At 37.7% G+C, this 60,948-nt stretch overlaps 1 protein-coding gene and 2 long non-coding RNA genes across 3 annotated transcripts; 1 reads left to right on the forward strand and 2 right to left on the reverse strand.

The window, feature by feature from the left end:
- The first annotated feature begins 24,870 nt into the window (after positions 1-24,870).
- LOC126594065 (uncharacterized) lies at positions 24,871-27,635 on the forward strand. Its single transcript, XR_007613114.1, has 2 exons — positions 24,871-25,128; positions 27,182-27,635. It is a non-coding gene; the product is annotated as an uncharacterized LOC126594065 (long non-coding RNA).
- A 6,388-nt stretch (positions 27,636-34,023) lies between these two features.
- On the reverse strand, positions 34,024-35,127 carry LOC126592436 (zinc finger protein 8-like). The gene has a single exon (XM_050258119.1). It carries the CDS (start codon positions 35,008-35,010, stop codon positions 34,192-34,194), a length of 819 nt encoding a protein of 272 aa, XP_050114076.1. The 5' UTR covers positions 35,011-35,127; the 3' UTR covers positions 34,024-34,191.
- Positions 35,128-36,353: 1,226 nt separating this feature from the next.
- On the reverse strand, positions 36,354-38,579 carry LOC126592055 (uncharacterized). Its single transcript, XR_007612591.1, has 2 exons — positions 38,355-38,579; positions 36,354-36,814 (listed from the first exon to the last, which is right to left on the reverse strand). It is a non-coding gene; the product is annotated as an uncharacterized LOC126592055 (long non-coding RNA).
- Between the last annotated feature and the right edge of the window lie 22,369 nt (positions 38,580-60,948).

Raw genomic sequence — 60,948 nt, forward strand, 5'->3', positions numbered from 1 at the left:
GAAATATATTTTTTATTTATTTTATTTATAAACATATATATAGATATATATGCAAAAACATGCAATCACACGTATTGCCGCTGCAAGTTAATTGCTAGTGATAATTTTGTTTCCCCTGATTTAAGGACATTGAAGCATGCCATTTGACTTCCAATATATATTGGCCATAATATATAAATGTAATTAATTGTGTAACAAGCTGCTTCTCAATCTTTTAAAACAATTAATTAGTTAACGATGTTAAAGCATGAGTTAATTGTCTTTCATGAGATAGACGTACAATTTGCTATTGTTTAAAAAATAGTGTGTTATTTTGTTGTAATTTCAAAAATAGCGTGTGTTATTTTGGTTTAGTTTTCAAAGATAGTGTGTAATTTTGATTTAGTTCCATACATAGTGGGTTACTTTGGTTTAGTTTGAGAAATAGTGTAGGTTATTTTGCTGTAGTTCCAGAAATAGTATTTATTTTGTTCTCTTCCATAAAAAAATGTTGGTTATTTTGGTTTAGTTTCAGAAATAGTATTGATTATTTTGTTGTAGTTTCAAAATAGTGTGTATTTTGTTCCCTTCCAGAAATATTGTAGGTTATTTCGGTTCGGTTTCAATAATAGTGTGGGCTACTTTGATTTAATTTCATAAATAGTGTAATTTTGCTGTAGTTTCAGAAATAGTGTGAGTTATTTTGGTTAGTTTCATAAATAGTGTAATTTTGTTGTAGTTTCAGAAATACTGCGGATTATTTTGTTTCAGTTTCAGAAATATTGTGGGTTATTTTGCTATATTTTTAGAAATAATGTGAATTATTTTGTTTGTTTCAGAAATAATGTAGGTTATTTTGTTTCAAAATAGTGGGAAAATTCAATGCATGTAAGTAACACAACTAATGCCAATTATTTAAATAAAAATTCAAAACAAGAGCACAGAGAGACCCAACAATAAAAATGTAAAACCCAGATATTCATGCTTTGCTTAAAAGTAATCTACAGAGTTTTTGATTCGATAATCCTCAATATTCATCGACAAAAACTTAATTCCTCGATTCCATTACTCACAAAGATTCAGTCTTTCTTCTTATCTTGATCTTTCTTTCTGGTATTTGATCAAGAAAGTTCATTTCACATTCAATTTGTTCATCGAATCCATGGCGGTAGCTGGCCATTCGATCCATACGTTTTGGTATCAAAGCTAAGAGCCCAAGTGCCAATTTAGAAAAAAAAGTTTTTGGTTTGACAGATTTACATCATGGGGTGTCTTGTAATGGGAAGAAATTGAAAGGGAAAGTTGGTGGTGGTGGAGTGCAGGCGGTGCAGGTGGATTTGGAGGTGGAGGAGAGTTTGAAAATTTTGAATAGTTTGCTTGATGCGGTGTCGGAGAGAGAGTTCAGGGAGAAGGGTTTTTTGGGGTTGAGTAATGTTAAGCTAGAGAGAGAAACATGAATTCTGTATATATGAATAGAGAGGAGAAGAAGAACAAAGAAGAGCTAGAGAGAGAGAGCTGAATGTAATTCTCTTGTATATTATTTCCTTAATCAGTAAGTCATATCAATACAAGGTATTTATAGAGAACATAATATTGCAACTACTCTAACTGCCTAGCTAATATTCTGCCAAGTGTCATAATCTCACACACTATATAACATCTCTATCATCCCCCCTCAAACTCATGCTTGGAGGATCCTAGCATGAGATTGTTGCAATGGGTGTGAAACAAAGGAGCACTCAATCTTTTAGTTAAAATGTTTGCAAACTGTTCCTTGGAAGAAACAAACTGAACATGAAGCTGATTCTTGGCAACTCGTTCTCGAACAAAGTGAACATCAACTTCTATATGCTTGGTCCGTTGGTGCTGAACTGGATTGAAAGATAAGGCAATGGCAGACATATTATCACAGAATAAAACCGGAACAGAAGGTATGGTGATGTGAAGAAACCCCAAAATTTGTTTAATCCAATCAAGTTCTGCAGCGGTAGAAGACAAAGCCCTATACTCTGCCTCTGTGGAGGATTTTGAAATAGTTTGTTGCTTCTTTGAAGACCAGGATATAGGATTACCACCCAAGTAAACAACCAACCCTGTTGTAGATCTCCTATCATTGGGATCGCCGGCCCAATCAGCATCACTGAATGCTTTAATGTCCAAATCAGTTCTGGAATAAGACAGGCCATAATCCATAATGCATTTGAGATATCTAAGAATCCTTTTAACTGCAGTATAATGGGAAATCATAGGGCACTGCATAAACTGACACACCTGATGAACGGAGAAGGCTATATCAGGTCTAGTAAAGGTTAAGTACTGCAGAGCGCCCACAACACTCCTATAAAGTGTAGGATTATTGTAGGGTTCACCATCATCTTTCAGAAGCCTATTATAAGGCAGACAAGGTGTGTCACAAGGTTTAGAATCAACCATTTCTGTTTTAACCAGTAAATCATGAACATACTTGTGCTGAGAAAGAAACAAATCAGTTTCAGTTCTGGAAATTTGAATGCCCAGGAAATAATGCAAAGGACCTAAGTCTTTGATGTCAAACTCAGAAGTCAAAGATTGGATAACCTGTTGAACATCCATAGAATCATTGCCAATGATGATGATATCATCTACATAAAGCAACAAAATAATCAATGTAGAACCAACAGTCTTCACAAACAATGAAGAATCAGAGTAAGTAGTCTTGAATCCCAACTGAGGAAGAAAAGCAGTAAATCTCTCATTCCAGGCTCTGGGAGCCTGTTTCAAACCATAAAGAGATTTATGAAGCTTGTAGACTAAATTGGGATAAGTAGAATCTTCAAACCCGGGAGGTTGCACCATATAGACCTCTTTTTGCAAGATGCCATGTAAAAAGGCATTCTTGACGTCTAACTGCCGTAACGACCAATTGAAATGAGCTGCCAACGCCAAAACTATCCTCACTGTTGTAGGTTTAACAACAGGACTGAAAGTTTCAGTATAATCAATCCCTGGTTCTTGATTAAACCCTTTTGCTACCAACCGAGCTTTATGCCTAGCTATAGTACCATCAGAATGTTTCTTAATCTTGAACACCCATTTACAACCAACCAAATTCTTGGTGGAAGGTAAAGATACCAAACTCCAAGTTTTCTGAGTGTGAAGAGCATCAATCTCTTCTTTCATAGCTTGTACCCAAACTGGACAATTGAGAGCTGACTTATGAGAAGTGGGTTCAACCAAAGACAAATCTGTGACATCAGATGGCTGAATAGCTGATAAGAATGCTTTCTTTTTTATAATCCCATTTTTGCTTCTGGTTTGCATAGGGTGTAGATTCATAGGTGGAATTGATAAGACTGCCTGAAGAGTCTTAGGACAATGGACATGTGCCACATGGATCTCAACAGTAGCATTGTCTTCAACGGTAATGGACTGAGAAGAACTGGGACTTGAAGAGGATAATGGTGAATTGGAAATCGAATGAGGTGATGAAGGATAAGGAACATGTATAGAAGAAACAACCAAGTTGTGTGATGTGACAACTGGTTGTGGTAAAGACACAGGGGAAGTAGACAATGAAACAGTATCACTATGTACCGGAACCTTTGTGGATGCTGCCAATAAATCTGGAAATGGAAAATCTTGTTCACAGAAAAAGACATGCCTTGATACATATATTCTCTGTCTAATGACTTCATAACAAAGAAACCCTTTGTATTTGGATGCATATCCTAAAAAGACACATTTAGTTGTTTTGGCTTGTAATTTGGTGCTATGGTAAGGCTTAAGAAGAGGGTAACAAGCACATCCAAAAACTCTTAAGTGAGAAAGAACAGGAACACTCCCATATCGTAACTCAAAAGGAGACTTATTTCATAATAATGGAGTAGGCATTCTATTTATAAGATAAGTGGCTGTTTGACAGGCAAAACTCCAAAACTGGGAAGGAATCTGTGCATTTCGAAGCAAAGTAATGGTGGTTTCAATGATATGCCTATGCTTTCTCTCAGCCAACCCATTTTGTTCAGGGGTATAGCGACATGATTTTTGATGGGAAATGTCTCTCTCAACAAGAAAAGATTGAAACTTTGTACTACTATACTCCTTTCCCCCATCACTTTGGAAACTCTTCACAGTAGCAGAAAACTGATTCAACACATAGGCATAAAAGGCAATAAAAGTGGCATAAAGATCTGATTTATTAAGAAGTGGGAATATCCACGTGTATCTAGTACATTCATCGATAAAGGTAACATAGTACCTATATCCATCAATTGATTTACAAGGTGCAGGACCTCAAAGATCACTATGCACTACTTCAAAGGGAATGACAGACTTATTGACAGAAGGTTGAAATGGCAGCTTACAAAATTTTCCTTTTAGACAACTTTCACACACAAGAGGTACATAATCTTTGGCACATGAAATATTTGACTTATGCAACATCAAAGAGACAATGGAATTAGAAGGATGACCTAATTTACTATGCCATATAGTAGAGTTAACAAGTTGTCCAACAAAGGCTTTAGCTTGGAGCTTTGACTGAGAAAGGCCAGGAATGGGAGTGGCTAAGGAATGAATGGGATAAAGTCCATTACTGCATAACCCTCGGAATAGGATCCTCCCTGTGGCTTTGTCCTGTATCCAGAAGCAAAAAGCATAAAAAATGAGGTAACAATTATTATCCAGACAGATCTTGTGAATTGAAAGTAAATTCTGTGATAATTTGGGAACATATAACACCGAATTCAACTTTATAGGATGCACAGAAGTTTGAAGCATAATATTGCCAATATGGGACACGTGCAAACCTTCACCATTAGCCGTTTGAATGGTTTCATTGAATGGATAGGGTGAAGCCAGTGACAAGTTACTTAAGTCTGCGGTCATATGATTGGTGGCACCGGAATCAGTAAGCCAAACCTGAGAGTTAGCCTGTGAGGTAGAAGGTTAGGATGGTGGATTAACCACTGTGTGTAGAGCCTGCATTGGTGGCTGTGATAGACCGTGTTGCACATTAGAAGCAGACATGTGAGGTCCATAGTGCTGTCCAGGATGATATCCAAATTGCTGTCTAGGAGGAGATCCAAATTGCTGTCCAGACATGAGAGATCGTTGAGAACCAGAACCAACATAGTTAGGGCCTTGCTTATTGTAAAAACAAAACCATGTTACATGATTCGTTTTTCCACAGATATGACATTGAGGGCGAGTAGGATGTGGAGAATCACAGAATGGTGCTGTGTGGCCTTCACTGTTACACAATTGACAGGTAACAAAATTTGGAGCAGAAGGTTTATAAGAGGATTGTGGTACTTGCCTAGGTACTCCTGGAGTAGGAACTGGAAATACATGAGTCTGTGGTTGATAATATTGTCTGGGAGTAAAATTTCTGGAGCCGGGATTAAACTTGCCCTTGCCCTTGTTTTTATATTGATGGAACTGCTTGAAGCCTTTTTGAACAAAATTAGATTGTCCTGGACCATTGGAAAAAGACTGAGATGGACCTTTAGGTGCCTGAGATGGAATATTGGCAACCATTAAGAGATATTACTTGTTCTCGGCCTCGAATAACAGTCCGAAATGTATTATACTCAGTCGGCAACCCATTTAATGCCAAAATCACTATGTCTTCTTCATCAGCAAAAGAGACACTCGCAGCAATAAGATAGTCCCGAGCCACTTTTATCTTTTGCAAATACTGAGCCACAGTATCAGTACCATTCCTTATGTTCTGCAAATTTGGCTTCAATTGAAAAATACTAGTTTGAGAAACAGTAGAAAATTGTTCCTGTAGTCGAGTCCATAGATCTCGAGAACTAGTACTACCTATAGCACATGACATGGCTATGGGAGACAAAGTGGCAATGATCAACTGTATAAGAGCCCGATCATGCATCATCCAGATCAAGTACTTATCCGAAGTAACAGAAGAAGACGAATTTGACACATCCAGACCAGAATTATCAGATTGAGATACACAGCGAGCAGGACAAGGAACAGATCCATCAACAAATCCCATAATACCATTGCTTTCAAGTAATAATTGCATTTGAAAATGCCAATTAAGATAATTGGAATCATCAAGTTTAACATTGACTGAAGTAGAAAGAGAGGGAATAAGTGCAGTAATCGGAGATTGAAGCAATTGTAATTGACTGGCCGTAACCATTTTGCAAGAAATCAACGTACAAAATCTTGAAGAAAACGAAGACACCTCTCAGCGACAAACTAACAAACACCTGGAGTGCAAGAATGAAGAAGACAACGAAGGAAGGATTCCGAGCAGAAAAAGTTCAGAATATCGAAACCCTAGAATCTTGTAGAAGAAGAAACCGAAGAAACAGTGCACAATTCAGCAATTGCACTGTAATTTTGTAGCAATCAATGACAAAAGCGGAAGCTTGTGACGGATCGAAGAAGCGGTAGCCATGGCGGCTCTCGATACCATGTTAAGCTAGAGAGAGAAACATGAATTCTATATATATGAATAGAGAGGAGAAGAAGAACAACGAAGAACTAGAGAGAGAGCTGAATGTAATTCTCTTGTATATTATTTCCTTAAACAGTAAGTCATATCAATACAAGGTATTTATAGAGAACATAATATTGCAACTACTCTAACTACCTAGCTAATATTCTGCCAAGTGTCATAATCTCACACACTATATAACATCTCGATCAAGTAAGACCAAGCTTGTGTGCACAATTGGAGAAGACCAAGCTTGTGTGCACAATTGGGCGGGCTTGTTCTTCTTTGGTGGATTTGGAGAAGTTGATTTTCGGATGTATGAATGTGGCAAAGGCTCAATATGTTTCAGGTTCAAAAACATCTGTGTGCTTCGATTCCCACCGCTTGCCATTCACTTTCGGTTTCCATGGGTGGATCACAAAGAGAAATAAAGAAAATTAACCACTAGAAACTAAAACATGATCGAATGTCAAGGAAGAAATGGGGAAGAGAGAATAGCAGAGAGATCCAGAAGAAGAGGGACATGGATTGTCTGCCCTCCCACTTCCGGTGCCCTCCCGTGCCTTCCTATTTTATGTGATCACGGTTAAGCCACTTCAACATTTTATATTATTTTTTATAGAGATAATAAAACAAAAATGAATAGTAATATAAAATGTTGACATGATTTAACCGTGACCACACAAACAGGAGGGCACGAAAGGGCACCGGAAGTGGGAGGGCAGACAATCATTGTCCGAAGAAGAGAGATGTTAAATAGATAAAAGCTTGCCGTCAGGGGCATATTTGGAAACTCATTGCTTGAGCCATTTTAATTGGATTGGTTTAGTATTGAGTTTTGTTCTAACCATTAAATAAAGTTATTGCATGGTTTTTTTGTTAACATTTAAAGTTTTCAAATTCTTTTTTATTAGTTTTCTTTAAGATGTAATCATTTTTAATTTTATTGGATTAATCATTTGGGCCTTCTGAACATGTTTTAATTAAAAAGGTTTTGAACTTTATTTAATTAAAAGGGATCCAAGTCACAAGCCAAAAATGGACAAGTGAATAGGACTTGGCACATGAACTAAAGCCCATTTATTTTCTCAGAAGTCTCTAATGCTAAGATTTGTCCCTCAAAGAAATGAGATAAAATACATTGCCAAAACCACCCCAGTATGTTGCCCATTCCACTGATCCAAATGAGACATATTGCTAGCACATTTAAATCAATCATTTCATCATCCGTTGCTAGTTTATTAGTGTGGATACTTTTTGAGCCTCAACGCTTGGAGAGTTTCACGTGATCAATCATGAAGAGAATGATGGCAAGCATAAGGATGATCTTACAAAGTGGCACGTGCATGGTCAAAGATTCATATAAGTAAATTACTTTGCCATCTTTATGTGTTAACTTATCAATTACAACCAACCGGATATATAATTGAGATAACATATTTTATGTTATTTATTATTTTTCTGCTACATATTTAGTTATTCAAATTAACTAATACTATGCCTGAAAACCCAACATTGTTTCCTCTTTAGGCTCGGCTGATTGTTCGGCAAATACAAGTGAGTGACGACCAACTATTTAATGGACACAAGTAAGTGTTCGATCGGCTGTTAGGTGGTCAGCTCTTCGACCTCTGCTTCTTCTTATACCAAATTGGTCATCATATATAAGTTATCTCCTCCTGAAGGCATGATTGGGTTCATTAGAAGAAAAAGAAAATTTCTGATTCAGAAAATGTAACATCCATAGTTACATAGAGTCTCAGGATGAAGGTTGGTAGCACCGATAGCCTTTCTATTTTGGAGTAAACATATAAAAAACGCATTTCATTGAACATGGATCAAGTTTGGAGTGTTGATTCTTGTGAAGGTCAACATACGCCACACCCAAAAAATGCGAGGAGTAAGGGTGAGTCCAGAGGGTAAGGATATATGATCTGCTAATATCGCCAAAGGAGTACAAAATTCAAGAACCTTAGAAGGCATTCGGTTCATCAAATAAACTACATAAGTATCGACTTCTGCCTAATATTCCCATGGAGTGGAAGCTTTAATGAGGAGAGATAATGTTGTTTAGATGTGCCTATTTTTCCATTATGCCACCCCTATTTTGTTAAGGTGCTTGAGGACAATTATTCTCATGTAAGATTATGTGCTCCAAAAATTTAGACAGTTCGGCCTTCACATATTCACCCCTAATGTCTAAGGAAATTACTTTGATAGGGATAGAAAACTAGGTGCAAATCATTTGATGAAAATTTTCAACTGTTTATACCATATTTAGGGCCTCGTATTTAGATTTCGTACAAATACTCGAGGGACTTAAATGTAATTATGTGATAAAGGAAGGGGCAAATATGTAATAAGTGAGGAGTCCTTATTCTATAAAAGGACCCATCACCCTCACAATTAGGGGAGGCCAATTCCTAGGCCCTCTCCCCCTCTCTCAACGCTCTCACTCTCAGAGCTCTCTCTCTCCCTCACTTCTCAGAGAAATACAATACAATCAGTGTGGACGTAGCCCAAACCTTGGGGTGAACCACGATACATCTTGTGTCATTTACATTACTTGCAGATTCACGGTCGGATTTACGTTGTTCCAAGACCTCCGGTTTTGTGCATCAATATCAACAATAAAGGTAACATCACTCTTATGTTTCATTACATATAGCCAGGTCATTCTAGTGCAATCATTCACAAATAAAATAAACCATCGAGTTCCTTGTCTAATGGAAACAAGAAAAGAACCCCAAACATTTGAATGGACTAACTCATAACCGTGGGAACCATATCTATGCACCTTCGTGAGCCGCGGTTGAGCACAAATCCGTGTAATCCTGAGCAACCTGCAAAACAGTAAACAACTGTAAGCAAACCTTAGGTTGGGGGGGGATGTGCTAGCCAAAGGTTCTCCGACGGTCAAGTTAGTGAATGGTTTTAGACTTAAGTAGTAGGCAAGGTAATTCAAGTTTATAGATTGCGTTACCGTAGATGAACCCTAGATGGGTGTATTTATATCATGGGAGAGATGCATTTTCAAGATAGAATCCTTGTTCTAAGCCGGAAGAATCCTAGAAGATATCTAGTAGGTAAATATTGCATTTTTTTAGGAAAATCAATTATGTCATTTTTTTACTGGTGTTTCAGACTCTAATCTAAAGAGATTGAAAAAGAGATTGTCATTTCTCTTAGTACAACTCATCTTTTAGATTGAAAAAGAGATTGTCTAGTAGGTAAATATTGCATCTTTTTAGGAAAATCAATTATGTCATTTCTCCTAGAGGATATCTAGTAGAATCCCTTTTCAATCACATGGCGTACGACAATCTCTTTTTCACTCATTCCTGATACAACTCTTTTTCAATCGAAAAAGCACAATTATTGTCTGAGTTTGGATATCCTAGAACAAGCAAAAAAATTAAAACATTAATACAATAGAATCCAGTTGTTCGGTAACTTCACTAACCGATAAAAGATGATTCAATAACCCCGTAATAAGTAAAGTATTGTACAAGGACAAAGATGAGTTATGTGTAATTGAACCAGCCCTTGTTACTAATATAATATCTTCATTTGTAGTGACAACGCTCCCTTTACGATGAGGGGTTATAGATTGAAAAAGAGATTGTCGTACGTCATGTGATCAATAGCTCCAAAATCAATAATTCAACCCGAGTCACAATTATAAACATAATTATGGTTATTCAGGGATCATCTGGATTATTTTGGACCAAGAGAATCATTGGGTCAATGAGGGACATGATCGGCTTGGCTTCACCAGCATCTGTGGTTTTCTCCCACTCCCGACTAAAAGCTACAGCCACAACACTGATGCCAACCTTCGCTACTTTTGCTTATCCAGCCCTTCTAGCATTCTTCTATGCCTTGAGCTACTTCCTCCGTTCAACGTACCACTCAAAATAGCCATGCTTTTTGAAACACGTTTCATCCGTGTGTCGGTTTCCATTGCAAAAAAAAAAAAAAAAAAGGTGTAATGAAAGCTATCTTTGTTAATCACTTTTGAAAGTCGAGTGGTTGGAGCAGCCTTAGAGGGTGTTGCTTTAAGACCATCGTCGTAGAGGTGTCCACAATATTGGTTCCACTACACTCAAACAAATTCTCATGAACTTATTCTTAATAATGTGTCACATGCCCTAAAATTACAAAGAGTCTTCTATCTGTACAACCATTGTGTACTAGTAACCATAGTTGGTTTATATGTGATGAAAGTGAGTTTTTTTGTGCAGGACAAGAAGATAAATGAGGTTTTGTATCAAGGAAAAAGTAAGTCTAGGGAGCTGTTTCAAATACCAGTTGTTAAATGATCAAAATAAGTGCAGTCTATAGTGCATAATTCAGCTTTTCTGGGATAGTTGTAAAGTCAAAACTTTGGCATCAAAGATTGGGTCACCCTACACATGAAATTTTGTTTGTTATGTTAAAACAGTCCAATATAAGTCTCGAGATAGATAGTTATAGTCTCTGTACTCACTGTGTAAAAGGAAAAATGTCTAGGATTACTTTTCCTACTATAAGTGATATGTGTTCTTTACCATTTCAGAAGGTTCATTCAGACATATGGGGACCATCTCCTGTAAAATCCATTGAAGGGCATAGATACTAGATAACTTTTGTTGATGAATATACAAAGTATGTGTGAATTTTCCCATTGTGCAACAAATCTGATACAATTGCTATGCTTGTGAGATTTTACAATTTTATTCTTACTCAATTTGGAATTGCTATTAAGTGTTTACAAATTGATGGAGGATGAGAATACATTAGTCTTGATGCAAAAATGATTGAACATATGATATCTTGTCCTTACATTCCGCAACAAAATGGAGTGGTTGAGAGAAAGCACATACATATTGTAGAGATTGCTATAACTTTGCTCATTGTTGTTGGCTTACTTGCTGAATTTTGGCATTATGCATGTACTCATTCAGTGTTTTTGATAAATAGAGTGGCATGCATGTACAAATTCAATGTTTTGGATAAATAGAATGGCATGTAAGTCTTTGGCACTGGAATCCCCTTACAAAAGATTGTATAACAAGCAACCAGATTTGAAGTCTATGAGGATATTTGGATATGCAGTTTATCCATGGTTAAAACCATATAACAGTAATAAGTTACAACCAAGATTTGAGAGATGTATAATTTTGGGATACTCAATGGGTTATAAAGGAGTTATTTACTATAATCCAAACACCTAGAGATGCATTATATCAAGACATGTGCTTTTTGATGAGTTGGTATTTCCTTATGCACAAGATTCAAGACAAAAAAATTTCTCAGTAGCCTATAGCTCCATCTACATCATTTTAGGTTAGATCAGTTATGGTTCCAGTTCCAATTCCATCATAGTTGCCAAATCATGGAAATGCAGCAAGTCAAAATGATCAATTAGATTCAGCTTCTTCTTTAAATTAATCTAGGAATATTTCTTTGCATGATGAGTTGTCTCCCAGTGTTTCTCTCAGTTTTAATGCTTTTGGATGTGCAGTGAATAGATATCAGTAGTCAAGAACATAGTTCACTATTTACAACATGAAATACTCTTTCCTCATCAACTAATACACCTCTTTTTGCTTCTTGTCCAAGTAATACTTCCAATATCTCTTTCACTTGACATTCAAATACTGTTCAGTGCTTTGATCGTGATATTCAAACTAGACTAAAGACAAAAGCTATTTAAAGAAAGAACTACTTATCCTTTTTAGCTGCTTTACTAGAATTGCAATCCTTGCAATTACAAGATTCATCTGTGTCATCAGAATTTGATTACATAAGTGGATGTTTCTCATACATTGCTGATAAAACTGAGGTTGAAGAACCTAAACTTTTTAAAGCAGTTTCTACTATAGTATAATAGTAAAATGCCATGCATGAAGAATTTGATGCACTTAAAGCTCAGGGAACATGAAGGCTAATTCCACCTCCTGAAAATAGAACCAGGAGTAAGAGGAAATGGGAGGAATGGTCCCTTAACTATCCTAGAATTGTAGCTTTAGTCCATAAACTAAAAAATCATTATATTTGGTCCTTGAACTTGATAAGATGTGGAGCGTTAGTCCTTCATTACCAATTCCGTTAAATTTTAGTTAAAAGTGTTTATATGTTTGTTTCACCTATATATAATAGAAAAGATGAAAATGACAACAAAAATTGCAGGCCTACCTCATCCACCAACACTTGCAGCCTACCCCTTCAACTTCAATCTTTGAAAAACTCCCCGCCAACCACCCGCTTCCAACCCCCAATCGTTAATCCCCACTCCCCAGCCGACCCCAACCTGTAGCCCGCAGAGCACATCCTTCACCAAACCTCAAACCCGTATCCCAAAAAATTCTTGAATCTTACCTGTCGAGACAACGTGGATGGATGTCATTGCGAATTGGTTTACAAAGGGAGACGTGTTCGAAATTTGGACTATAAATTTTCTTCTGTTTTGGTTGTTTGGAGAGTGCTACAATGTTGTGGCTGGGGTTTGGAGGAGGCGAGGAAGAAGGAAAGACATGAGAGAGAGAGAGTTAACTTTTATATTTTTAGTATTTTTCTTTTTTCTTTCTCTATGTTTGTATTTATTTTTATTTTGAATTTTTAAGCCATGTGGCATTTAGTTAACAAAAATATGGCCCCACAAAGACCACGTCATCAAACTAATGGAAAATCTCACGGTGTTAGTATGGAAGGACCAATGCTCTACATTTTGTTAAGTTCAAGGACCAAATCTAATGAATTTTAAGTTTAAAGACTAAAACTACATTTCAATCATAATTTAGGGACCATTCCTCCAATTTCCTCTAGGAGTAAATGGGTGTACAAAGTCAAATCAAATCCTGATGAGACTATTTCAAGGTATAAAGCAAGGTTGGTGGCACAAGGTTATAGTCAAGAACAAGGTCTAGACTACTCTCAGACATCCAAGTCAGTAGTTAGACACATTACAGTGAGATTAATCCTTGCATCTGTTCAGTACAATTGGAGTCTGAGACAACTAGACATCAAAATGCATTTTTGCATAAGGAACTTGAAGATGAGGTATACATGAAGCAACCTCAAGGATTTGTTGATCTAGAACATCCAACAATTGTTTGCAGGTTGATCAAATCCTTATATGGTTTTAAACAGGCACCAAGGGCCTGAAATTCAAAATTTACATGTTTTTTTTTCTTCATTGGGATTCAAAACTTCAATGTCTGATACCAATTTATTTGTGAAAGATGATGATGGAAATGTGATTATCTTGTTGTTATATGTTGATGACATAATACTGGCTGGTTCAAATCCTGCAAAAATATAATTTGTCATTTCACAACTTGTAGTTGTCTTTGATTTGAAGGATATGGGACATTTGACATACTTCTTGGGGCTTCAAATTCAATCTCAATCAAATGGTTATACATTTGTAAATCAGTCCAAGTACACAAAGGAATTACTGAAGAAAGCTTGCATGGAATCATGTAAACCTACTTCTACACCATCAAAGCCTTACTCTCAATTGCTTGTAACTGAAGGCATTTCTCTTGGAGATCCAACTCATTACAGAAATTTAGTAGGGGTTCTTCAATACCTCACATTTACAAGACCAGATATATCTCATGCTGTAGTTATTTGTCAATATATGACAACACCATTTGTATTACATATGCATCTGGTGAAAAGGATATTGAGATATTTGTAAGGTACAGTTCAATGTGGTTTGAGATATACAAAATCAGCTGATTTCAATATTATTGCATGGGAAATGTTATTAGCACTCCAAAAATCTCATTTTACACTCCTCACAAGTATATTTTTCTTTCCAAATATAGAAAGTTTGGAGTGTAGAATGAGAATTTTGGAGTACCAATAACAATTCTCTTACTGCATATTCTGACTCTGATTGGCAGTTGACATTAACACCAGGAGGTCTATCACTGGTTATGTGGTCTACATTGATTCTAATCCAATCTCTGGCAATTAAAGAAGAAGTCCACAGTCTTAAGAAGTTCAACAGAAGCTGAGTATAAAGCTTTAGCTCAATGTGCAACTGATGTGTTTTGGATTCAATCATTACTTAAAGATGTGAAGTAGTTCATCTCCATACCATCTCATTTACAATGTGATAATCTGTCAGCATTAGCATTGTGCTCGAATATGGTGTTTCACTTTAGGATTAAACACCTAGATACAGACTACCACTTCGTTAGAGAGAGAGTACAAAAAGGAGACCTCACTTTGCAATATATTCCTATAGAAGATCAGGCGGTTGATGCATTCACCAAAGGCCTTCACAGTCCAGTGTTTCTTAAACACTACAACAATCTCAACATTGGAGTTCTTCCTCAAAAGTCTACAAATTCATAAGGTGCTTCGATTACTTGTCGAGGTTTGAATGTCAATCTAAGCTTGTTGTCTCCTAGCTTAGCTTGAGGAGGGAGTATTAACCATATTCATTAGTGAGGATGTGGTTAGCTTAAAGTTGTAAAATGTGAGTAGTTGAAAGGTGCAGTTAGTTGAAATATGTAGTTGGTTAAGGTTGGTATAAGGATAAATTTGTTAGAAGTTGTTGTAATTATCAATGAAGTTAGAGGGTATTATTGTAATTGAGCATGTAGTATGGGGACAAGGATTGTCTGACCTCCACTTTCGGTGCCCTCCTGTTTTGTGTGGTCACGGTTAAGTCACGTCAACACTTTATATTGTTTTTTTATAGATATAATAAGACAAAAATAAATAGTAATATAAAATATTGACGTGGTTTAACCGTGACCACACAAACAGGAGGGCACGGGAGGGCACCAAAAGTGGAGGGCAGACAATCCTTGTCTGTAGTATGGCTTCATAAAACCAAAGTGTAATAGCCATTGATGGTATCTTGCAATATACAAACATACTTTCTCAACACAAATTCTCTCTTCCCGCTCTCTAAGTTCATTTCTTCTTGCTATTTCTCAAATTCTGTAAAGCTAATAATTAGTTCCTTTTGCACCAAGCATTGTAGTCCGACGGTCTGCTTCACGTCGAATGATATTAGAGCATTCATTCAGACTCGGTAGTGGTTTCATACAAAAGATATCACCACGTAACCTATCGAACGCCTTATCAAGGCCAGCAAAAAAGGCATAGATCTGATCTTTCATGACGTCTTCCTCTCCGCTTTTCACAACACAAATCATTCTGCTCAGATGCTTGCCAAATACTTTTCACTCCGCAAAATACAAATTAACCGAACGACCATTCTGTCTAGTACGAGTAGCCTTGCATCGCAGTTCATAAATAACAGACTCATCGGATCCATCTTAGAACATCTGAGACACAGCAACCCAAATATCTTTTGCAGTTGGTAGGCCTATAAATAGCCTGAGTAGGTGGGGTTCCATGGTCTTCAGCAATCACCCCTTTTCATTCGCATCTTCAGTAACCGGGATTGGTTCCATCTGGCTGAGGCCTCTTTCCAGTCAAATGACCGAGTTTTTCCAACCTCCGCATGGAGCTCTATCATCGAAGACCAATTGAAAAATTAGTGTCAGAGAGTTTGAATCCAAACGACAAGGCACTTGCGCTGGAATATCACTTGAAACTACATTGACATGAACCAGGGCACCGGGCTTTTGCACCTCTCCCCTAATTGCAACGGATTAAGACGGTAGAATTCGGTTTAGAGTTTGGGTAGGATTCGTTGTCTAGAACAGAAGACTACTAACAAAGTAGAGCTGGCAACAAGATAACAAATTGCACGGCAATGTTGAGTAAGGGCTAGCAGCCAAGGAAGCTGTATGGGGGTTAAGGTTTTTTCGGGAAGAGACAGGCCAAAATCTGCCCTGATACCAAGATAAAATTGTAGGAAAATTCTAGGGTTTGAATTGTTGTGTGCATTCTTCTCTCAATGAACCAATAAATATCTATATATATATTTACACAAACTACATAGGTGGCTAAGGTTACAAGGAAATCCCAACTAATAAGAAAATTATTTACAATAATAATTACAACGGTTGACCCTGCCAACACGTATATCACATAATCTCATCACAATATGTAAGAAAATCTACTGTTCGCAGGTCCAGCTTGAGTTGCATTATTGTTGTTTTTTATTGTGTTGAACTCCGAAAAATTTGTTCAAATTGAGTTGTGAGGAAGGCCTTACAGGTACCTAGTTGTAGCGAGATACGAGCACCTTTGAAGTAGTTGAGGCATAATTAAAAGTACAGAAGCATGCTACTCACGAGTTGACATAATATGTTCGTGTCCTTACAGACAATTTCACGTTTGAGCAGACGTCCGTAGAGTTAAAACCTAGAGGTATATATAATTTTACTTCTTCACCGTGGGGACCTCAAAAAGTTGAAGATCCAAAGATTACTGACTGCCGAAGCAGTTGATTAATATTACTTTTGTTTGGATAAATTATCATTGACTTGCTTGAGGTTTGGTCAGCTGATAGTCTGGTTTTAACCAAATTTAAGCTGCTAGTAGGCATGTTTTAGTAATGCAATATTTGATATTTTACTATTATAATCTAGTGATATTCTTCTTCACTTATAAATAAATAAATAAATTAAAAGTTTTACCACATATATGGAAGCTATTTAAAGAATTTAATTTATGTAAAGTTATTTGAATTGGTTATATGAGAGTGTGTGGAGCTGTATGCAATTACAGCTAAGGGCGATAGCTGAGATAGCAGGGTATTCAATTAGCATCGCTTGCACGGTATATATAATTCCCTCGTGGGAAAGTTTAAAAATAAAGAAAAAGAGAGAGATGGAGAGGGGTCATGCACCAGAAAGCTACGATCCGACCACTTGCTCTACAAGCCTGTTTGGCATTTACCACGATGCTAGTCTTGCCCCTACCACCACCACGCATCACGGCCATGACTCATGAGACTGTAGAATTCTCCTGTTGGGTTAAATTCAAAGAGTCACATGCATGCATGGGAATTTATATATCCATGGCTTTAAGATCATTCATGGATGCAAACAGTTAATTGTTTTTACTTGGTATTGATAATTAAAGAACCTCATCTATTAGCATGTCTATTATTTCCCCTTGAGGATGGGTTTGTATTGTGACCTACTTGCTAGTGATCGATCGATGAAGATTTTTGTATAAAATTGGCTATACGTATTAAGACACTACTAGAAATTTGATCTATAGCCACTGATTTGGGAGCCACGGCAAGAGTATTTATAGCCACGACAAGCATATTTGCCGATCTCACCTAATAGGATAAGGTTTGGTGGTTGCTAAAATTTCTAGAAGAGAGAGAATATAGTTTTAATTAGTATTTGGATGTATTTTAACCATGCATCTTAACCATGATCAACCCTAATAATGTTAGAGCCTCTCCAATCATGCTTTCTATTTTCAAGTTAAATTTTAGCTAAAAAGACTAGAAAGTTATTTTAAGAGCTTCCTATAAAACTTTAACTCCAATCATACCCTATAATTTAAAGAGTCATAATAATTGTGAAACAATAGAAATAAATTTTTATTTAAAATATAAATTAAAAAAGTATTAATCAATGCTAGGAGCTCTTTTCTTACCCTCCATGCTTAGGAGCTCCTCGAAGTTTTGCTATTCTAAAAGCATAATAGGGCGTGTGATTGGAGATGAAATTTTCTAACTTCTCCGTACAATTTGGTTAAGAGCTTATTTAGAGAGCTCATTGGAAATGCTCTTAACCAGCTTAAGCATGTGTCATTGTATACATGTATGAGTATTTGGGAAGTTCAATGAAAAAATGATTTAAAATTAGGGTAAGGATTGAGTGATGATATATGAAGAGAAAATTACTCCTAGGAATGAGCAAAATTTAATATATTTTTTGGACTAACATTTGGCAAGCAAATTTTGTGAGATGGTACTAATTTGTTTTGCTGAAAGAAAGAATTTAGTTTTTTCTTGCCAAAATTAGAGATCGATCAAAACGATTAATATTTCAAAATATTACTCCGCTTTCTTGATGCATTTTTTATAACAATTTTTGTATTGATAAAAAGGAAAAGATTACAATTGAGAGGGAGAAAATTTACTTTATACCATAAGGAATTAGGCGAGTGAAGTTGCACATGAGGACTGACTCTGGCTGCTAATGCAACCTACCCCTTCCTTCTCTTCAGAGCAATTGGAAAGAATCAGGCCCTGATAGAAAGCCCACCCAGTCCCACTCCCCTCCCCTCCCTCCCTCCCCAAAAAAAAAAAACATGAATCAAGAAAACACAAAGATTTGTCGAAACTAAATCTTCTTTGTCTTTTGCTTGTAGAGCTACTCGAAATGTCCAAATTAACTTTCGATAGAGATGAGACCTACATGTGTTAGTGGGCCTACCTCTATTAGAGAGATGGTTCAAATAGATGGTAAGGGTAACATTACACTTTTTATAAAGATAACTTTAACCGATGGTAAAGAAAATGGACAGTTCTTGTTATAATGTCATTTTGTAAGATGAAATGATGTCGCTTGTATCTAATGAGCAAACAGTGTCCATACATGTATGCATGTATATGAAGGTAGTAGTACTGTATTAACTGTCTACCTCGTTTGCAAACTTTATAGAGACGTGGGCCGATGTTTCTTAAATTCCACTGCCGACTTAGTCTTCTCTTATACAAAGGAAAGGACTGGAGAGTGAAGAGAGAAGCAGAAGAAGAAAGAAGTGGTGGTCCTAATTGCAATGTTTGTAATCCTTCAGTCTCTGAATGTCTTTATAACGCCTTTAATCATCTTCTTCATCACATGCCCCCTTAGATTTTGCATTTACTCGTCGACCTTTTGATAGTTGGACTGACGTTAACTCTGGCACCATTCTTTTTCTTATTTGGGTTCCTTCTTTTCTTTATGTAAAACGAGGGACCCCCTTATACTGATAGCAACTTTTGCTTTCATTTTTCAAGCAAAATGATAGAGAGTTAACATTTTGTAAACCACACGTTAACTTTTAATAACGGTGAGACTGACTTGTTTGGTCAGTCATATCTTTATTAGAAAGATGATTCAAATGTGGTTTATAAAATATGGTATCTCTAACATAACTCTTTTTGCAATTGCACAACTTTAGATATTATCAAAGTTTTCCCTTCTTCCTTGATTTCGTTTCCTATATTTCTTTTTTCTGTTTTTTTTGAAATAAAGAAACATCCAATTCTAAGAAGGAAAAAAAAAAGGTTATTCATAATTAAGCGCCTCAGATATATCTGCATAATTTAAAAGGAAAACTAACGAAAAGTCCAAAAAAAACTTTTCTTTTAACGAAAAGTCCAAAAGAAACTTTTCTTTTAACGAAAAACCCTTTTTAAAGATATAGTGAATAGTGCAAGTTAAAGGTAAAAATGTGGTTTTTCGTTAAAAGTGAACAGTAAACTCCCTAATTTAAATGCCATGCAAATACTATATAATTTTTATAATTGGGTTTTTTCTTTTTCATTTACAAACCCTATAGTCCATATTATAATTATAAGGGTCATATCTCTAATTATCTAGAAATAAACATTAATCAATTTCTTTATCCACTAATTTTTATCATATTGATTTTTTTAAATAAAATTAAAATTTAGGAATTGACTACAATACTTACATGTACTTAATACAATCATCATCTGGTCGTCAAATATAATATATGTGAATATATGTATTTAATACAATCACCATTTGACTGTTGAGATAATAATTGTATTAAATACATGTAAGTATCGTAGCCAAATTAAAAAAATATCATATTGAATATAAACAAAAAAAAAAGTTCACATGCATGTGTTTAATTTTGTAATTACATAAAGTTAAATTTCCTCCTACTTTGATAGCACTCTTCTTGCTAATGGTAAAATCAACATCTTAGCCATTTGCATGTGCTAAAATGAATATAACGTTGATTTTGAAGAAAGTTGAGATTCCACCATAAAATCAATTAAAAATATGGGAAGTAGCTTAATTACTTTTAAGCACATGCAAGATCCCTCATTTCCCCAAATGTGGAATTGATACTCTCAACACACCGCCTCACTGTGGCGAATTTTCGATCAAACCTAGCATAATGACAATACAAATAGTGTGACAAGAGCACGTGTGGCCATTGAGTTTCACAAGAGGGACAACCTGCTTTGATACCATGAAGAAGTTAAGGTTCTACCATAAAACCAATTGGCAATATGAGGAGTTACCCAACTTGACACACCCCGACCTGGAATGTCCACTAGGACTCCGAATCGAGCTGTGCTGGCCGACACTTGGAAGGTGACGAAGCCATAAAGTGTAGTCATGTGAAAAATATGAATAAATTTAAACCCTAAAGGTGCCTAAATACAAGAGTGCACGGTGAGCGAGAATGAACCCATTTCACGCATGATGTCAGAGCATAAGTAAAGTACAGTAAAATAGGATAAAGATTATACCCTCAAAGGTAGCCACCTATACTGAGATTTGCCAAGAATCCTTGTCGATACAAAAGTTCAGCAGCTAAAACCTGGAGGGGTGAAAAACAAGGGTGAGTGGGCCTGAAAATAAAGTTTTAATAGAAATCTTTCAAAACGTTATAACCCCTCGCTGTAAAACATGTATAGTTTCCAAAATATACATACTACATATAGTATGAAAATACTCACCGTAACCTGCAAAATATCAAGATATCAATACGGCACAATAGTTCATATATAAGTGCATGATGTCAGTAGTCATATATTTTCACATAAGCAAACATATCAAACCAAGTGCTCATCGACACATGCTGACACACGAGTTCATGCAGAGTTATTTTGACATGAACAAGACTGGTTGTAATAATGATATACGCTATAGTGCTACAATCATGTGAAGACTGGCACTATTCATGGTCACATACGAGTCGGAGTTGCCTAATGCAACCTGTACGACAGGACTGGCATCTACTTGGATCTAAGGTGAGCGTGCGGTGCGGGGATGTGAACATACACGTGAAAGACTAGCCCTGGCCCTGGGCGAGCACTAATACCGGGTGCTGCAAACGATGAGTAGATAACAAAAATATAGTCACGCCATAATGATTCGATAGTTTTAATCAATGTACTAACATTCATAGCCGTAAATATAATTATGGCATCAAAGAATGATTGTTGTCTAGAACAAAAGTCTCATAATTCTTATTGATAGAAAATGTAACTTACATAAAACACATCCCCAAGGACATTCTAGAATGATTTGTAACCCATTGACCAAAAGTGAACCATCGGTCAAAGGTCGACGGTAGGGTCCACAACCCTACATAACTCGATCCGGAAGATCCGCACATCGGATTTCCGATCCATAACTTCCCAAGAGTTTCAATAAGCTTCTAGAACAATATCCTAAAATTTTAGAACGATCCAACAGTCGGATCTTCGCCAATCGCTAAAATTAAGTGGCAGCTGCCGTTTAGATTTGCAAACTTAGAAAACCCATCCGGGAAGATCCATACGTCAGATTCATGATCCATCAGTTCCTAATATCCTTAAATATTATGTACTATTACATATTAAAGTTTGGTGATGATCCAATGGTCGGATCGTCAAATCATATAATAACTAAGTGGCAGCTCTTAAAGGAAATATAACCAAACAACGGAATTTTGTCAATCAGATGTCTAATATGGAATATGGAATCAGGGCACCCATTTTATCCTAGGGAGGTCAAGTGGTGTCTTTGCCCACGCGCCGCAGCATACGGGGGTCGACCACCCCGACTTACCAGAAAATTTCACCTACTTTAAAAACTACCAAATTTTACCGTCAAGTATATCTCAGTGAGGGGAGCAATTTTCATACCTGGGCCGAAGTCCAATTCGGCCGGGAAGTGCTCGGAATTACCTCGAATCAGCCAGAACCCTAGAATTTGGGTGTCCTCAATTCGACCTCCATACTCGCTTTAACGCCTCCTCCACTGTTTGGGCTTTGTTACTGAGGTTGAGGAGAGTCTATTGTTGGTGGTGGTGGTTGACGAAATTAGTTTCAAGATTGGTGGATCGTTGTCATAAACCCTGTCGCACCCACCATGCAGGTTTCACAATTTCAAGGCCAAATTTCATAATTTTTTGGGTGGAATGGGTAGAAGGAAGGTTGTGGAGTGATTCCCAGGTGGTGGCTGGACTTAAATTGTTAAAATTTGGCTGAAGGAACCGTTGAAATCCATCGGGTTCCATAGTTCCGCAGATCGAGTGGCAAAGAACCGGTAAGGGATCCATGATTCCGTACTTCTCTCCCCTCTCCCTTCCTCTCCTTTCTTCTTTTTCCATTGGTCAACCTCCTTCCTCTCCCCTCTCCCGATTCGGCCAACCCCCTTCCTTTTTCCCTCATGTTCTCCCTTCCCTTGTTTCTGATTGGGCAAACCATCCCCCTTTTCTTCCTCCTTTCTCTATTCTTTTCTTTTCTCCCCAGCCACTCACGTGGCTTCCTTCCACCAAGACAAGGCTCCCATTAATTTGGAGCCTTCTAGATTCATAGAAAAATGACTATTTTACCCCCACCTTCGTTTGTTTATACTCCAAATTGCGTAAGGTTTGCACCCACGCGTTCGTATCGTCGAGTACTTCGAGAATTATCAAAAAGAGTAGCTTGTACATGTCATGAAAGACATTCAACGAAAGTCAAACATCCTGGCCTCTTAGGGCATTTTCATAAATCACTCTTTTAAAATTTATAAAATCGTGAAATTAGGGACGGGTTGTCACACAATTCTTATAAGCATATGCAAGATCCCTCATTTCCCAATGTTGGATTGATACTCTCAACAGATTCCTCCCCGTTACATGATTGAGGCAGCCCAAAGGAAATTGCTTTTTTTATTTTTTATTTTTATAAACGATAAATCTACACTAAATATAAATAATAAAGAGAGATGAGATTTTGAACACGGGATGTAGTGGGTTAGAGAGAAAGGCTTTATCCACGGCAATCAACATTTCGAAAAGCTTTTTTTCCTCTATTTTTTGAAATTGCGAAAACACACTTTTCATTAATCTTTGCATCGATTTTAATTTTAGTCACAATATTTTTGTTTTCTTCATTTTGGAATTGTGTTAATTAATTTTGACAGTAATTTTGGTTACTGAGGTAATTAAATAGATGAAATTTCAGAATTTCCATTTTGAAAAAGCAATATGTTAGTTTTCGAAAAAAAATGTTGCTGGGGATTGAAAGCTAAATAACCTTTATATGCTTTCTAAAATTAGTTTATGTTCCTGATAAATTGAATCTTATAGAATTCTAAAGATTTAAACTTTTGTTTTGGGATTTCTTTTATTTCTTGTTTGAAAATAAAGTTTGTTTATTGACATGATTTTCAACGGCTCCCTAATAATATTCTTGATGAGTTTAAAAAAGTTTTTGAATGTGATTTGAAACCAATGAGAGAGATTTTCATAATTGTACTTAATTAATTTGCTAACAAAACAAAAATGGCGACCAAAGTTGAAATTAATCAAGACAAAACATATTGACATCAGGAAATGTATTTCACCCTCTGGATAATACTTGGACCAAAGGAAAAACATGATAACTTGGAAATGACTTCACCACTAAAAAACGAAATGCTCATCCATGCTTCTCGATAAAATAATTCATAAGATTTCGTCGCTAAAAGAAAATATGCAATAAAGTTAAGGTTTTCCTTGCACACAAGAAAAAAAGAACCCAGTTAATTCCTAATTGTCAAGAACCCTAAATACTACTGTATAGTACAAGCTGTTAAACACATTTAGCTACTTTTCTTTGGCAAATAATTGTAACAAAATGTGAAACTGAAATGTCTTTTACACAAGATATTTAGTGTGAATAGTACAAGCTCTAAAAAACATGAAAGGGAGTACATTAATGCTTTATTCATATTATTTCCTTTTTGATGCTTGCAAACCACACATGATGAGCTAAATACCCTCACCAGGTTGCTATTTTCTCATATTTAGTTTAGTGGTTTATATTTCCAAGGTTGAGATTTGGACAATATATACCAAAAATATTTAAAGTCCTTCAAGATAAATTTTTAGTTGTAACGGGAACACAAAAGGTACACCACATGTTTTAATAGCAATGGTGGGAAATTTTATTTTTTAAGTTATTAACTTTTTAGCACACATATCCCATAATTTGTTTAGTGACATATGATGTACCACCCCATGTACCGGTCACACTTAAAAATCTCTTCTCCTTCAAAGGGGAAATAGTGCATACGTGCATGTTAAGGAAAATGAAAAGCACACACCTTTTTTACTTTTTTACACTTATGTTTAATTTTGTTTATTGTTGTTTGACTTAATTAATCTGACAACTGAAAATAAGAGGGGTGTATAAAAGCTACAAAAAGGTGTGTGTAAATCATTTTCCTCACAAAAGAAATGTTTTTATTATTGGATATTGTTGACCTATATTGACTTAGAAATGCCACATAATTTGCCATGTAATCTGCCATGTCATCAATATTGTAGTTGAGAGTTAGTTAGGGTGATTATATGTAGCTTACAAGAGAAGGAAGTTAGTTAGGCTACAAGATGTATAAAAAGGTTGATTCCAGCCTATTGTGTGTACTAAGATTCATTTCGATTAATGCAATCTCTCTATCTTCTTTCTACTTTATCTCTCAAGTTTTCTTACTGTGGTTTCCTTCTTTATTTCTGCAATTCAATTGCTTCTGTTAAGATGGTATCAATCGCCAGGACGATCCTTGGTGCTCTATCTTCCACTGACGAGTTCGTTGAAGTTCTTAGAGGTTTGTTGCAGTTCTTGCAGACTTGTTGATTAGTTGTCTTCGATTTTTAGGTTGCTAAACAAAGTATCAGGTCGATTACTTCTCTTCTTTATCTTCTGCACATCAAGTGTTTGTGTTTTTGCTTCAGTGAAGAATTATGGTGATTTTGGGTGTTTGCTTGGTTGTTTGTATCTGGGTTCTTTTTTGTATATGATTAAGGCCGATGCCAAAAATTGTTTAGAGTGTTGTTAGTTGTTGTTGATTATGAGTTTTATGAAGTAAAAATTGTTAAGGCCGATGCCAAGTATGTTTAACAATATCAGAGTTTGCAAATTGTGTGTTGAGAAAAAGGTTGATGTCAAGACTGTTTGGGTATATAATTCTCATTGAAGTTGACAATTGTAGAAGATTGAAACCAGAAAGTTGGTGAATTTGTCAAGTATATTGAGTTGAAGTTGTCGCTGTATTGAATTTTGTGAAGTATAGTGAGTTGTAGTCTCTGAGAATTTGTGCAAGTTAGGAATATATTGTTCTTCCTTGAAAGTGTTAAGTCATCAGTATGTCTGATAGGTCAATGAGAATTGAGAATTTACTGGGAATGCTAACAGTTAAGTTGCAAGATGATAACTTTGTGAAGTGGGATTATCAGTTTCAGTCAGTTTTAAGAGGGTATGATTTCTTGGATTTCTTTATTGGTGAGTCACCTTGTCCACCAAAATTTGTGATTGATACTGAAGCTGGAGTAACTAAAGAAATTACTGAGGCGTATAAATCTTGGGTTAAAAAAGATATGGCGTTGTTGAGTTTGCTAATTGCCACCTTTTCTGATGATGCAATGGAATATGTGATTGGTTGTAAAACCTTTCATGAAGCCTATACAAACTTACAAGACAAATATGCTTCAGTGTCCCAGGCTAGAATAAATCAACTTAAGACTGAATTTCATACGATTCAAAAGGGTGGTGATTGTATAGACAAATATATGCTCAAATTGAAGGCAATTCGAGATCAGCCTATTGCTGCAAGGGAGAGAGTGACAGATAATGATGTGGTAATTGCTGCATTGTCTGGTTTGCCACCTGAGTTTGATGTAGTTAAAATAGTGATTCTAGCAAGGGAAACTTCAATTCCATTGAAAGATTTCAGGGCACAATTGATTGGTGCTGAGTTGATTATATAAGCAAGAATCAACACATTGACAAGTGGAATGGCTGCGATGTATGTTCAAGAGAGTCAGTCTAAGAATGATAGTCAACCTGATGGTTACTCACAAAGAGAGAGTTCAAGTACTGTTTCAAGGGTTGTTGATGGTCAAGGGTATCAAGGAAATAACAGGTCTTACAATAATAGAAATGGTTATAATTCTTCACAGAATTATAATAGGAATAGTTATGGGGTATATGGTTCATTCAATAACTCAATGCCTTATTAGGGGTAATCGATAGAGAGGGGGAAACAATTATAATGGTTCAAGGAACTCTTGGAATGGTAATACTAGTTTCAGATTTGGTGCTGTGGTTGAATGTCAAATATGCCCTCGAAGAGGGCAACTGCTCCAACTTGTCTGAATAGAAGTGATACAGGTTCATATTCAAATGGATTTCAGATTACTATATGTCAAATTTGTGGGAAGAAATGGCACAATGTTCTTGAGTGTAGGCACATAAACAATTATGCCTATCAGGGTACACCTCCACCTTCTTCTCTCACTGCATTTTTTGCTCAAGCTCCATCTCATATGTCTGCAGCATAATTTGGTCAGAATGCTCAAGGGTTTAATGCTGCTGATACATGGGTGTTGGATACAAGTGCATCACACCATATGACACCTAATCTTGGAAATTTGAATCAACCGGTACAATACAATGGTGATGAGAAAATCACCATTGGTAATGGGGAAGGTTTGATTATTAAACACATTGGTTCTACAATACTTACAACTCCACACCATTCATTGTTTCTCCAAAATATACTACATGCTCCAATAATTACTGTTAACCTTTTATCTATCAAGAAACTTTGTAAAGAAAATGGTTGTTAGTTCATATGTGATGAAAGTGTGTTTCTTATACAGGACAAGGCAACATGATGGATATTGTACCAAGGCAAGAGTAGATGAGAGCTATATGAGATTCCTGTGAGTGTGTTTTCAAGAAGAATTAGTGCTGGTTTCAATAAAGTTGTGGCGTTGCTTGGGAAGGCTGTGAGAATTTCAACTTGGCACAAGAGACTTGGACATCCATCTGAAGAAGTACTTGCTATTATGCTCAGAAATGCAGGACAGTCACCTAGTGATGATTCATCACCTTTAGTTTGTTCTTCCTGCTTTTCTGGAAAAATATGTAGGCAACCTTTCTCTGTAAGAGACACTAGGGTTAGTTCTACCTTTGAAAAGGTACATTATGATATATGGGGACCTGCTCCAACTAAGTCTTTAGAAGGATTTAGGTATTATGTGAGTTTTATTGATGAATTTAATAGATTTGTATGGATATTCCCACTTATCAATAAATCAGATATTTTCCAAATCTTCATCAATTTCTTTGCATTTGTTACAAATCAGTTTAATACTACAATTAAGTGCCTACAAATAGATGGTGGTTCTGAGTATAAAAGTAATAAGTTTCAGTCATTCTTGGCAGCTAAAGGGATTGTACATTCCATTTCATGTCCATATACCCCTCAACAAAATGGTCTTGCTGAGGGAAAGCATAGACACCTAGTAGAGACTACAATTACACTTCTCAGTGAAGCTGGGATTCCGTTACAGTTTTGGAATTATGCTTGCCATCATGCCGCATTTCTGATAAAGAGAATGCCATGTAAGATTTTGGGAATGAAGTCTCCATATCAGTTAATATTTCATCAAGAACCAATGCTGCATACTTTCAAAATATTTGGCTCTGCAATCTATCCATTCCTAAGGCCATACAATCAGAACAAACTCCAACCTAGATCTAAACAATGTGTTTTTCTAGGCTTTGCTGCTGGATACAAAGGAGTAGTGTGTTATGATATATCTAGTAACAAGCTAGTGTTGTCCAGACATGTCATTCATGATGAGAATACATTTCCATTCAAAAGTCAAAAGCAGTTGTCTTCAGTTAAGTCAAACAAGTCACAGGGTGCACAAATGTCTCCAATTATTGTTCAATTGTCTTCTTTTGGTACAAGGGTAGATCACATAGCTCCTTATATTCATGAAGATTCATATGCAAATCCTGAAATTGTTGAAGACAGATCAAGGGACAATTTGCAGGATTTCAATTCATCTACTTAAGACTCACATGATCTCAGTACTCATAATAACAACTTTTCTCCCTCTACTCTATCACATTCAAATCAAAGTACAATGTCACTGTTGCCTGTCCACAGTCCATCACAATTAGAGGTATTACTACCAATCTCTTTTCCTTTGGTTGATTCTACTGAACAATCGGTTCATTCTATGGTCACAAGATTGAAGTCAAGTACAATTCCATGGAGATCATACACATGATTCATTGTTTCATCTCCAAAGTTACAAACATTAAAGATCAATGATGAGTGTGACTTTCTTGGTGGTTTTTCTTTTATTGCTGCAATTAAGGATATGGATGAGCCCTCTACATTTTGAAAAGCCTCTACAATTCCTCAATGGAAAAATGCAATGCAAGAAGAGTTTAATGCACTAAAAGCTCAAGGTACATGGGAATTGGTTTCTCCTCCACAAAACAGAATGGTTATTGGAAGCAAATGGGTTTACAAGATTAAGAAAAACTTTGATGGGAGTGTAGCTAGATATAAAGCAAGGCTTGTGGCTCAGGGATTCTCACAAGAACAAGGTCTGGACTATTCAGAAACTTTTAGTCCAGTGGTAAGACACACTATTGTGAGGATGATTTTGTCCTTAGCAGCAATACACAAATGGGAATTGAGACAGTTAGACATCAAAAATGCATTTCTGCATGGTGAGTTACAAGAAGAGGTGTACATGAAATAGCCTCAAGGGTTTGTTGATCAAATCAAACCCAATTATGTTTGTAAATTGGTCAAGTCATTGTATGGGTTGAAACAAGCTCCTCGAGCTTGAAATTCAAAGTTCACAAGCTATTTACCAGCTTTGGGGTTTGTTGCCTTTGCATTTGATACTAGTCTTTTTGTGAAAAAAATGATGATAAGGATGTGGTGGTTCTGTTACTGTACGTGATTACATTATTTTAACAAGATCAAGTGTCACTAAAGTCCAACAAGTTATTGAAGATTTGGCAGGTGTGTTTGACTTGAAGGATATAGGCAGACTTACATATTTCTTGGGTCTCCAAATTCAGTACAAAGAGAATGGGGATATCTTTGTGAATCAATCGAAATATGTTAAAGATTTGATTCACAAAGCTGGAATGGAGTCGTACAAACCAGCAAATACTCCATGCAAACCACATAGTCAGATGCTACTAAATGAAGGTAAACCATTGCAGGATTTTGCATTGTATCGAAGTTTGGTTGGCTCACTGCAGTATCTTACCTTCACACGCCCAGACATAGCTTATACTGTGAATTCAGTTTGTCAATTCATGACTGCTCCAACAGATGTACATCTAATCTCTGTCAAATGGATCATTAGGTATCTTCAAGGTACTATAGAGTGTGGAATTACATATTTAGCTGATTCTGCCATGCATGTAACAACATTTTCAGATGCTGATTGGGCTGCTGATCTAAATACAAGAAGGTTCGTGACAGGATATGTTGTTTATCTTGGAGGAAATCCGATCTCTTGGCAATCAAAAAAGCAAACATCAGTTTCTAGAAGCTCTACAGAAGTAGAATACAAGGCACTGACTCATACTGCAGCTGATGTAGCATGGATTCGGCTAATTTTAAAAGATTTGGGAGTTGTTTTACCTGTTCAACCTACAATCTATTATGATAATATGTCAGCAATTGCATTGAGTGCAAATCCTGTCTATCATTCACGGATAAAACATGTTGATACGAATTATCATTTTGTTCGAAAGAGGGTGCATCAAGGTGATCTGAAAGTTGAATACCTCCCCATTGATGACCAGACAGCTGATATTCTAACTAAGGGTCTGCATAGTCCATCACACAACATTGTTTCAATCTCAAACTAGGTTACCCTAGTTGAGATTGCGGGGGGATGTTGACCTATATTGACTTAGAAATGCCACATAATCTGTCATGTAATCTACCATGTCATCAATATTGCAGTTGAGAGTTAGTTAGGGTGGTTATATGTAGCTTACAAGAGAAGGAAGTTAGTTAGGCTACAAGATGTATAAAAAGGCTGATTCCAGCCTATCGTGTGTACTAAGATTCCTTTCGATTAATGCAATCTCTCTATCTTCTTTCTACTTTCTCTCTCAAGTTTTCTTACTGTGGTTTCCTTCTTTATTTATGCAATTCAATTGCTTTTGTTAAGAGATATTCATTACCCTAGACAAGTTAAGCAAGCTAGCAAATAATACTATATTTTCTTTTGGTATTTCTTTTGGCTTATGTACTATGGTTACATGAAAGAAAAACCAAGAATTAATGGATCGAAATATTAGATATATTAGTAGATAGGAAGTTCTCGAAAGAGTTTCTTAATTTGGTTTCAAGACAAATCTCTCCACCTAATTGACTTGGAATTTGAATGGGAATAACAGCTTATTTTCCCAATTTCTCGCTGCTAGTACTGATTACTGGGGGTGACTCCTTTTGGGTCTTTGCGATTCTATTTATATCAGATCACATTACTGCAACAAATGCTTAGCGTAGGAATTCTTCATATAGCTATTATGCAAAATAATTTTTTGTTCATATGCTAATGAATGATATATCTATTCTTTTCTAATAGTAAAAAACTTGTATGAGCTATACATGCATAGGAAATAGTTAAAAAAAGGGCTAAGACCCCCTCTGATTAAAGTAGCTTGTGGTATGCCTTGGTCCTGGGATGGGATGGCCTCCCGTCCCCCTAAACTTTTTGTTACCCAAAAAAGTGGATCCTTTGCAAAATTGGTGTAATGTGATAGTTATGATGTTAACGAATTAATTAATGAATAGACATCTTCCAAACATGCTTCAAATAATTAGTTAAAGGGATTGAATTATTAGGGCAATGTAAGGCAACTTTTTACAGGGACTTAATCTATATTGAGGGACGATTATATTGTACAAGTAAGCAACAAGGGCGTTGTTTAGATTCAACAGGCTTGTTCCACAAGGAAATCTATGCTTTTTACATGATTAAGCAGGTAGTTTAAACTATCACAACTATATTAAGATTTTGGGATTGAAAGTGCTTTTCCTTCTCTTTTTTTTTGTTTTTCACAATTCATGCAATTCCAACTAGTTGTGCTATACGTTTTAGCTGTTGAGGATTGTCGAGAGTCACTCTTATGTGTAATGTAATTCATTCAAAAATGAATTTTCTGATTGACTGTAAAAGAAATTAAGGTTACACCCCAAATTAATTAATTTATGCAGTATTAGGAGTTAGTTTATATTCATGTATGCAAAAGGAAAAACAATATATAAAATTAAAATGCACACAAAGAAACAGACTAGTCATACACTTTTTGTTTTGAAGAACTTTTGCAGTACGACAAAATTTTATTGATATAAAAAAAATTACACTTAATTAAGATGAGACATAAACTTAATTCCTCGTAAAACAAGAAAATCATAATAAAGGAAAAGAGGGGAAAACAAAAAAAGACAACCGTTGTACACAGTACATATTTTTCCGTAATGTTTTGCAAGATATTGAGACAAAACACAAATCCCGACATCAAATGGTGAACAAAATTTTAGCATCTTTATGGTGATGTGAGTTGTGTAAGCTGTATGAGGTTCATTAAGTCCATTATCAAGCTAATATATTCTGAACCCATATTGTGTTCCCACACATGCAATATAGATTGATTACAACCCATCAGTCCTAACTGAATTATTGTTGAAAGAGAAAAATGAATGCTTCCCCCCATGTCCAATCTTCTTCACTGGAGAAAACTCGGTACATTTTACACCTATCCCACACCTAAAACTAACCCACCTACCATTTCTCTCTCTCTCTCTGTCAATCTCTTACGAGTAATTTTTCAAAGTACCTAAAATGCAGACTCGTGATATTATTATTCTATTTAAATTATAAGACGTATAATTGTTTTTCACTAATATATACTATGAAAGTGGAACATATCAACCATGTCATTCATCATTCTCATAACACATAAAAATGAAACACTAGGTAATTTGTGTTTTCAGCATCCATAAAAAATCTCCTCTCTCTCGAACATAAAATTAAAGCAAAGGTACAAAAGAGGGGGGAAAGAAAGATAGGAGTCTAAACTACCATCTTGATAATTTATAGTTAGGGTTGCTTCAAGGTCTTACATAGAGAGCTAAGGGGGACACATGCTTTTTCCAAGGATTGGGTTTGCCATTTTAAAGTCATGAAAGTTTTGGTACTGCTGCCTTTGAATGATGAAAACTGTGATTCTAATAAGGCACAGAGAAGTGACCCATGTTTGATTCCTAGGTGTAGACCATCCTAAACTTAGTATATACATCACTAGCCTATCATGTTATTGCTTTATGTTTGAAATGACCCCGATTCATGATCATAATCTCATTCAGTACTACTATATCATACTGTATCCTGATTTTTCTTCAGGCTGGCTAGCTCTTTTTCCCCATCAGAAACCACATTTCAAACTGTTGCTTATATAATCAACCCCTTAGGTCCCACAAGTTCATAATCTCACATGAACAAAATTAGACCAAGTATGTGTGTGTATACAGTGCAGATACTCCATATATATTATTCACCCTTCCAAATTGTCGTATTGCACTCTTTTAAAGCGTTTTTTAAGATAATAATAAATTTTAAATTTAGAATGCAAAATAACAAACTAGAAATTTAAATATCAATAATCTAGAAGGGAAAAAAAAAAAACCAAAAAAGTAAAATTAGTGGCCTTCACATTGCCCCTTTGTCTGCTCAGCCATTGGTGTCGCGAATAGGGAGGTTCCCCCTCAATCATTAAGAAAACAAGATACAATTAAACTTTGATGGGCTCACATCATGCACAGAGATAAATGTCTCTCTCTCTCAAATCAATTGCACTGAAAATAAGCAAGAAAATGGATATTAAAGTGTGGGAATATTTTTTCACACAATCTTTAAGAGACTGTGATGCTCATTACCTTAAGGAAATATTGATGTTAACTATCATATTTATCATTGTAAGATGAGTTTAAATTCAAAATCTATGTAATAGATAGACACAAATTTCAAAATTTAAATTTATCTAACTATAATAAATAAACCGGTGAATACTATTCCTGCTTCAGGATAGTGAGCAAAAATTTACTTTTAAGTAGCTGCAAAAAGCAATGCCATCTGCAAATTCTATGGATATATCATTTTCTTTCTGCATATTTTGAGGCAGAAGTTGAACACTATTCATCAAACCTTATCACCTGATCGCACTTACACTGAATAAAATTTCACCTCTCTCATCACCCCACCCGTCTAGACTAACAAACAAATGCATCGTTGCACATGTGTGTATCTACAAAAGCCCATGCACCCCCTAACTGATACCATATATTCCTCACACGTGTGGCAGAAAAGTTAAAACGCTCAAGGAGGGGACAGAAATTGCTGAGAACCAAACTTATTAGTGTGCTGCTACTATTTTGTTTTAATTTCTTTGAACAAATTAAAAGAGAAATTTACATCCCACATCCCAAAAATAGCTGCTTTTTTTTCTTTCTCGTGACAGTAGTTTTGCTTTCAGAATCAAGAACAGTACGGGTTCCTGTTTAATAAGTGTTCCAGACGCTCATAAAAATTCTCCATGCATAGATTGGTCAAATTCAGTAACATAATTTCATCATTTGCAAAGTGAATCCCACTAAAAATTGTGACTAAAATTGGCCTCATTTGCATTAATCAAAAGATTATACAATTAAAACTTCTCTTCCACCATCATCATCATGAGAATTAATTTCAACACTCAAATTCTCTTTCTCTAAAAATAGTAGTAATTAATTAAGTAATCAATTATTAAAATAACTATATATATGTTATTACAAATGAAGGTCCAAACTCACATGATCTTGCACGCTAGCCATCGACGAGTCATACAGGTACCGCCCTTGATGACCACCGGACGGCCCACTACCGAACCCGGACACCATCATTTCCTCCCCGCCGGAGACCAAATTCATTGAACGGTCACGATTGAAACTAGGGTTAGCACCTTGAACGGCTGGGATCCGCCACAAGGCCAAGGGGCTCCCATTTATTGGAGCAGATTGTGTGCCATACGTACTACCAGAGCTTCCATAAAACCTAGCATGAGGATGCTGCTGATGATGATGAGCACTAGTTATACTAGAGCTAGAGTTAGTAATATTCCATGATGGATGATGAAGAGCTGAGGAGCCAAGTCTTGTGTAGTTCAGCAAGCCGTACACGTGGTGTGCGTCATGAGATAGGCCTCCGGCATGCACCATGGCCGACTGGAGGTGCTCGCGTTTCGCGTGCTGGCGCTCTCTCTTGTGCGCGTTCTGGTGTCCCCCAAGGGCTTGGGAGGTTGGGAAGTTTCGGCAGCAGTAATGGCATTCGAATCTCCGGCTGCTCTCACTTCCGTTTTCGTTGTTATTATTTTTGTTGTTGTTGTTGGCGGTGGTGTTGTTGTTGATGTTGTTCCTTTTTGTGTCTTCCGACACATTGGTGTAATCAAGGGACTCAGAGTCGTCAGTGGCGGTGTCGGTGCCAAATTCTATGCCGAAGAGCCGAATGCCCTTTTCTTTGTTGAGTGGAGCGGCTGGGCGGATGAAGGGTAGCTGAGAGAATGACTCTACGTTCATGAAGTCCTGAGTCTCTCTCTCAACCTTGTCCATGAAAAAATGGAGAGAGAAGGAGTTATTTTGGGTATGATGAGAAAATTTGAGGACGAGGAGGAGGAAATGGGGAAATTGAGGATAAATGAGAGGGAGGAGGAGGGGGAGGAGGGGAAGGGGGGAAGTCTGATGTATATGGGGGTGAGGAGGGATGGTGTGGGGCCTATAAAAGGGTGGTGAGAGTCTAAATGATGATGTACAATTGGGGCTGACCCACCTAAGAGTGAAGCCTGACAAGGCCACAAGATTGAGAGTGGCTTTGGCTTCTCAAAGTACCATGCACCTTTGCTTCCTTTCACTTGTTTTTTTGGTTTATTTGATGGGTGAAACTTGGGGAAAGCTGTTGTTACATACCCAAACTTTTTTCATATTTTTTAATCCACCCTTATCCTTTTGCCATCTAATTATTTAAGGGAATAAATAATATTGTCAATTTCCATTATGCTTACCCAATTTTGATAGAATTAAAAATATTTCACTATCGTACTACTTACCATTTAATAAATGGATAATTAATGAGTACTAACAGTAATAACCATGATCGGAATGTTGATACATGATGCATGCATAAATTTAAGATGCCTTAATAAATAATCTCATGCATAATAAATTCTTCAACTCATGAAATAAGTGATTAATCAAGATGTTCAAATTGTTAAGCCACTAGTTACAGGATTGTTTCTTACTCTTCACATTTAGGTGGCAGGGATTTTCGTGGTATCTCGACCGCTAGAGACTCATTATTATTAACTACTGTACATGATCTATGCATAGCTTGAAGAAACGAAGAAAAATTAATTGAAGAGAAAGCGAAGAGAACCAGAGCTTGGCGAAGAAGAAAGCTACTGAGTAAATGCACTAATTTGTTCCATTGAATGTAATGAAGAATTCTTGCAAGAGTTTTTATAGATTGCATCTATATTTCTTAATACTAAGTAACCCTTACTAACTCTCTTAACCAAACATAACCAATCTTATCCAAATCTGACAAATGTTAACCATATCAGCTGACATGGAAATGATCAATAACAACACTCCCATGTGTCTTAATGAACTAACTCGCTTGGGCCTCGTCTAAGTGTTATACCCTAGCCCACCGCCCAACTAGCGACTAGCGTCTTTTAGAATCTTGGTCATAAGAGTTATGGAAGTCTCAACAGCATGCATGTTTCTCTCAATAATTCCATTTTGCTGAGTATATGGACAAGAAATTATATGAATTACTCCTTTGATTTTCAAAAAATCATCAAATCTCTTACTCATGTATTCTCTTCCCCCATCAGTTGAAGACACTTAATTCCAACATTAAACTGAGCTAAAACAAAACTATAAAACTTCTGAAATTCATCAAATACTTATGATTTATTATTGGTTAAAAGAAATATTCATACATATTTGGTGAATTCATCCACAAAGCTAACATAGCATTCATAACCTTCTATGAACTTAGTAGGTGAAGGAACCCAAAGATCAGAATGGACTTTCTGAAATGGAAAGATACATTATTTTCCTATCTACAAATGGTAACCTAAGCATCTTGCCAGAAATATTGTAAGAAGACATATGTCGTTAATCATCAAGAGAACTGACTATGTTTGATTGCCTGAACATTGCATAAAGTACTTCATTGTTAAGTTGTCCAAGTCTTTGATGCCATACTACATTCTTCACTTTTTGACCATGTAGAGCCACCAGCTTGTGTGCTTAAGTAACTATAACACTTCAAATTAACTTGGTTGGAATTCAAAACAACCCTCCATAACTGCTCATACGTTTTGGTTACCTTCGCTTTGGTTACCTTGTTCTGCACAAAGAAATCATGTTCACCACGTATGAACCAACAAAGTTGTCTTCACATAACTGTTTGACACATAATAAATTGACTGCAATAGTTGGAATATACAAAACATTTCTCGAAATTAAAGAATTTGAGAGAGTAAATCTTGCATAACCAATGTGTTGAACTGGTAAACCTTCCCCATTTCTAGGTAATCTTATCACTTCCTTCATATGATGTAACCTGTTAAAGAGAATTCACATCTTCTATCATACGATGAGATGTTCATGTGTCTACAATCCAAGAATCATTAGGTAAGAAAATCAAAGGAGCTTGAGCTTGCATAGTAGTCAAAGATGAAGGTGGTACAGTGCCTTGATAAACAAAGTTATTCTTGTGATGACAATCCAAAACACTATGCACTCTTCTTCCACAAATTTGACATTCAACCACTTATCACACTTAGCTAGGATGAATAGTTTTTTCCAATAGTTAAGAGCAATATGACCTTTTTTTTTAACAAATTTGACATTCAGGTACAATGTTGGTTCTTGCTTCAGTATTCCCAGACCATGATTGTCATGTTCCACTATTTTGCTTTCCACCAGAAGACTGACCTCTACCATTACCAAATTGTGAAGGCCTATATCCTCCATTTCTATTTGACTTTGAACCATAGAAAGGTCTAGGCCCACAATTTTGATTTGAAAACTGCCTTGGTGCACTACCATTTCCCAATAAACCATAAGCATTGGAAAATCAGGAAACACATGATGTGAAGGTTGTGGAATGGTATACTGATTACCAAGATATGCAGGTACATTATAGGAACATTATAAGGATATGGCATAGGATTAGATGAATATGGAGAAAAACTAGTGTGCCCATATGGTACAAAACTGGATGATGAAGACCCTTGTTAAGAAAATGGCATTCCAAAATATACAATACCATAAGGCATTCTAGCAACAATTTCTCCAGTAGTAAATGGAACATCCTTAGAGTTACTGGAAGACCCTTGTGATATAACAGAAGGAAAACTATTCACACCAGACCTTTGCATATACAAACTAGCGAAGTTATGAGACAAACTATTCACCAAAGAAACAACTCTCTCTATGCACATAACAACTGTCCCTAAATTCCGTGAATGAAATTGAAGTATCTCTTGTGAGAATGACAATCCTTATAGTAGAGTATTCCTTAGGAAAACTAGATAAAGCGACTACAATAAAATCATTATCAGACACAAATTCACCAGCAGTAAGTAATTGATCCTTAATCCTCATGAGTTTAGACAAATACAGATCAATCGAATCACCCCCTTTTTATATTGTCTGAAATTATGTGTTCAATGTATTAATCCTTGCCTTAGAAATAGAATGGCTTTTTGCCTTCAACTTTAACAAAGAATGGCTTTTTGCTTACAACAAACAATCAGAAATGGCTTTGTGCCAACAACAAACAAACATAAATGGCTTCATGCCTCAAGAAAATTCTAAGATTTGCAACATAGAAATATCAAACTTCACATATCATGACTACAAAGAGAGTTGAAACATTTCACCTGAAATACCACCAAGATCGTCAACACCATAAAAAAAACCTAGATTGCCATTGTTGATGCTGAAGAACTAGGGCACAAAAAAACCCCCAAATCGTACGAGACGAACCTAGGTCCAAAATTTTTTCACAAAGCCACAACAAAATCAACTATTGTAAATGATCTATGCATAACTTGAAGAAATGAAGAATAAGTAATTGAAGAGGAAGCAAAGAGAACTGGAGCTTGAGGAAGAAGAAAACTATTGAGTAAATGCATTGATTTATTCTATTGAATGTAATGAAGAATTCTTGCAAGAGTTTATATATATAGCATCTATATTTCTTAATGACTAAGTGACCCTTACTAACTCTCTTAACCAAACACAACCAATCTTGTCCAAATCTAACAAATTTTAACCATATTAGTTGACATGGCAGTGATCAATAACACAACCATATACCTTCACTTAGAAACTCGAATTATTTCTTTATATCGATACTTCGCTCACTTTAGACTGACGATCAAATCTAACAAGTTTTGGGCAGGATGTTGGTTAGGCGGTGTTATGATGCTTAAGGATGGATTTTATGGATTTTTGTGAAAAGTAATGCTAAGGACTAGGGCTATAAATTGGCTCGAAACAATTTGAACTCGCATTAGGTTTGGCCCATGTTTGGCTCGTCAAAGCTCAGCTCGTGAAAGAATCGAGCCAAGCATAGTACAGCTCAATTAAGAAACAAGCCAAGTTTGAAGTAGGCTTGAGCTCAGCTCGTGAGCAACTCAATTTTTTTACGAAACACCTTGAATTAGGCTTGAGCTCAGCTCGGTTATTCAAGCTTGACACCTAAAGAAGCATGCATATATGACCTATTGTGTATCCCTCTTCATTAACTAGTTTTTAATTTAGTAATTAAATAAAATTTCTTTTGTTAATGAACTTCTTAACTTCATTATCGAGATACTCTCTAAAATACATACCATATCATTGTCTCCTAACTCCAATGATCAATTCTTGTCTTTGTTTTTTGTTCCAATTTTTATGAGTATTACAATTTCCCTAAAAAATAAAAAAAATCAATTGTTCCAGATGGAGATATTTGGATCAAAATTTCTCTTAAAAACGAAAATATGATAAGTACATTTTTTTAAACTAAACTTAGAATTGTTTGTAATATCCGATTATTGGAAGTGCACTAGTACTCTAGCTACGTCCTAATACGCTCGCGGACTTTTCTGGTCGTGTTTAAGATGATCTAAATATGAGGTGATAGTCACTTCTTGATTTTATTATTCATACAACCAATCACTTTAAAACACGGTGAGAGAATGAGAAGAGAGACACATGTTAGGGTTTAGGAAAGAGGGTGAACACTAGTTATCCTAGTGATGTATAAAAAATTGAGACAAAAACCCTAGAACCGGTTTTATACTGTTACCAAATAGAAACATGTACTTAAAGTAATCATGTGTACAAAAGTGACAAAACCCTAGGACCGGTTTTTGGGTAATTATATCTTACATTTCTTAATATACAAAGAAATTTGAGGAGAAAAATCTAGCGATGATGACTCAACTCTTACACACGTAACTTATATTTCTTAACATAGAAGGAAATTTGAGGAGAAGAATTAGGAGATGGGGATTCAACTCTAACACTTGTTGCTTATATTTCTTAATATAGAAGAAATTTGAGGAGAAGAATTTGGAGATGAGCCTTTGACTCTAACACAAAGACACACTACAAAGCTCGGCTAATACATATTATAGAACACTGTACACATGTCAAATTTTGGGTAAACTCTTTTCTCTGCGATCTGTCAACTTCTCATCACTTGCATGTACGTGTGTACCAGAAGTCACCATGGCACCTCCTTAGTAAGTTTATTTTGTAAAAGTGAGGGAGAGAAAGAAATGACCCTACTTTGTTGGTAACTATCTCTCTCTCTCCAGGACCAGGTACTAGTAGTTGGTGTTGGTTCTTTATAGCTTTGTTGGCTGTTTTATATATGTTGCAGGGATTCTGTAAAAGTGGTCCTCACAAAATGTTATGCAGTTTACACAAATGGAAAGAGTTATTCAAGAATAAATTGGTATATATTGATTTAAGATGGCATTTATTAATGTTCTGTTCCCACTTCCCAGTCCATAATATAGTTTATAATTTCGACTGTTGATTGTTTTCCACTGCTTTACTTCTGTTTTTCGTTTGTAAAAGGAAAAAAAAACAAATTAATTTGTAATTTGACTAAATGATTTTTTATTTGGATGCTTTGCAATCCTCAAAAAAGGCCGAGCCCTATATTTTCAGTTAAACACCGAATTAAGGGTTTGGGATCTTGAAGTTGATCTACCCCGAAATCAAGAGATGCAAAGTACATGTCTAGGATATAAGCTTTTATTTTTATTGAAGGCTTAGGATAGCGTTTAAGTTTCCATGCGCAAGACTTGGCAACCGAGGTTTGGTGTTTTAGAGTCTTTACGGAAAAACAATTTTTTGTGTAGCCAAACAACTTTTTTGTGTTGGAACAATTGCATTTGAAAATCAATTGTAATGAGTTTATATATTAATGTCCCTTAATTTTATATTAACAATTTTCAGATTATGAACAAATGAGTCCCTAGTATCTTTTAATGGAGAGAGCATATGTACAGTTTTGTTTAGGTGTGAGCAGTGTTTCCATATGTTTCAAAACATTTTTACTCTGCATGTTGTTATGGATGGTTTTGCGGGTTCTGATCAATGCGCGCCTGTGACTGAATATACACGAGTTTATCTGAAATAGTAATTTTAATGATATAACTTTGCCAGTTTCTCCTGGCTTCTTCTGCAAAAATATCAGTCTGCTTCTTTCGTGCATGGCGCACAGCATGCTTGACTCGATCACGTTGCAATTATTAATTAATTTCTCGCCCCAACTCAACTGCCTCTCTCTTCTTTCGTAATTCTACATCTCTTTGCCAGTTTCTCAATATCCAAGACAAACCTCTCTCTCTCTCTCTCTCTCTCTCTCTCTCTCTCTCTCTCTCTCTCTCTCTCTCTCTCTCTCTCTCTCTCTCTAAATATATACATATAATTATCTTTCGTTTTCTTTATCGAGAGTGAGAGTTTCACCTTAGGGAATTGAGGTCTTGTGGTTATAAGGAGTTGTGCTATTTCTTTAATGTTAATTCATTTTCTAGCGAAATTTTAAAATATTTTCATAGTATCATAATATGTTACCACTCATTGAGTTTAACAGTACATATGCTCTTATATTATTTCATATGTGTTGTTTACGTGTTAGATTTAAATGATCTCACACACTAAAGAATGTGTTGATGGTAAAATAATTTAAAAGACCTTGCATGTTCATGTTCTTATAAAAAGTTAAACTCCTCGTATTAACAATTGATTCTATCTCAACTTCCTCTTTGATTTTTTTATGGTGTAGCACCGATCTTAAAGTGGGACCCATCTCCAACCCAACATGCCGTTAGAAACCCACACCTCCTCCTTTAAAGTCTAAACCCTAATAACAACAATAACAGCAACCCTTCATTCACATAAGCTTCTTTGTTTGCCATTAAAGTGATGGTCACAGAGGACTTTGGGAGGGGACCATGGAGTTCAATGCAAACTGCACCGCTTATATCATGTCCCTTATAAAAGTAGATAATTCATCTGATGCCAACCCAAGCCAATTGCCTTTTTTCTTTGCCTCATGATGTAGCAACGTCGCATGCGACGTATCATAAATCTAAAGGACACATGTAGATCTTTATTTGACAAGAATGCATTTGGCAAACCCCTTCTATAACCAGCATTATGATATTTGACCTAAAATACGGTACCAGTGTAGTCAATCTAAACTTGGGTGAACTTGTATATAAACATGGGCGAACTTGGGCGAACTTGTATATAAACTTGGGTGAACTTGGATAAAAGTTGGTTTCACTTTCAAGTTCAATTGTACTATATAATCAGCGAATAATTGGGCCTGCTCAGAATATCGATATATATGCACGGCCAGATGCTTTTGTTTAGAGTTTAATAGTGATTTGGAAGGCAACATGAGAGAAAATGAATGGGAATTGGATCAACTACGCCTTATGGTGATCCAAATCCTAAATTTGAGGTATTCCATTATATATTTGAGGAAATTTTGATTTACTGCATGCAAATAAACAAAGAGAAAGTCACGAATTGATTTCATTCCCGTTACCTGATTATTTTATTCTCTTTTATTGGTAAAGAGAATTCTTTTTGGAGAAGATTATAACATCTCATAAATGTTATGACCCAAACATTATTTTTGGTTGTGTGAAATTTAACAATTAATCAACAAACCTCACAAATAAGTATTTTTTTTCATTCTTCGGTCGATTGATAGCTTAGAGGAATGACATGATTGATCAAATTAACCAACAACATGTGACCATGAATGAGTCCAAATCTAGTTATTATTGGCCACCAACAAATGGGTCACCATCATGAGAAACCCTAATTCTTTTATGTAGTAAGTAAGAATTGGACTGGCTTGGTGTCTTCATCTTACAATTGAGCTTTCTCTCTTGAAAGGAGAAACCTTGATTGAGGTTGTGCTACTCTCCATATTATCAATTAATTGTGTATATAGTAGAATTTCAATTTTCTTCATAGTATCAGAGTAGGTTGATCACGTGTGAAGCCCAACGACCAAATGTGTTCTATCACCGATTCGTGTAGTTCACATTTTTGGCTAAAAATTTCACCATACGTGAGGTGGCGCGTGAGGATGTGAAGGTAAAAAACTCTCACTTCGGTTAAGGGACAAACCTTGTAAGTGCTTGATATGATTTTTACCACCTGCAAAAGTAGGGATAAAAACGCTTAAAAATACTTGTAAGAGTACAAGGTTATCGTAGTATAGCAGCTCAAGTAAGGTCGTTTTCCACATGGATTGAATGAATAATTTATGTAAATAACAAATCTTAATTACTTATTTGAAAACAAATATTGGAAAAGGTTGATTTTGAATTTAAAAATAATAAAAACGAATTTAATTAAAAAGGTTAAAGAAATTAATTAGCAAAGTAAAGAAAACAAAGGAAAACGTTTTGAAAACCAAATTGTAAAAGCCTAGGGTTCCGCCATCCCCTTGACAATCCTATGCAATTTTACCAATTACTTATGAATTTCTACATACATGCCTTGAAGGTTAGGTTTTCCTACATACATGCTTTGAAGGTTAGGTTTTCCTAACACATATTTTCCTCGTGATGTTCAAGTGAAAACGTATATCTAACATGCAATCCATCTGTGATGTTCATATCAAATATAAACATGCAAGACTCATTACGCTTTGTGAAAACCCTTTGAAAAACCATGCAACCCTTAAAAGTGTGATGTTCGCCTTAAGTGAACTTACAATTACTAATCACTAGAAGCCCTCTTCAATTTCAGGGTGATATTCCAACATAAATTACATGAAATTACTTGTCTAAAAACCCTAATGGTCGTGAATCACTAAGACAATTAGATAGTTTAATCACGATGATTAATCATTCAAAGCAAGCATGCATCCATTCATAAGCAAATTAATAAAATTACATATTCATGCTAAGGCTCATGGCTTCACCCTAGCAAACAGAAATTAGTTACGAACAACTATAAAACAAAAGGAATTTTATTGAAATAGAAAAAAGATAGAAAACACCTTGAAATATTGTTGACCCTAAAAACTACCAAGCCTACGCGGCGCACATGTCGAGTAACTAATAAGCTAACTATGTCATTCAGTTATGTGCGAGGTGTGCTAACTCGCCAGCCGAACTCGATCGGGGAGTAAAATGTGTCGCATTGAGCACGTTGTTGACTTCTTGATCTTGCAACTACGACCAAGGACGGAACACGTCTCAGCCTTCGGGTTCTAGAGCTGAAGACAAGGCTGCTAGTTCTGCTAAGTTCACAAATCGTCAGCGCCTGGTTTGGTCACGGTGATTATGTTCGTGAGAGTATAAACACATCGAACTAGCACCAGACTATATGGACACAAGTACTTGAAAGAGATGTATGTCTTGATGGTAAATGTGGTTCGGCCGTCAGAATGCCGAACTCTAAAAGATACTTACGAATATCCAATCATAAAACAACTTGACGTTCAACGTGCCGAGCCTAGTAACCTATAACACCTCACTTCGCCGGGAAGACTGATGAGATAACCTCTACCAACAAGAACTCGAAAGTCCTTATCGACTGAGACTTGGATAGGTAATCAGTCGGTGCTGTTTATCCAAATTGAAGGTGCTCCGTGGTCGGCTGATTCTACAGCTACAATACTGCTTATCCAAACTGAAGATGTCACCAATTGCCTTCACAGTGCTGTTTATCCAAACTGAAGATGTGTTGGTGGAAGAAAAAGGATAAAATCTCAAATGTTGTTGAGAAGGTTTCTGCAGGGCAATTTGTGTGTTGAATTTGAAAGGCTTTGAATGATGCATTCCCTTCTCTATTTATAGTAGCAAACCCCCTCATGGTCAAGCTAGAATCATACTCGGATTAGGGCTCATCAACCTAATCTATTTAGGTCTCGGGCCAATCCTAACTTCACTAGGACTTTGAACCAAGCTCTTTAACAAACCAAATTCATCCCCTAATTCTCAGCATCCTCAGTCTTAGCCTTAAGACTCCTTGTTGCACTAGGTTCAACTACCTCACCCTTATCTAAACCAATCATCCTTGCAGTAGGATTCAGCCGACCATTACTAGATAGCCCACGACAAGATTCTAGATGAATGCTACCGGGGTGAGAATATTTTGGGCCCAAACATTGCCCCTTCGCTTTTGAGGTCTTCGACCTATAACTTCTGGTCGAGCCTCGACTTTGAAGAACCGAAATGAACCCTTAGCATATTCCTAAAGGAAACTTAAAAACCTCGAATATCCTAACCACCCAGGCGTATTTATTAGGCGCGATTGCATGATGTTAACCCTGTCAAATTCCCTGCCATTGAAAAACCTCGAATATCCTTTCATTCTTCAAAACTTAAATTGTTAATCTTCTCCCCAAATGCCTATAAATACTCGGCTCTTCTCCATTTGGATTTTTACGCTTCCAAACCTCCAAAAACTCTTGCCATTTATTCTCAACCCATAAAAGAAACCAAACTTCGAAACCCAGGAACCTTTAAACCTTCATCAATGGCTGCCAACACCTTCATCACCAAACTCGCCGATGAGTGCAACAAGTGCCAAGACATCATCGACCGAAACACCATCAAATCCCTTCGATCCGAGGGTGATTCAAGCGCCTCCCACCAAACTCTAGGACCACTTTTCAGGGACAACATCTTAGAAAGCATTACCATGATGTTGAAGGCCCACTGCCTTGAACCACTTTTTCAAGGGTACGATTGACCGAAGTGGGAACCAGTCAAACCCCAAGGAGCTTAGCCCTTGACCCTCTCGGCTTGGACTGCTTAGGTCACTCGGATAGAGCCATACTTCGGGGGCAAATGGAAGACTTTCGGCATCTTTGGTGCTATTAAGCTCTAGACCAATGAGATCATCATGGATCGAGAACTTTTAATGGCCGCCCTGAGCTTCTGGTGTTTGAACACCAATGCTATAGTCCTTCCTCTCGGCCCCATTGGTTTAACCATCTTGGATGTCACGGTCATACTTGGCACTTCCCGGTCTTCTAATTGATACCGATCTATCTCGGTATCAATTTGACCTGGACCTGAAGGCAGTCTTTGACGAACATGTCGTCGAAGCTTTGAAGAAGAACGACCATAAGACATTAAAAGAAAAGGTGCATAAGTTGCATAAAAACGTCTTCAACTACAACACCCTGATCACCCACTTCACCGGCTTGAAAGGGGGAAACTCTTAGGAAGGGAGAGCATAAGGCCTTTTTGTTCTGCTGGTACAACAAGTTTATCTTTTGTACCAAGTTGAACAAATGCTTGGCCAAAAACATGCCAGTGGCCGAAGCCTTGGCCAGTAGTCATGTTCTGGCCCTCAGCCCAGCCATCCTTGCCAATCTTACACGATGCTTAGCCAAGGTTTCTGTGGGGAAGATTAATCCGCACCAAAATGGCATGCTTTAGGTCTTCCAACTTTAGCTGCAAACCTATTTTTGCACGCTAAGGCCGGAGATTTCTAGCTTCAACTCCTCTGAAGCAATGGGCCTTTAACTGCCCTCACACCCCTTCCTGCCTACTCGCCTAAAGATATATTTAAATATTTCTTTGGCGTTGAAGATTTGTCTGAGGAGGAGTTTCTGGTCTGCTGTCGCCAGAAATATCTGTCTTCTATCAAGCTCCATACTTCAGCATAGGGAGAAGCAGAGGAGGTCGACCTTTGACAATCATGGGGGTCGTTCGTCCTGGCTCGTGACCTTCCCTACGATTAGGGCGCTTGACAGGCCAGCTGGAAGGTATACCATCCTCACTTCGTGGCCCGTCAACTAGGCTACCTTTAGGGTTGCCCCCTGCCACTCCTTACTTCTCGCTCACTCTTGAGCTGAAAACGCCTCTCTGGTTCTTCAAAGAGGGAATGTTAGGAGGCCGAGAAGGAATTTGAAAAACGATGCACCAAATTCAACCTTCGTCCGTATACCTTAGAGATTGACAGTACTAGCACCTTCGCTGACTGGTGGGATGCCTACGTCAAGAATTTCTTCGGTACCTTGGCCGAGAAAGTTTCAAAGAAGCTTTTCGACGATCGACCAAGGAAGACTTTTGCCTTAAAATCCAAAGAAACGGCTCAAGGTATACGTCTTTGACTTAATTTTTTTGTATGTCCAATTCAAACTTCATTTTGACTCAAACTCAATTTTTCCAAGTGGTTGTTCAATAAAAAAGTCGAAGTGGTTGCGATGGCCGCGGCAAAAAAGAAACTCGTTTCTTTTACCAAGAAGGCTGCAACCACCGCTCCTCCAACTGAACCAACTCCAGTAACGGCCCCTGCTGCTCCAACCGGGTTAAGCAAACAACCTTGCCCAGAGGTCGAGATAGCTGGTAACGTTGCCTGGCCCCAAAAATGCCTCGAGAAAAAGGCAAAGAAGGAAGAGCAGGAAATACATGTTATTTCAAGTCAAACTACAGGAGCAACCACTCCTAGTGCCCATCTCCATTTTCCCATTAACCAGGTCTAAGCAGAAGTACCACCAAACCCCTTGGCCCCATCTGTGGGTCAGACAACAATTCAACCTACAAAACAGGCTGCTATTGTGGTCAAATCGGTCCCTGCACCTATGGTTGAGGAACTTGCACTTTTAGAGCTGATCATTGCTCCTGCTGCTATCAGCCCAGCAGCTACTATAGTGTGGTGGCAGCCACCACGGTCGTGAGAAACCCTTCCCCTAATCCAAAAGAGACTTCAGTGGTAGTCTTAGAAAAAGAGGTATGACAATTTCCTTTTATGTTATTTCATTTTAGTTGTCTCCCAACTAGCAATTAATCCCCCTTTATGTTAGAAAGACGAGAGTGAATGACTTTTTCTAATGAAGCGCTTTCGACCGGCTGAACTCCTAACCACCAATCCTCAACCATTGGTCAATGCGGCAGGCTAAGTCAATGTTCTTGCAGCCAAAGCAAATGCAGGACATGAAACAGCACCTCTTGTCGAGCTAAAAGCGATGGTAGAGACGTCGGTTCATCCTCAAGACCAAAACCTCGGCATTCCTCCTCATGAGGTCACTTCGACCTTTGTAAGAACCCTCATCATTTTCTTTTATTAATTTCCTACCTTAGAATTCTAAACCAAGAAGATATTAAATGCCAGGTGCCCAATCGCTCATTTCACCAAAAATTCTATACACCAAATGGCATTATTTATATTTCCTGGCCACCCTAGTGGCTATCAAACATAGATAACCTTCATCGGCCGCATGAATTAAAGGGTTGTCTTAAACACTGGGCTGGGCAATTAAGCTCTCTAGGTTCAAGCAACGAACCAGCAAACATGGCCGAAGTTTCTTTTCGGCAAGTCTAACACAACTTCCTTATCTGCCATCCATTTTGGATTCTTCTTTTCTTAACAACTCTTTTTATGCAGCCTTTATGGGAGTCGAGCTTGATGCCCTCCTCTCTAATGCTTCCGGGGTGGTCAGGCCTTCAACAACTGCAGTTGAATCTTCTGCGGCCGCTTTTGATGCCTTCGCCAAGCTACAAGAGCTTCTGTCTCTCTCGGCTTCGTAAATCCTTCAACGTAAAGGCCTTGATTCTGTAGGGGAATGTCTGAACGACCTTGCAACCAATGATCTACTGAGCAATAAAAGTGTTGTTTACCTGTTTCTGTCTTAGAACGAACCCGTGAATATTTCACTATTTTTTAGCGGGCTATTCGGGCAAATGACAACCTCAAGGCTGTAACAGTTGCTCATTAAGCTATCCGACTAGAACTCAAGGCCATAAAGGCGAAGAAAGAAGTGTTGGCTGACCTCGACCGTCAAATAGTTGAACTTCAAAGTCAAAGGTCGGCCATTGCTTCGAAGCTCGAAAAAGATTTCGAGCCAAATAAGCCTTGACTGGCGGAATACGTAGCTGGCACAAAGCGGATACATCAATTACAGCTCAATAAGAGAACCAGGCAAGCTGAAGTCACAATGGGCAAAGTAAGGTGGTTAGAACTGAAAGCCGCTCTTGAAGCTTTCCTTTCTTCGACCTCTTAGGACTTTGTCTTTAGTTGTAGGCTGATTGGTTTTTGTAATTTTGCTTGTACGCCCTTTGAAAATCAATAAAAATTCTTTATTCCTGCATTTCCAAAGTGACTGGGTAATAATTTTTCAAAAACTTTCCATTGATTGGTAATTTATGAACTAAGCTAGTTCAATCCTTAAAGTAGTATGCCCCATTGCCGAGAAATTATGGACGACGAAAGGTCCTTCCCAATTCGACGACCATTTTCTGAATCTGGGATCTTTAATCCCTACTGGTAGCACAATTTGCCACATTAAATCACATTCGCCGCACGTCTTTTGCCTACCTCGTCGAATTATAAGCTCGCTCAACAATCTTTTTCTGCCCCACCAGTAAATTATAGGCATCAAGCCGAGCTTTCTCCAAGTCCTCTAACCTTACCTCATGGCCTAATTATACTCAGCACTGAACAAACTGCTTTGTTCGATAACTCGTAACGAATTTATGCTTAGCTCGACCGGTAGTATGGCGTCATGTCCATAAGTTAATGTATATGGCGTCGTCCCTGTTGCTGATCAGAGTGAAGTTCGATATGCCCATAATACCTCGTTTAACTTCAAATGCCACATCTCAGGCTTTTCTTTCATCATTTTCTTGAGGATACCAATTAAAACTTTATTACTTGCTTCGACTTGTCCAGTTTCCTTTGGGTAATACGGCGTGGATTGATCGAGCTGAATTTTCAAACTCGTTGCATATTCTTTAAACTTGTCAGCCATGAAAATCGTGCCGTTGTCAGTTATAATCATTTCTGGTACGCCGAATCTTGTCATGATGTTCTCCTCCACAAAATTACAAACCTCTTTAAAGGTTAACTTGATGTATGACTTTGCTTCGACCCATTTGGTGAAGTAGTTCGTCACAACGAGTATCCATGCATGCTTTGCTAACCCAAAAGACAGCGTAATTTTACCGATCATATCCCTGGCCTATCCTTTGAACGACCATAGTTTGGTGATCGAGTGAAGTAATTATGTCGGGACTCTTTGTATAGGCCAATGGATTTTACATTTTACACATCCTCGCGCATATTCAATGCAATCTTTCAATATACTCAGCAAAAAATAGCCGTGTCGGTAAAGTAGCCAATGCGTCTTGCGTCCGAATTTATGAGCTATACATATTCCTTCGTGTACCTCTGTAATCGCTAGGGTGGTTTCTTCTGGGTCGGGGCATAATAACAACAGACCTTCTTCACCCTTTCGGTACAACTCTTTCTGGTACATTAAGTAATTTGTGGCATGTACCTGTGAAAACATCTACAGGATCTTCTTACTCCAACAATGAAGGTAGGGACATAACTCGTGTACAGATCACGTGGTCGTGTTGGAGAACTTATTGATTAAATAGGGCCGAGTGTGGTCGTCGCACGACTGGTACAACCTGACCTAGCTCGCCCTCCAAGAGTTGTGCTCCATAGGCTATTTGAGCTAATTCGTTAATGTCAGTGTTTTGAACTCGTGAAATGTGCTTGAATGTGATGCCTTCAAACGATTCGACCAAATAGCTGGCAATCATGTGATAGGCCACTAGAGTACAACTCATACATCGAAAAGTTCCATTAAGTTGGTTAATCACAAGTTCTGAATCACCAAGGACGAGCATGCGGGCTGCCCTCAAGTCGTTAAGGATGTTAAGGTCAATGATAAGGGCTTCGTATTTGGCTTGATTATTCTTACAATCGAACTCCAGTTTGAGAGCAAAATATCATCGATAGTGATCCGGGGATTGGATTACAATTCCAAAGCCAGCCAAGGTGGAGGTACTAGAGCCATCAAAATACATCGTCCAATAATTATCATGTGTTTCCACTATGCCAATTTCGACGTCATTGCCCCAAAATCGTATGGAGAGGGATGTTGAGCTAAGAAATCGGACAGCGTCTGTCATTTTACAGCTTTCTGGTCGAGTAAGCATATAACGAATAATGTCTGTTTGGGCAATGATAAGCATAACAGAAGGGAGCATGTAATGCCGGACCTTGGACGTAGTGAAGAACAAGGCTAGACAAAGTTTCTCGATAGGTGAATAATTTATTTCGGCTAAGTTAAGATTTCGGCTAAGATAAAAAATGGCATGCTCTCATCCCGTGTCATTGTCTTGTGCAAGAAGACAGCCAACAGATTTCTCGACGGCTGAGATATACAACTTGAAGGGTTTACCGCGCCGAGATTACATAAGGACAGGTAGGGTAGTGAGGGAGACCTTAATTTGTGTGAAAGCATCTTGGTGCTCCTCACTCCATTCAAATTTGTCAGAATCCTTAAGTTTCAATAGCGTAGAGAAAGCTTTCATCTTCCCTACCGAATTAGAAATGAAACGATGGAGGAAATTGATTTTACTAAGTAGTGATTATAATTGCTTCTTGGTTGTCGAAAGTGGGGCATCCATGATCGCCCAAGCTTTATTTGTGTCCACCTCGATGCCACGATGATGTACAAGAAAACGTAAGAAGTTGTCGGCCGATACACCAAATACGCATTTGGCATAATTCATTTTAAGGTTATGTTGGCGCATACGAATGAAAGCCTGCCGAAGATCATCTAATTGTGTTCGGTGACGTTTTGATTTGACTACAACATCATCGATATAGACCTCGATGATGGTACCAATCAAATCATGAAAAATAGTATTCATAGCGCATTGGTATATGGCACCGACATGACGACCCATTCGTAAGCCCCGAGTGCCCCCGGGCAACAAAAAGTAGTTTTGTGGACATCGACCTCAACAATGAAAATATGGTTATAACTAGCGTGGCCATCCACGAAGGATAACATCTCGTGGTTTGATGCTGTGTCAATTAACAAATTCATCTTTAGGGGTTGCCAAATTTAAATTTCAAAAATCGATACAAATACGTAGAGCACCACTTTTCTTTAAAATTGGGATGATGTTCGGCATCTATTCGATGTATCGAGTTGTCCGAATAAACTCAACTTTTAAAAGTTGAACGAGTTCATCTTTTATGCCAAGTTGTACTTCGATTGAGAATCATCGATGGGGTTGGCAGAACGGTTTACAACTAGGTTTAATGTGTAATTCATGCTCGACAAGAGTTTGGTCTAAACTAGGAATCTCATGGTAACTCGAAGCAAAACAATCTTTAAATTCCTTGAGTAACAAAGCTCGGTTTTCATAGGTTGGGGTAACAATGCACTAATAAATAAAGGTTGGCAGTCTTCGGCCATTCCAACATTTATTTCCTCTAAGGGGTTATTGACATGGGGCCGATTGGCTTCGAGCTCGGCTAGGGCAGCTTGAACATTGTCAAGTGATAGAACTGGAGTGTTGTCTCATTTGGCGAGAAACTCTACTAAGTGTACGCCCGAATTCGATTGGTTAGAAATAGCATACCAATGGGTCAGCAGTTGTTCCATGGTGGATGAAATCGTGGCCCGGCGTCTGCCTTGTTTGGTATCAGACATCAAGATCGGCAATCAGGTCAGTCAACCCAAGTTTCGTCGAATCTTGGTGAACAATCTCGGCGCCTACCTTGATGGCTTTCTGAACTGAGATCCGGGTCGGCCATCATTCCTCGTTAAAACCTTGCAGGGTGATGTAGCCGACGTGATTACCATAATAGTGAACCTGAATTATATTAGCTTCGAACGCCTAATTGTCAGCCTGATGAACCACGACCTATTTTCCATCCTAGAAGATAAAAACCTGATATAATGATGAGGGGATGTAGCTCGTTTGATGGATTCAGTCACGACGGAGCAATGCATTATACTCGGTCTTCGAATCGATTATGAAAAACGTGGTCATGTGATTACAACCTACGATATTTACCTTCAACAAAAGCATTCCCTTGGTCTGGGATTTGTCACCAACAAAGCTGCTCATGGTGACCCCTGATGGAATAAGTTCATCGTTGGAACGACGTAATGTCTTCATGATATCAACAGGCATGATGTTGATTGTTGCTCCATAGTCGACGAAAATTTTGGAGACCGGATATCCTTTAATATAAGCCGTAACATATAACGACTTAAAATGATGAAAATTAACTAATGAAAAGCAAGGAAACAATTCGGCAAGGGCTACTTTGAGTTTATCTTCTTTTGTTGCCAGCTCAATCTCTTCGGCGGCCACAAAATCGACTTTCGTGGCTTTCTCAGTAACCGCGTCGCCATCCAGGAAATTTGGTTGGGATGCAGTTGGCTGGAACTCGGCAGGTAAGAGATGGACCATGCTGATTTCTATGTTGTTAAGGACCGAATGACTTATCGAGTCGTGATGTTCTTCCTCTGGTTTTTCATTCGAGGTATCCTGTGCATGAGCAGTAAACGCTTGATATTCTTCGACTGATGACGGGGTATGATCAAGCGTTATGTCTACTTGAGCCTTCTGGTTCTACACATCGACCTTGGGTTCGCTCGGTGTTGGAACTGGGTTTTGGTATTGTGACGTTATAGTGCTCCTTATATGCTATACGGGCGTATCTTGTGTCAAGGTAAGCATCCAATTGTGACGTTAACAACTAAAAAGACTTCGAAATGCTATTGCAAATATTGGAGGTCCTCGAGAGAAAAAGGGAAGTTCAACAGCGTCAATATCAGTATATAGATCTACCTTAAAGCCAAGAACTCTAGCCTCACATATATGCTAGAACCTGGCTTTCATCCCTGGATCTGAGTACCTTGGCATGCTTTCGACAAGTTGTATAAGTCATTTACGGAATGCTTATTGTGAAACTCCTATATGTATTCTAAAGCTTCACCGAGAAACTATGGGTGGAGATTTTGTCTAACTCTGATCAACGGTTCTTGTGTAGGTAGCGAAGGGAGTTTGCTCTCGGTTTCCTTCCAGAAGTGCTCGAGGCAAGCTTTTATTTCCCCAGGTCGAAGAAGAAGTTTGATTCGCTTTTCAGATTCTTCAATCGTGGTTTCAAAGTCACGATCGATCACCTTCTTTCCTTGGAGCAGCTCGGTCATGATCGCTAGAGGTTGTAAGTTATATCCATTACTGACCGTTTCCTTCGGTTGCCATTTGGTAGCTGGGGTTTCCTGAGCTGCTCGTCAGCGGGCTATATAATCCATTCTTTAGCGCCAACATTTTTGTGATTTAGACAGCGCAATATATATACCATTAAGGGAGTTGTAGGTATATCAGTGCTAATTGCATGGCTCAAGAGATCTGAATGTGTGCTGGTTCGCAGGTGAACTTAAATTGTCAGAGTTGCGTGCATAATAATCCTCGTTGTAAAATGGCGCGTCGAAATTAAGGTGTCATCTAGCCAAATATGGCTTGTTATCTTGTACTTGAGGACCAAGCCTATAAAAAGCTTTTTGGCGTTGGCCTGTACCAAGCACATTTTGGGATGTTACCGTAGCTGTGGGCACTTGTTACGGTATTTTGACCTGACGTGGTTGTTCCTTTGGCTCAGCTAAGGCGACGCTCACTTTGCATTGACTACATAAAACCATCGGCCCGTCATTTTCCTCTGCGCTGGAGTCCAACATTGACTCGACAATAGCTGGTCCGATCAAATCTTTGGGTGGCTCGTTTGAAAATATATCAATCTTCAATAGTGGTTAAGAGTTTTGCTTTGGGACGAATTGCATTGGAACGAACTCGGCCTTTCCTTTTCCTTTATCCCTAGGTAGATAAGCATCTACCATGCTTATTGTTGTCGTAGGGAAATGATCGGTGTCAACACCCATTTGTTTCTCTGGTAACTTGAGTTTACCATTGTTGATCCAACTTTAAATGGCATCGCGAAATACGACACAATTATTTATCGTATGCTTGTTCAAATTGTAGTATTTGCAATATGTCTTGCTTTTTAAATCATTGGCCTTAGGAATATTATTCCTTGGCCGAAGCTTGACAATTTTCGCCAGCAACAACTGGTCAAAGATGGCGTCGGCCTTGGTGATGGCAAAAGTATAAACTTTAGACATTTTGATGGTAGCTTCTTCAGAGGCCGAGCGGGTTTTGGTATTCTTGGAGTTAGCATGAGCTAATGCTTTGCATATGTATGGCTTGTCGATCACTATCTCGGCCGCATCAATACTGGCATATTGGGATTCTTCACCTTCGACCAATGCATAACTGAATGTAGGGTTCTTGTAGATCGTTCCTCAGGATGGGGACTTCAAAATCTTTTCTTCTCGAAGAAAATAATCATATTGCTCGACATGTTGAGTCAGTTCATACATATCTAGGAAGTTTGCCCCCAAGAATTTTTATTTTATATTCCACATCCAGGCCATTTAGGGCAATCTTAATGAACTCGACTTCCGACAGAGGCACTCGGCACCAGTTTCTGACTAACTTAAACCTCTTAAGGTATTCTATTGGCGACTCATCAGAAGCTTGAGCCATCATAGCCAGAGAAGATACTGACACATCCATCCCTGGTCAATAGAATTGCTCATGAAATTTCTCGACTAGTTCCTCCCAACTTTGGATGGAATTGGGTGGAAGGTTTATATACCACGCAAATGTTAAGCCGATTAACAAGAAATTGAACAATCGAAGCTTATGGAAATCATTATTAACGTCCCCATATTGGGCAGTGAATCAAGCCACGTGTTCTAACGACGATAGAGATGACTCTCCAATGAAAAGGCTGAAGTCTAGAATTTTGAATCCCTTAGGGTACTCAAACTTTTCTACGAAGGCTAGATATGGGTGAATGAATTTCGAAAAATTTGGCCCCCATTTTAGGGTCGAATCAATCATTCTCTGAACATCGACCATATCAATAGATGTCGTTTCTATTCTTTGGTCGAATCCGTCCGATCTGCTGGTTGATCCACCAATTTTCTCTAAGTTAATCATTTTGAGCCGAGCAGATCATGTCTCGGCTTGTATCACTGGCAGCGGATTATGCTTAAGTGGGGGTTATCGGGAATGATCAACGGGTCCATCTTTGTGGGCTTTATTAACTAGTATTTCAAGCAACCTGGTATGTATATCATTATTATTGTATCGTGCGTCTCTTTGAGTATGCTTTTTATCTCTCGGCTAAATATTTGTTCAAATTGTTGAGATTGCTCTTCAAATTGTCGTTGAAGAAACGACTTAGTTGGTGGATCGAAGGCCTCACTGCCGTCTTCGTCACAATCCTCCACTAATCCTTCAACAAAAATGCCCTTTGTTGTTTTGTTGGAATCTCTGCATCACGAGGTTGGCCGCTGAGATTAAATTTCCTTTCTCGACATTTCGCGCTTGTTGCTTCAAGCGTCACGGCAGCAGGACGATTCTATGCATGTAACTAGCCATCTTGTCCTGGGTTTTAGACTGGAAGACTAGTCGTTGACTTTCCCATGACTGTTTTCTTTTTTATTGACCGTGCCTCAATGGTTATGAACTTCGTAGTTTTAGCATTGGGTCCCACTGGGCGTGCCAAAATGTTGACCCTAAAAATTACCATGTCTACATGGCGTGCAGGCCGAGTAACTAATAAGCTAACTATGTACTTCGATTATGTGCAAGGCGTGCCAACTCGATGGTCGAGCTCGATCGGGGAGTAAAATGTGTTACGTTGACTTCTTAATCTTGCAACTATGGCCAAGGAAGGAACTCGTCTCAACCTTTGGGTTCTAGAACATGAAGACAAGGCTGCTAGTTCTACGAAGTTCACAAATCGTCGGTACTAGGTTCGGTCACAGTGATTATATTCGTGAGAGTATAAGCACGCCGAACTGGCACCAGACTATATGGACACAAGTACTCGAAAGAGATGTATGTCTTGATGGTAAATGTGGTTCGACCGTCAGAATGCCGAACTCTAAAAGATACTTGTGAATATCCAATCATAAAATAACTCGGCGTTCAACGTGTCGAGCCTAGTAAATTGTAACACCTCACTCGCCGAAAAGGCTGATGAGATGACCTCTACCAATAAGAACTCGAAAGTCCTTGTCAACTGAGACTTGGATAGGTAATCAGTCGGTCTCGAAGTAGTGATGTTTATCCAAACTGAAGGTGTTCCATAGTCGGCTGATTCTACGGCTACAGTGCTGTTTATTCAAATTGAAGATGTGTTGGTGGAAGAAAGGGGAGAGGGATAAAATCTCAAAGGTTGTTGAGAAGATTCCCGTAGGGCAATTTGCATGTTGAATTGGAAAGGCCTTGAATGATGCACTCCCTTCTCTATTTATAGTAGCAAACCCCCTCATGGTCGAGCTAGAATCATACTCGGATTAGGGCTCCTCAACCTAATCTGATTAGGTCTCAGCCAATCCTAACTTCACTAGGACTTTGAACCAAGCTCTTTAACAAACCAGATTCATCCCCTAATTCTTAGCATCCTCAATCTTAGCCTTAAGACTCCTTGTTGCACTAGGTTTCGACTACCTCACCTTTATCTAAACCAACCCTGCTTGTAGTAGGATTCAGCTGACCTTTACTGGACAGCCCACGACAACTAGATGAATGCTACCAAGCCAAGAATAACTCTAAGCTCGGCCCCAAATAATATTTTGGGCCCAAACAAATACAAATCGTCAAAGCCTAACTAAGTTCTCCAAATTGATGCCTTCCCCCCCCCCCCCCAATGTTGCGTAGAGAACCCTAATGGTTAAATTGTTTATTTATACTGCTAAAAAATAAAACACTAAACAGTCTTAGAATAAAACTATGAAACATATTAAAATAATAAAACAGAAAATAAAAGGTTTCCTATTTGAACTAAAATTCAGACTTCTCAGAAAATTGGACTTTTGACCAAACAAGTCAGCTCCGATTTGTTCCCACAGGGTCTCTTTTGAAAGCTGGAGATGTCCCCTACAAATCCTCAGAAGGAATCGTCCTCAAAATATGCCTTCTTGACCTCCAAAATAACCAAAACGTCTAGAAATGTCAATATGGAAAAGCTACGCGTTGGTCCTTTATTTCATCGCCACGGTCAAAAGGCTTGGTAGAAAATTCTGGAATTTTGACACAATCATCTTGAAAGACTCACGAACATCCTCCAAATGGAATCACTCCAAAATTTGTTCGGTTGATCACTTTTTTCTCTAGAGGAAGTCGAATGTCTTATATTGAAAATATATAACAAAGTATCAAAATTCTACCAAAATAACCAATAAACTATAACTAAGAATAGAGTAAAATATATGGTGTAATATGAACTCATTAGTGGTTATAAAAGGTTGGGCTACTCCCCATATTATCAATTGGTTTTATGGTAGAACCCCAACTTTCTTCATGGTATCATAGCAAGTTGGCTCACGTGTGAAGCCCAACAGCCAAATGTGCTCTACGTCACCCAGTTCGTTTTGTCTACATGTTTGGCTTGAAAATTTACCACACGTGAAGGGGCATGTGAGGATATGAAGGTAAAAGAGTTCCACAGTGAAAGGAGAAACCTTGCAAGGGCTTATAAAAGATTTGGCTACTCTTCTCATTACCAATTAATTTTATGGTAAAATCTCAACTTTTTTCGTCTCTCTCAGCCGCGTTGACTAAATTGTCTGCTGTGGCACAAGGAGGAAGAGAAGAGAAGGGTCACTATCCTGTTGTTCCTTATCTCTTTCCATTACGTGGCTAGAATGTGACTTTGCCTGAGAACTCTACTGTCATGGGCCTCCCAAACTTTGCTCTTTCACATATACAACACCATATATCCATCCTAGCTCCTGCAACATATGTATTGCCATGTATGGACCAAATGGATGGATAGAGAAATCTATAGTGGTGTCAAGTGTCCCTTTAGCCGAGGCTTGTTTGGATGCGACACATACGTGTTTTTCGTCATTATTTTTGTAGAAAATTTGATGCTTCCATGCATTTAACAAAATTTTCATTGTGGCATATGTGGGTATTATTCAACGTTCTAAATAATAGATCAAGACTATTTCCGTCCATTCAGATTTGAAGTATTCAGGTATACACATCAACATTGAATTGAAGGGTTGTTTTTTTTTCTTTTTTTTTTTTTTGTGAAATGAATTGAAGGGTTTGATATTTCAAATGCAACTAGCGTTAGGAAATTCGCCGACACATAAGAAAAGGTTTTTTTTAATTAATAAATAAGTGTACATTTGATATCCATTTTGTCTTTAATATTTAATTGTGTTGTTGATATGGGGGGAATATATGGAAATATATGGAGGGGGAAGGGAAATGGATATAGAAAAGTGAAGGAAGAAGGGGGAAGGGAAATGGATATGGAAAAGTGAAGGAAGAATGGAGGCATGGTGTAGAAGAAATACACAAGGAAAGATGTCTAACTGAATGCTAAAAACTAAAAATAAATTCTGAGTTGTTTCAATTTTGAAGATTTTATTTTCATTCATTTGTTTTTAATTTCTTTTAATTTTGTTTTTAATTTCTTTTTATTGAAGATTTTGTTTCACTTTAAAGTTAAGAATTAAAAAGTGTGATAAAAATAAAAAATGATTATTTTAAAAGCAATGACATTCTAACTAGGGGTGGGCAAACGGGTCCTGGACCCGTGGGTCAGAGCGGGTACAAGCGGTTCGGGGCGGGTCCAAAAATTCTAAATAGAAAACGGAGTGGGACGGGGCGGGTCCATGAAATTAGCGAGGTGGGGCGGATCCAAAATTTTGAGGAAACGGGCCCCCGACCCGGACCGTTTCCACCATTGATTTAATACCACTTAAATCTACACCGTTGAGATTGAGTTCCATTTCCCAACCCCATCACAGATTCACAACACTCTCTCTCTCTAAGTCTCAATCTCAGATCTGGATCACCCCTTGTTTCTATCTCTCTCGCTCATCTCTCCCAATCCCAACTTGATGTCTTTGTCTCCCGATTCCGGTCGCCGAAGATGGCGTCGACGATGACATGAGGCTCCAGATTGGAGATGCTCCGAGGGACCTTAGGGATAATAGAGATCGAAGATGAACGATGATGGCACGACGACGATAGCGAGCTCGTCGATGGTGGGCTCCAAATCGACGAAGATGACGCGAATGACGTGTTTTCAAAGGACGGTCTTGGAGAATACAGTGTTGAAGGTGGTTTTTTGGACCTCTAGACTTGACTTGAAGTGGTTTTTGACGACATCAAAGAACCTGGTCCCAGACTATCGTCACCCATCACCGCCAGCGCGACAACCACCACCCACCACCACTATCGAGGACAGTATCATCCTTGCGAGTTCTGGGTTCTATTCTGTTTTTTTTTTTTTTTTTTTTTTTTTTTTGTTTTTGTTTTTTGTTGTTTATATGTTGATTGCTGTTTCTTTTCAATTTTGATGTTTTGATCATTGTTTGGTTGGTTTTGTCTGTGTGCATGATTAAAGGGGTTTGATTTGTTGTTTTTGCATCTGGGTTTGCTTTGATTTATTGCTTGCTATGCAGCTGTGCTGCTTATTCTCGTATGTGGTGGGGAAGACGACCTCAACGAGGTCGTCCCTTCTATGGCTAAAAGAAAAAAAATGATATTGGACATGTGGACCCGGCCCGTTTCGTCTTGTTTGGAACGAGTCGGGTTAGGTACGGTTCCTAATTCTGAAATCTCACTACCTGGCTTGGCCCACCCCGTTTCTATTTACCACGGGGTAGGGTCCGGTTCCTCTAAATTTGGACCTGGCCCGGCCCGTGCCCACCCATAATTCTAACACCAGCTTTTAAAAGCGACATTTAGATATTGCTTTTAAAGTCACTTTTATAATAAGCAGAGCAGAGCCTTTAATATAAATATTTTAATTCTTATAATAACCTCATTATATAGTTTTTTAAAATGACATCATTGACTATTCCCTTATGTTTTTACCCATATACTCACCCACTACCACCTTCCACCACCTGCCATTGCCACCCCCACTATCGTCGTCACCGCCACCATCACCACCATCATAGAGGCTACCATCCCACCACCATAATTATCTCCCATCAACATTGGCATACCTCTCCCCACCACCAATGTCGCCACCAACTCCCTCACCACAACCCCCTCGGCACTACTATCTCTACTATCACCCCTGCCACTTCAACCAACTATTGCCGCCACCGTCACTACC

Source organism: Malus sylvestris, chromosome 12, assembly GCF_916048215.2.
Source record: "Malus sylvestris chromosome 12, drMalSylv7.2, whole genome shotgun sequence".
Lineage (NCBI taxonomy): Eukaryota > Viridiplantae > Streptophyta > Magnoliopsida > Rosales > Rosaceae > Malus > Malus sylvestris.

Excerpts from the sequence above, each read along its gene's own strand:
- LOC126592436 (XM_050258119.1), bottom strand. The coding sequence starts at position 35,010 with ATGGACAAGGTTGAGAGAGAGACTCAGGACTTCATGAACGTAGAGTCA.